At 47.1% G+C, this 70,743-nt stretch overlaps 5 protein-coding genes and 2 pseudogenes across 5 annotated transcripts; 4 read left to right on the forward strand and 3 right to left on the reverse strand.

Annotated features, from left to right (window-relative positions):
- Window positions 1-12,280: 12,280 nt before the first annotated feature.
- On the reverse strand, window positions 12,281-13,210 carry LOC133282446 (olfactory receptor 5AR1-like). The gene has a single exon (XM_061478447.1). It carries the CDS (start codon window positions 13,208-13,210, stop codon window positions 12,281-12,283), a length of 930 nt encoding a protein of 309 aa, XP_061334431.1.
- Window positions 13,211-20,604: 7,394 nt separating this feature from the next.
- Window positions 20,605-21,531, forward strand: LOC133282484 (olfactory receptor 5G9-like). The gene has a single exon (XM_061478475.1). It carries the CDS (start codon window positions 20,605-20,607, stop codon window positions 21,529-21,531), a length of 927 nt encoding a protein of 308 aa, XP_061334459.1.
- Window positions 21,532-33,439: 11,908 nt separating this feature from the next.
- LOC133282389 (olfactory receptor 8U3-like) lies at window positions 33,440-34,394 on the forward strand (annotated as a pseudogene).
- Window positions 34,395-37,745: 3,351 nt separating this feature from the next.
- LOC133282390 (olfactory receptor 8I2-like) lies at window positions 37,746-38,648 on the forward strand (the record flags this gene model as incomplete). The annotated part of the gene is made up of 1 exon (XM_061478407.1): window positions 37,746-38,648. A coding segment is annotated over one exon (903 nt), but the record flags the coding sequence as incomplete, so codon positions are not given.
- A 5,605-nt stretch (window positions 38,649-44,253) lies between these two features.
- Window positions 44,254-45,312, forward strand: LOC133282448 (olfactory receptor 5G9-like). Its single transcript, XM_061478448.1, has 2 exons — window positions 44,254-45,141; window positions 45,286-45,312. Exons 1-2 carry the CDS (start codon window positions 44,254-44,256, stop codon window positions 45,310-45,312), a joined length of 915 nt encoding a protein of 304 aa, XP_061334432.1.
- A 10,690-nt stretch (window positions 45,313-56,002) lies between these two features.
- On the reverse strand, window positions 56,003-56,962 carry LOC133282449 (olfactory receptor 5AP2-like). Its single transcript, XM_061478449.1, has one exon. The coding sequence runs from the start codon at window positions 56,960-56,962 to the stop codon at window positions 56,003-56,005; it is 960 nt and encodes a 319-aa protein (XP_061334433.1).
- A 12,307-nt stretch (window positions 56,963-69,269) lies between these two features.
- Window positions 69,270-69,763, reverse strand: LOC133282450 (olfactory receptor 5A2-like; annotated as a pseudogene).
- Window positions 69,764-70,743: the final 980 nt, after the last annotated feature.

Raw genomic sequence — 70,743 nt, forward strand, 5'->3', positions numbered from 1 at the left:
GAGGAGTCATAGAGTAGTCATAAAGGATTCATAGAGGAGTCATAGTGTCATAGAGTCATAGAGGAATCATAGAGAACTCGTAGAAGAGTCATAGAGGAGTCATAGGGGAGTCATAGATTCATAGATGTGTCACAGAGCATTCATAGCGATGTCATAGAGGAGTCATAGAGTAGTCATTGTTCCATGAAGTCATAAAGGATTCATACAGGAGTCATAGAGGAGTCATAGAGGAGTCGCAGAGGAGTCAATAAGGTGTCAGAGCAGTCAATAAGGAGTCCTACAGGAGTCATAGGGGAGTCATGGAGGAGTCATGGAGGAGTCATAGAGGAGTCATAGAGGAGTAATGGAGGTGTCATAGGGGAGTCAGAGAGTAGTCATAGTATCATAGAGTCATAGGGGTATCATAGAGGAGACAGAGGACTCAAAGAGGATTCATAGAGGAGTCATAGTGTCGTATAGGAGTCACAGAGGAGTCATTGAGTAGTCACAGAGGAGTCATAGGGGAGTCATAGCAAAGTCATAGCCGAATCATAGATGAGTCATAGTGGAGTCATAGAGATGTCGTAGAGGAGTCCTAGCGGAGTCATAGAGGAGTCCTAGTGGAGTCATAGAAGAGTCTAAGGGCAGTCATATAGGTGCCACAGAGGAGTCATAGAGTTTTCATAGTGGAGTCAGACTGGAGTCATAGTGGAGTCATAGAAGTGTCATAGAGGAGTCATAGCGAAGTCCTAGAGGAGTCACAGAAGAGTCATAGTGGAGTTTTAGTGGAGTCATAGAGGTGTCATAGGGGAGTCCTAGAGGAATCCTAGAATAGTCCTAACGGAATCATAGATGACTCATAGAGGAGTGTTAGAGGAGTTCTAGGGGAGTCATAGACGAGTCACAGAGGAGTCCTAGAGTCAAAGATGAGTCATAGTGGAATCATAGAGGAGTCATTAAGGAGTCAGAGAAGTGTCACAGAGGAGTCACAGAGGAGTCACGGAGGAGTCCTTGAGGAGTCATAGTGTCATAGCGAAGTCATAGAGGAGTGAAAGAGGAGTCAATGAGGGATCAGAGAGGAGTCAGAGAAGAGTCATAGAGGATTCATAGAGTTGTCATACAGGGGTCACAGTGGAGTCACAGTGCAATCACATTATAGTTATAGAGGTGTCATAGAGGCGTCCAAGAGTAGTCACAGAGATGTCATGGAGGAGTCACAGTGTCATGGATATGTCATACACATGTCCTAGAGGAGTCCAAGAGGAGTCCTAGAGGAGTCCTAGTGGAGTCATACTGGAGTCAAAGTGTAGTCATAGTGGAGTCAAACAAGAATCACAGTTCAGTCATAGAGGAGTCATAGAGGTGTCACAGAGGAATCATAGAGTTACAGAACAGTCTTAGAAGGAGTCATAGAGGAGTCTTAGAGGAGTCAAAGAGGAGTCATAGTGGAGTCAAACAGGAGTCACAGAGGAGTCACAGAGGAGTCACAGGGGAGTCATAGAGTTATAGAGAAGTCCTACAGGAGTCCTAGAGGAGTCAAAGAAGTGTCATAGTGGAGTCAAAGAGGAGACATAGTGTAATCATAGAGGAATCAAAGAGGAGTCACAGAGGAGTCATAGAGGAGTCATAGGAGAGACATGAATGAATCATAGTGAAGTCATAGAGTCATCAAAGAGGCATAATATAGGCGTCAGAGAGGAGTCAGAGAGGAGTAGATGAGTCATTGAGGAGTCATATTGTTATAGAGGAGTCATAGAGGAGTCATAAAGGAATCATAGTGGAGTCATAGGGGCGTCACAGAGGCGTCATAGAGATGCCTTAGAGGAATAATAGATCAGACATAGAGGCGTCAATGAGCGGTCATAGAGGAGTCATAGAGGTGTCATAGAGGACTCAAGAGTCGAGTTAGAGAGGAGTCAGAGAGTCATAGAGTAGTCATAGTGTCATAGAGGAGTCATAGATTCATAGAAAAGTCATAGAGGAGTCACAGAAAAGTCATAGTGAAGTCATAGAGGACTCAGAGAACTCATAGAAGACTTGTAGAGGAGTCATGGAGGAGTCATGGCGGAGTCTTAGATGAGTCATAGTGGAGTCATAAAGGATTCGGAGAGGAGTAATAATGACATAGTGTCATTTAGCTGTCATAGAGGAGTCATGGAGTCAAGGAGGAATCAGAGAGTCATAGAGGGCTCATAAATCAATAGAGTGTTCATAGAGTCATAGAGGAGTCATAGAGAAGTCATATTGTCATAGAGGATTCATAGTGTCATAGAGGAGTCATAGAGGAGTCAGAGAGAAGTCATAGAGGAATCATAGAGGAGTCAGAGGAGTCATACAGGGCTCACAGTGGAGTCCCGGTGGAGTCAAGGTGGAGTCATAGAAGAGTCATGGACGAATCATAGAGGTGTCTTAGAGTCATAGAGGAGTCATAGAGGTGTCTTAGAGTCATAGAGGAGTCGTAGCATCATAGAGGAATCATACTGTCATAGAGGAGTAATCCAGGCGTCATAGAGGCATCATAGAGGCATTCAAGAGGAGTCATAGACGCGTCATAAAGGAGTCATAGAGGAGTCATAGAGGAGTCATAGAGCAGTCCTAGAGGAATCCTAGAGGAGTCCTAGAGAAGTCATAGTGGACTCAAAGAGGAGTCATAGTGGAATCATAGAGAAGTCACAGAGGAGTCACAGAGGAGTCATAGTGTCATAGAATAGTCAGAGAGGTCAATGAGGGGTCAGAGAGGAGTCATAGAGGCTTCATAGATGCATCAGAGGCATCCAAAAGGAATCATAGACGAGTCATTCACGAGTCATAGAGGAGTCATAGAATCATGGATGTATTATAGAGAAGTCCTAGAGGAGTCCTAGAGGAGTCCTAGATGAGTCTTAGAAGAGTCATAATGGAGTCATAGGGGAGTCTTAGATGGGTCATAGAGGAGTCAAAGAGGAGCTAGAGAGGAGTCACAGAGGAGTCATAGAGTTACAGAGGAGTCATAAAGGAGTACTGGGGAGTCATACAAGAATCATAGTGGAGTCATAGAGGCGTCATAGTGATGTCATAGAGGCGTCTTTGAGGCGACATTGAGGCGTCATAGATTAGTCATAGATGTGTCATAGAGGGGTCACAGAGAGCTCAACGAGGGGTCAGAGAGGAGTCAGAGAGGAGTCCTAGAGGAGTCTTAGAAGAGTCATAGAGGAGTCATAGAGGAGTCATGGTGGAATCATAGAGGTGTTGTTCAAGTGTCAGAGAGGATTCATGGAGAAATCACAGCGGCGTCACAGAGGAGTCATAGAAGAGTCATAGAGGAGTCATAGAGGAGTCATAGAGGAGTCATAGAGGAGTCATAGAGAAGTCATAGTGTCATAGAGAAGTCATAGAGGAGTCAAAGAGGGGTCAATGAGGAATTGTCAGAGATGAGTCATAGAATAGTCTTAGAAGAGTCATAGAGGAGTCATAGAGGAGTCATGCAGGGGTCACAGTGGAGAAACAGAGGAGTCACAGTGGAGTCATAGAGGCTTCATAGAGGCATTATAGCAGCGTCATAGAGACATCCAAGAGGAGTCATAGAAGAGTCGTAGAGGTGTCATAAAGGAGTCATAGTGTCATACAGAGTCATAGAGGAGCCATAGAGGAGTCATACAAGGGTCATAGAGGAGTCATAGTGGAGTCATAGAGAGGTCATAGAGGAGACATAGAGGAGTCAGAGAGGAGTCATAGATTTATAGAGGATTCATAGAAGAGTCATAGGGGAGTCATATAAGAGTCATTGAGGAGTCATAGAGGAGTCCCAGTGGAGTCTCAGTGGAGTCACAATACAGACACAGTGGAGTCATAGAGGCGTCATAAAGGTGTCATAGAGGCATCATAGAGGCGTTCAAGAGGAGTCATAGAGGAGTCATAGAGCAGTCATAGAGGAGTCAAAGAAGAGTCATAGAGTAGTCATAGAGGAGTCATAGAGGATTCATAGATTTGTAATGGAGGAGTCATGTAGGAGTCATAGAGAAGTCATAGAGGAGTCACAGAGGAGTCATAGAGGAGTCATACAATGGTCACAATCTAGTCACAGTGGAGTCACAGAGGAGTCATACGACGGTCACAATCTAGTCACAGTGGAGTCACAGAGGAGTCATAAAAGCTTCATAGAGGCATCATACAGGTGTCATAGAAGCGTCATAGAGTTGCCATAGAGGTGTCCAAGAGGAGTTATAGACGAGTCATAGACAAGTCATAGAGGAGTCATAGAGCATTCAAATATCTGTCATAGAGGAATCATAGAGTAGTCATAGTTATAGAGGAGTTATAGAAGAGTCATAGACAAGTCATAGAGGAGTCATAGAGCATTCAAATATCTGTCATAGAGGAATCAGTCATAGAGTTATAGAGGAGTTATAGACGAGTCATAGAGGAGTCAGAACATTCAAATATCTGTCATAGACAAATCATAGTCATAGAGTTATAGAGGAGTTATAGACGAGTCATAGACGAGTCACAGACAAGTCATAGAGGAGTCATAGAGCATTCAAATATCTGTCATAGACAAATCATAGTCATAGAGATATAGAGGAGTGGTAGAGGAGTCATAGAGTAGTCATAGAGTTATAGCAAAGTCATAGAGGAGTCATAGTGTTATAGAGGATTCATAGAGGAGTCACAGGGTAGTCATAGTAGAGTCATAGTGGAGTCATAGAGGAGTCATAGAGGAGTAATAAAGGAGTCATAGAGGAGTCATAGAGGAGTCAGTGGAGTCACAGTGGAGTCATAGAGGCATCGTAGGGGTGTCGTAGGTTGGTTCAAGAGGAGTCATAGAAGAGTCATAGAGGAGTCATAGAGGAGTCAAAGAAGAGTATTAGAGCAGTAATAGAGGAGTCATAGAGGAGTTGTAGAGTGTTCATAGATGAGTAATAGCAGAGTCATAGAGGAGTCAGAGGAGTCATGAAGGAGTCATAGAGGAGTCATAGAGGAGGAATATAGGACTCATACAGGAGTCATAGAGATGTAATAGTATTATAGAGTCATAGAGAAGTCTTAGAGGAGTCATAGTGTCATAGAGTCATAGAGGAGTCTTAGAGAAGGCATAGAGCAGTTGTAGAGAAGTCAATAAGATGTCAGAGCAGTCAATAAAGAAGCATAGAGGAGTCATAGAGGTTTTATAGAGGAGTCATAGAGGAGTCATAGAATCATAGAATCATAGAATAGTTCGAGTTGGAAAGGACCTTAAGATCATCAAGTTCCAACCCCCCCTGCAATGGTGTCGTGGTTTAAACCCAGTCAGGTAACTTGTTCACTCACTCCCAGTGAGTGGTGCCGAGCTGACAACAATCGAGGTCCGTGTCCCCCCCCACCGGGGTTCTCCCCCACTCCCGGAGGAACGGGGAGGAGGATCGAAAAAATGCAACTCCCACGGGTTGAGACAAGAACAGTCCAGCAACCAATGTACACAAATCACCACCGCTACTTTCAACTACAACAATGATAAGGGAAAATAACAAGGAAAGAGAATACAATACCACCAGCCAAGAAAACGAGTTCCACCCGGAAGCCCTTGTCCTTCTGGGTAACTCCCAGTCACCCCCCACCCCGGCCATGACGTGCTGTGGTATGGAATACCTCCCTGGCTAGCCCGGGTCAGGCGCCCCATCTCTGCTTCCTCACAGCTTCCCCTCCTCCCTGTCAGAGCATGAGCCTCACAAAGTCCTTGGTCAGGGTAAACATCACTTAGCAACAACTGAAAACATCGACTTCACCAACACTGTTCCCAGGCTGGAAGTCAAAACACAGCACTGCACCAGCTAACACAAAGGAGAAAAAAAAAAACATGACTGCTACTGCTGAACCCAGGACATTATCCACCCCTTATTCCATACCATTCACGTCGTGCTCAGATCCCACATTTTCAATACACCATCGCTCTCCCATATATATACATCCATATACATACAGACCAAGAGGAAAAGATCATTTTCTTAGTGCATGGACCAATCCCTATAATGCTGCCGAGTCCATTCGGTCCATGATGTTCCAAGTTCATTCTCTGTTGGGATGATGGCTGGAGGGAAGTCAGGGCCAGTCGCTGGTGACCTGGAGACATCTAGTTGATGGGCTATAAAAGCATTACACAGCAGGCAACAGCATACAATTGAGTTCCCCTAAAATCAAATCCCCTTGAGGTATACATCGGACTTCCCCATCTTCCCGCATTACCCAACAAGTATATCCAGGTCCCTGAGCAAAAGCAATCCCACGAGTGGGTTTGCCTTTACCTGAAGCAGGAATAACCCAGACTGTCTTCCCCAGCAAATTCTTCATATGCACCACGGGAACTTTGTCCCCCTCTACAATATGTGAAAGTTCTGACTGGGCTGGGCCAGCCCTGTTGGCAGATCCTCTGGTGTTGACCAACCAGGTGGCCTTTGGTAAATGTGTATCCCAATGCTTGAAAGTTCCCCCACCCATTGCTCTCAGTGTAGTTTTTAACAGCCCATTGTACCGTTCGATTTTCCCAGAGGCTGGTGCATGGTAGGGGATGTGATATACCCACTCAATGCCATGCTCTTTGGCCCAAATATCTATAAGGTTATTCCGGAAATGAGTCCCATTGTCTGACTCAATTCTCTCTGGGGTGCCGTGTCGCCACAAAATCTGTTTCTCAAGGCCCAGGATGGTGTTCCGGGCAGTGGCATGGGGCACAGCGTATGTTTCCAGCCACCCGGTGGTTGCTTCCACCATGGTAAGCACATGGCGCTTGCCTTGGCGGGTTGGTGGCAGTGTGATATAGTCAATCTGCCAGGCCTCACCATACTTATACTTCAACCATCGTCCTCCATACCAAAGAGGCTTTAACCGCTTGGCTTGTTTAATTGCAGCACATGTTTCACACTCATGAATAACCTGGGCAATAGTGTCCATTGTTAAGTCCACCCCTCGATCACGGGCCCATCTATATGTTGCATCTCTGCCCTGATGGCCTGAAGTGTCATGGGCCCACCGGGCCAAAAATAATTCACCTTTATGTTGCCAATCTAAGTCCATCTGAGCCACTTCAATCTTAGCCGCTTTATCCATTTGTTGGTTGTTCTGGTGTTCCTCAGTGGCCCGACTCTTGGGTACATGGGCATCTACATGACGTACCTTCACCACCAGGTTCTGCACCCTGGCAGCAATATCTTTCCACAGTGCAGCAGCCCAGATGGGTTTACCTCTGCGTTGCCAGTTGCTCTGCTTCCATTGCTTCAACCACCCCCACAGGGCATTTGCCACCATCCATGAGTCAGTATAGAGATAAAGTACTGGCCACTTTTCTCGTTCAGCAATGTCCAGGGCCAGCTGGATGGCTTTCACCTCGGCAAACTGACTCGATTCACCCTCTCCTTCAGCAGTTTCTGCAACTTGTCGTCCAGGACTCCATACAGCTGCCTTCCATCTCCGATGCTTTCCCACAATACGGCAAGAGCCACCAGTAAACAAGGCATACTGCTTTTCACTTTCTGACAGTTTATTATATGGTGGGGCCTCTTCAGCACGCACCACCTCCTCCTCTGGTGACATTCCGAAATCTTTGCCCTCTGGCCAGTCCATGATGACGTCTAGAATGCCTGGACTACTGAGATTTCCTATTCGAGTTCGTTGTGTAATTAGTGCAGCCCATTTACTCCATGTAGCATCAGTTGCATGATGTGTAGAGGAGACCCTGCCTTTGAACATCCAGCCCAGCACGGGCAACCGGGGTGCCAGGAGGAGCTGTGCTTCAGTGCCAATCACTTCCGAAGCAGCTCGAACCCCTTCATAGGCTGCCAGTATCTCTTTCTCAGTTGGGGTATAGCTGGCCTCAGATCCTTTGTATCCCCGACTCCAAAAGCCGAGGGGTCGACCTCGAGTCTCCCCTGGAGCTTTCTGCCAGAGGCTCCAGGTAGGACCGTTCTCCCCAGCTGCAGTGTACAGTACATTTTTACATCTGGCCCGGTCCGGACTGGTCCAAGGGCTACTGCATGAACTATCTCGCGTTTAATTTGCTCAAAGGCTTGTTGCTGCTCAGGGCCCCATTTAAAATCATTCTTCTTCCGGGTCACATGATAGAGAGGGCTTACAATCGAACTGTAATTTGGGATGTGCATTCTCCAGAACCCCACTGCACCCAAGAAAGCTTACGTTTCTTTCTTATTAGTTGGTGGAGACATTGCTGTTATCCTGTTGATCACATCTGTGGGGATCTGTCTACGTCCATCTTGCCATTTTATTCCCAAAAACTGAATCTCCTGTGCAGGTCCCTTGACCTTACTCCGTTTTATGGCAAAACCGGCTTTCAGCAGGATTTGGATTATTTTCCTCCCTTTCTCAAAGACTTCTTCCGCTGTATCGCCCCACACAATAATGTCATCAATGTATTGCAGGTGTTCTGGAGCTTGCCCCTGTTCCAGTGCAGTCTGGATCAGTCCATGGCAAATGGTAGGGCTGTGTTTCCACCCCTGGGGCAGTCGGTTCCAAGTGAACTGGACACCCCTCCAAGTAAAAGCAAACTGTGGCCTGCACTCTGCTGCCAAAGGAATGGAGAAAAATGCATTGGCAATATCAATCGTGGCATACCACTTGGCTGCCTTTGACTCTAGTTCATACTGAAGTTCTAGCATGTCCGGTACGGCAGCACTCAATGGTGGTGTGACTTCATTCAGGCCACAATAGTCTACTGTTAGTCTCCATTCTCCATTAGACTTTCGCACTGGCCATATGGGGCTATTAAAGGGTGAGCGGGTCCTGCTGATCACCCCCTGACTCTCCAGTCTACGGATCAGCTGATGGATGGGAATCAGGGAGTCTCGGTTGGTGCGATATTGCCGCCGGTGCACTGTTGTGGTCGCAATTGGCACTTGTTGTTCTTCAACTTTCAGCAACCCCACAGCAGAGGGATCTTCTGAGAGAGCAGGCAAGGTGGACAGCTGCTCAATTTCCTCAGTCTCCAAAGCAGCAATACCAAAAGCCCACCGGTACCCTTTTGGGTCTTTGAAGTACCCTCTCTTGAGGTAGTCTATGCCGAGGATGCATGGAGCCTCTGGACCAGTCACAATAGGGTGCTTTTGCCACTCCCTCCCAGTCAGGCTGATTTCAGCCTCCAGCACAGTCAACTCTTGGGATCCTCCTGTTACTCCAGAAATATAGATGGGTTCCACCACTTGACAGCTTGATGGCATCAGGGTACACTGTGCACCAGTATCTACTAGAGCCTTATACTTGTGTGGGACTGATGTGCCAGGCCATCTGATCCACACAGTCCAATAAATGCGATTGTCCCCTACCTCCACCTGGCTGGAGGCAGGGCCCCTCTAATGGTCGTCACAGTGTTGGACACTTAAGTCGTGTTGAAAGGGATTATTCTTCATTATCACAGGAGCTGGAGTAAAATCAGCTCTTCCACTCCATCTGGGAAACTGCTCACCAGAGACTGAAGCCGTAGCTCTCATGGGACGATCAGTCTTGGCCCTTACTCCCCTCTTCAGTTCACTCACCCGTTCCTCCAAAGCTGAAGTAGGTTTTCCATCCCACTTTGTCATGTCTTCTCCGTCATCCAGCAGGTAAAACCATAGGGTACCCCGTGGCGTATACCTTCTGTATTTCCTCTCTTGAACAATAGGACGCCTTTTGTTAATAGCTGAGACGTGTGTTGGTACACGTGAGGAGCTGGATAAATCACATAGATCGTCCCTCAATTTTTCGAGGTCCTGGGACAGTTTTTTCACAGCTGAGATGATGGAAGTGGTGAGATTGTCTTCGAACTCTTGGAGTTTATGAACCATTTCATCCACTGTTAGTGGTACTATGTCATTCCAGGTCACTGTTGCCAATGAATGGGCATATGATGACGGTGCATTCCGTGTAAGTTTTCGCCACATGGGTCGTGTACATTCAACTTCATCTGGATCTATAGGTGTATCCCCGTTATTCGGCTTGATGTGATAGATCATCTCTACGATGGCTGATTCCCTCAGAGACTGGATGTCTTTGTCTATGGTAGTCCACTTGGCTGAATGACTCATAACATCGTCCTTGTATGGAAACCATTCTTTCAGAGCTGCCAAGAGCAGCCTCCAAAGACTGAGGGACTTTTTCCCTCTTGCAATTGCTTTGTCAATTCCCCCTTCTCTAGCAAGTGATACCAGCTGCTTGGCTTCTGTACCTTCTAGTTCGTGACCATCGGCCCCATTGTCCCAGCATCGGAGTAACCAGGTGATGATGTGCTCCCCTGGTTGACGGGTAAAATCTTTTCGCATATTCCGCAGCTCGGTTGAGGTCCGAGGTCGAGAAGTTACCTCTTCTTCTTCTTCTTCGTCATGTGATGATGACTCCTGATCAGATTCTGGACCGGGTGGTGAATTCATTGGTTCTTCATCTCGCTTCACCCTTTTTGCCTCCTTTTTGCTTGTTCTCTTGCGTACAGGGGCAACCGATATTGGTACGAATTGGTCCTCTGGTTTGGCTGCAGTGATTATCACTGTGGTTTGAGTAGCGACTGTACTTGTTGCTGGGGGTGGTGTAGCTACCGTGCTTGGAGCTGGGGTAACCGTGCTGTCTGTTGCAGTTGAAGTTTGAGCAGCTGCTGTACTTGCCACTGGGGTAGCTGCGCAGTTCATTGCAGCCAAAGTTTGAGTAGCGACTGTCGCTTTGCCCTCAGATCCGCCGACATTCTTTTCCTTTTGAAGGTGCTGGATAGTGTTGAACAAGGCCCTGTAAGCATAGGCCAAGCCCCAGCACGTTGCCGTGATTTGTCCATCTCTGGTATGGCCAGAATGACCACACACCTCATTTAAGTGTTTTACTAATTCTTCTGGATTTTGCAATTGTTCGGTAGTGAAATTCCAAAATACTGGAGGGGCCCACTGACCTAGATACTTGCCCATACTATCCCACACACCCTGCCACTCATGGCTGTCCAGCCTCTGGGAAAATCTCTCGGTCCTCCTACATCGTCGTTTGACCCCAGACAAGACCCAAACCTGAATCTGCTTAACTCTTGAAATCAGTAGTGGGCAAAACACACTCTGTATGCGTGTTAGCATGGTGATTCCCATCACCATCAGCAAACAAGTCTCAACAGCATTAAAATGCCATTCAAAAAATTCAAAACTCTCAAATGTAAATGGTCTAGGGGGACGACTAGGAGGGTAAAAGGATGTCTCCTTCACAGGTTGAGCACCTGAGAAGGAGAAAAAAGATGTGTAATTGCTAAGCACCTCCATCATATACCTCCCAAAATATAAAGGTGGTGACCACACTGGGAACATAAGCCAGATCAGTTTCATGATCAATGATTCTATTGTATTACAAGTCATTACCATAAAGTACAATGGGACAAAAACCATAGCCCAAGCCCCACACTTGAAAAACACTAATACAGCAAATACTGGATGGACGTAAGATACGATATACTGAAACTGTGAAATCAAGAGGAACAACCTTGAGAGCCAATAAATCAGCATTGTGACGAGTGACTATCAATCCAGACAGATCTGTTCTTATCTCAAGCCCTCGTGCCCCACGTTGGGTGCCAAAAAAGAACTGTCGTGGTTTAAACCCAGTCAGGTAACTTGTTCACTCACTCCCAGTGAGTGGTGCCGAGCTGACAACAATCGAGGTTCGTGTCCCCCCCCCCACCGGGGTTCTCCCCCACTCCCGGAGGAACGGGGAGGAGGATCGAAAGAGTGCAACTCCCACGGGTTGAGACAGGAACAGTCCAGCAACCAAAGTACACAAATCACCACCGCTACTATCAACTACAACAATGATAAGGGAAAATAACAAGGGAAGAGAATACGATACCACCGGCCAAGAAGACGAGTTCCACCCGGAAGCCCGTGTCCTTCCGGGTAACTCCCAGTCACCCCCCACCCCAGCCATGACGTGCTGTGGTATGGAATACCTCCTTGGCTAGCCTGGGTCAGGCACCCCATCTCTGCTTCCTCCCGGCTTCCCCTCCTCCCTGGCAGAGCATGAGCCTCACAAAGTCCTTGGTCAGGGTAAACATCACTTAGCAACAACTGAAAACATCGGCTTCACCAACACTGTTCTCAGGCTGGACCTCAAAACACAGCACTGCACCAGGTAGCACAAAGGAAAAAAAAAAAAAAAAAAAAAAACATGACTGCTACTGCTGAACCCAGGACAACAAGCCAGTCATAGGAAGAAAGACAGACTTGGAAATGGTTCCAAACCAGATCTTTAAGGTGAAGGAATAGGGTGGGGAAACAAAAGTCCTTGGTGTCAACTGAAGCTCTGGAGGCCTTTGTCACAAAACCAGCAGCTAAACATCCTGCCAAAGCTACTTCCAGCTGACAAAGTCCCTCAGGGCGTTCTTCACCTCCCTGTTCCTGAGGCTGTAGATCAGGGGGTTCAGCATGGGCACCACCAGCGAGTAGAACACAGCAAAGACCTTATCCGTGCTCAGGCTGCTGCCAGACCCTGGTCGGAAGTTCAGGGCGAGGATGGACCCGTGGAAGATGGTGACTCCAGCCAGGTGAGAGGTGCACGTGGAGAAGGCTTTGTACCGGCCCCGAGCAGAGCTGATCCTCGAGACAGCAGCGAGGATGAAGGCATAGGAGACCAGGACGGCCAAGATGGTCACCATCTCCACCAGCCCACCAAGGACAAATATCAGACACCTATTGACACGTGTGTCAGAGCAGGAGAGGGCCAGAACAGGCGTGATTTCACAGTAGAAGTGGTTGACCTTGGCTGGCTGGCATAAAGGTAGGCTGAAGGCAAACTCTGTGTGCACCCAGGAGTTCAGCAGGCCAAGCACATAGGAACTGGCCACCAGCAGCATGCAGAGCCGGTGGGACATGATGGCCGAGTACAGCAAAGGCTTGCAGATGGCCATGTAGCGGTCATACGCCATCGCAGCCAGGAGGAAGCACTCGGTGGTGCCAAAGGCTATGAAGAAGTAAAGCTGTGTTGCGCAGCCGATGACAGAGATTGTTTGCTTCTCCATCAGAAGGTTCATTAACATCCTCGGTGCCACCACCGATGAGTAGCAAGCATCGAGGAGAGATAAGTTGCTAAGGAAAAAGTACATGGGGGTCTGCAGCTGAGCGCTGCTCCTGATGAGCACAACCATGCCCAGGTTCCCCACCAGTGTGATGAAGTAAATGAGGAGGAACAGGATGAACAAAGGCGCTTGCAGTTGCGGGTTGTCCGTCAGTCCGACAAGAGTCAGCTCTGTCACTTGCTTGCTTTGGTTTTCCTCAGCCATCTTCTCCTAAAGCACTGTAAGCTGTATTCATAGAGCCATAATAAACAGTTAATGGAGACACTCAGCACCTAAAAAGCCCATCAATCCCCAGGGTTTGGATGGCAAACCCTCTCCTTATCAGAGATCTGCTTCATTTGCATCAACATTCATCAAAAAACAGTTTAGCAAAGCAATGAATGTTTTATTCTGGTAGCAGTCACTCTGCCAAGTGTTTCCTATTCCATTCATTCTAAAACACATCTCCATGGTATATATCACACTCCAGGGTAACCCTCCCAAGTTCTAACAAAGAAAGTGTAAAAGAAGGGGTTCAGTGCTTCCTGTAAAGAATTAGTGACATCAATAATGAAAATCTCACACTAGACCATGTCTTTTTAGAGGTGACACGGTCTAGTGTGAGATGTCCCTGCCCAAGCCTGAGAGGTTGGAACTAGCTGAACTTCAGGTGCTTTCCAACCCAAACCAGTCTGTGATTCTGTAATTCTAGGACTTAGAATCATAGAATCAACTGAGTTGGAAAAGACCTTTCAGATCATCAAATCCAACCTTTGAAGAAGAATAGAACGTTTGGCATTTTAGGAAGCCTTCCCCATAGAGGTTTTCCTTAAAGGTGATTTTGCTTGCACACTGTAGATGAAACAGGAAAAACCCATTTATTCCTCAGTAACTTTTCATCTGTTTTGCTATTTCAGGGTTATTCTTCTATTTGGTATATAGAAATGGTGAAGTGCCATCATGAGGGAGAAAAGAAACCATTAAAACCAAAAAATGGCACAACAAATCTTTTCCTTTTTATCAACTTTTCCTACACCTCCTCTTTCTAAAATCCATATTTAAGAGTTCTATGAAAATACACCATGGCATCCTGCCTTTTAATCACAGAATCAGGGAGGGATATGGAGCAGCCTCCACAGGGGTCCACAAGGAACCACTGTAACATAAACACTTGGAAGAGACCAAGAAAAAAGACAGGAAAACTGTTGGGAATAGCAGATCAATATTAGCCTAAGATCATGGAAAGCACTGTGCTGCTCATGGGGTGTGCGTCACTGTCAGCAAATCTCTGCAGTGCAATGAGCACAGCTTTCCCATCAGCAGTCACTGTAAAACTGGTATCAAAGAGCCTGGCTTATATTCAGAAAGGAAAATCAGATAAACCATTTATCCCTATGGAAGAAGCACATGGGGTTTAGCTCTATGTACAACCTGCAGCATGACAGAATTAATCAGGGTGGGATCACCGGCATTGCAGTGATAAAGGATTTATTATAACTGGTATTTTAGCTGCTATCTACTGCTATTAAAAAATAACCAAACCATTATAACTGGTTCAACACCCTTCACAAAATCCACGTGCTCTGTGATCTTCCTTCTTCTGGTGTTCTCTTGCTCTGCCATGAAATAAACAGTTCCTCATGGTCTGTCTAATAAAGATACAAATCAGAGCAATCAAATTCCTCTCCCTCATCTCTAAAGGATGAAACCATTCTCCTGCTATCCTGCTTCCTGCAAGGAATTATGCATTGTATTGCACAAGGAGACACTGGCACAGGGTGCCCAGAGAAGCTGTGGCTGCCCCATCCCTGGCAGTGTTCAGGGCCAGGTTGGACACAGGGGCTTGGAGCAAGCTGCTCCAGTGGAAGGGGTCCCTGCTCTTGGCAGGGGTTAGAACTGGATGAGCTTTAAGCACCCTTCCAACACAAACAATTCTGGGATTCTATGATACTATATAGCCCCTTAAAATTATAAACTACCTCCTAGCTCCAGCAATAAAACAAATCTGGATGTCCCCTTGTCCTTACCAGTGACAGCTTGGTTCTTCTTCCTTGCTTCACATTAAGTTACGACAGATGACGAGGACACTTATATGCTCTCTCTGTCCCCCCTGATGGTGTAATTGCTTTATAACCCTTCTCTCTAATCCACTGAGACCTCCGAGGTGCTTTGGCTGAGAAGTGTTTTGCAGAACTTCCTTTGGGAGAAGTGCAATTATTATTATATTACTCTGTCATACATATATGTGTGTGCATGGGGGGGTGCATAGATGGATGACAGAGGAATATGAAAATAAAATATAAAATAAATTAAAAAATGGAATAAAAAAATAAAATGATTAAGAATTAAAAATAATACAAATAAAATATAACTTTAAAATTAAACATAAAAAGCAAACAAAAATGTATATTAAAATAAATTAACTTAGCTAAAATAAAGAATAGACTAGAATAATAAATTGAAATAAAATAATATGAAATATTAAAATAAATAAAAACTAAACTGAAAACTAAACTAAACCAAACCAAATTGAAATAAAGCTGGTCTTCCTGCATGGATCCTTCTCCTTGGAGAGGGGCTTTGGACCAAGGCCTGTAGGGACAGGCCAAGGGGACAGGCTATAACCTGCCCGAGGGGAGACTGAGATGAGCTCTTAGGCAGAAGCTCTTCCCTGTGAGGGTGCTGAGGCGCTGGCACAGGGTGCCCAGAGAAGCTGTGGCTGCCCCATCCCTGGCAGTGTTCAAGGCCAGGTTGGACACAGGGGCTTGGAGCAAGCTGCTCCAGTGGAAGGGGTCCCTGCCCGTGGCAGGGGTTGGACCTCGATGAGCTTTAAGGTCCCTTCCAGCCCAAACCACTCTGGGATTCCAGGATTCATCTCGTGATCCTAGATATCCATATAAATACACACATGCACACAGATTTCCATTGCTGGGACACAAACAGGCATTTCTGGGCTGTGATTCATGTGATTTGCTTTAGAGACTGGAGTTACAGCAGAGTGAATTACACATAAAGGTGCCTGTTTCTTATGGGTGGGGAGAAATACCCACTCGTTGAAAGATTTACTTGAGCAAGAACATAGTTTATCCCAACTTTAAAGATGTTTACTTGTATTTTTTATCTGGGTTTGCTTCTTTAAGAGGGAGCCCTTCAGGATATCCACATCAATCTCCATTCTTTAACTTACTGGTGAATTACGTAAAAGGCCTACTTCTGAATCAGCTTCAAGAGCTGGGAAATCCAACACTGATGATTCAATCACTGCTGAAACAATGGATATTGACCAAACTTGTGATTAAGCTCTTTACATTTCCACACCGTCTGCAAAAGAGTAGCAAAGACAAGGCTCAAATTGCCCAAAGGCTTCCAGGTAAAGTAGCACCAACACTGACTGTGACATTTTCAAGCACAAAACACCTCCAGCTTAACCTGCAATTTCACTTGTAGGAACCAAGGTTTGGGTGGGAAAGCTTTATTTAAGAGTGCCACAAGCCTTATCATGAGAAAGTACAGTGGAACATTGTGTGATTGAGTTATTAACTGATTATATGATGTCCTGTGGTCCTTTGGGTCCATTCCATTCTCACCCAGGCTGGTAGGCACTGGGTTTCAGAGACACTCCAGAAGAAGAGGGTTTCTGGCTTTTCTTTTGAGTTCACCTCTGAACCTTGGCAACCTGGAAACCCATGCCCAGGAGAGTCCATGCTGTCTCTGTAGTGACTGAACAGAGCAATGTGATGAACAGGATGAATCAAGGTGTTTGGAGGAGCTGTTTGTGCTCATTGACCATTGGTGATGAATGAGGTTGGGCTTCATCTCACAGCTCAGCAATAACTAAAACACCCTGGACTTACTAACACCATTTCAGCACCAATCCAAACCATAGCCCCATAGTAACTACTATGAAGACAATATGCTCTATCCCAGGCCAAACCAGCACAGACATTGACTGCATTTTGGGTTTTCCTTAGGAAATGACAGGTACATTTGGAAAATAATTGCTGTTTTCTAAAATGAACCAACATGGAACAATTCCACTTGAAGAAACCCTTTTTCTGTTGACTTTCACTTCCTTTTGCAAAGCAAAGCAGAGCAGAAGTGTGGGCATTTTAAAGCTGAGAAGAACACAAAGTTTTCAGCAGACACAGTTCATAAGAAAGGAAATTTAAGGTGGCACAGTGATGATGGAGAAACCTGGAGGGTCCATGCAGCTCCTTCAGCAACTGGGATGAGTTTGGCTGCTCCTCCAGATGATGACTGAGGCCACGTTCATCTCCAAGCAGATCTTGAGAGTGGGTTTTAGCAGCCTTTCCTTAGAAGTTGCACTGAGGGTGATTTGCTGTTGCATCTTGCAAAGGCAGACAAGTGCCCTCTGTAGTTTCTATTGTTCAAGATGTATTTATACTCATTTCTGAGACCTTGGAAGTGTTCCAGTCCATGAAGGTTGACAACAAGCGAAATCCACCCAGAGCATCAATCTCTTCATCTCCAGGTGCACTAATAAAGCTCAGGAACAATATGCTGTAAATATGTGGATTTAAGGAGATGTCTTCCTCCTACTCCCACATTGAGGAGAGGGAGTGAGTGAATCATGTCTATTATTCTCATGATTATCATTCTATGATTATTATTCTATGATTAATAATCTATTCTAGGTTATTATTCTATGATTATTCTCATGACTTTATCAACTGGCTTTCCTAATGCTACTTAAACAGAATTTCAGCAACGCAAAGAGAGTTCCTGCAACCATTCCTACTCTCACAGTTGCCCCTTGTTATCATCTTCCTGTGAAACCCATTCCAAATGTTGATTTTTGCCTTTGCTGACTTGACTAAGACAGTAATTGTCCCCACACCAAGTTTTTATCATTTCCTTGGGGTTTTTGTTTCATTTTCCTATGAGCAGTGGTGAGAAGAGAAAGGAAACAGCAAGCACCTGAATTCAAATCAACAGGAGAACTGCAGTAGTACCTAAACAAAATTCTTTTGACTGATATCTGTCCAGTAGGTCCAAGTGTTGTGACACATATTACCCACCATACTGTGGTCTTGGTGTATGGATTCATGGAACACTTCCCTGTCTAATTTCTTCAAGAGATTTTAGTTTATGTAGCTGGAGATGTCGCTGTGTTAGTTTGTTTCATAGAATCCCAGACTGGTTTGGGTCAGAAAGAACCTTAAAGCTCATCCAGCTCCAACCCCTGCCACAGGCAGGTACACCTTCCACTAGAGCAGCTTGCTCCAAGCCCCTGTGTCCAACCTGCCCTTGAACACTGCCAGGGATGGGGCAGCCACAGCTTCTCTGGGCACCCTGTGCCAGTGCCTCAGCACCCTCACAGGGAAGAGCTTCTGCCTCAGAGCTCATCTCAGTCTCCCCTCGGGCAGGTTAAAGCCTTTCCCCTTGTTCTGTCCCTACAGGCCCTTGTCCAAAACTCCCCTTCAGCTTTCTCACACTCCCCCGTTAAGGTATTCAAAGCCCACAGTAAAGTCTCCCTGAAGCCTTTCCCCCTCTTGCTGCCCATTACAGTCCTTCTATCACACTCTCCATCTGATCCTTCCCATCTCCTTTCTTCCACTATCAGGCACCTCTCCCTCAAGCTCTCCTTTCTGTCTTAACTTCCCAGCACAATGGGTGGAAAAAGGTTAACACCACCATCAAGGAGAGCACAAGGACTGGGGCTGCCTCAGTCCCCAGGGATTTTAAGAAACGAAATCCCCAGGAAAGCCTTTCCAGGCAGATTAAGGATAGGAGGGTGACCAGGAGTAAGCGGAATGGATGTACCAAGGGTAAGTTAAGCCTGACCAACCTGAGTGCCTTGGGTGATGTGAACATTGATGTTTGCGTGGACAAGAAGTAGTGGACAGCATTTACCTCACTGTTAGCAAGGTCACCACGATATTCTGCTGGTTCTTTGAAGCCAAACTTGTAATCTAAGGTTTGAGTATAAGGAATTGAAGACGGGTGGAAAGCTGGTTCAGTGCCTGTGGTGCCTGACATTGCTGATGGATCCTGGCACCGGCTCTCATTGATAAGTTCCCCATTACCTCCCTGCCATGATAATGTCAACCACAGCCCTTGTGGACCTGTAACTGCCTCAGAAATGCTCCAAAAGTGGATGTGAAAGATGGAGTTGTTCTTTGGTTTCCTCTAAGGGAGCCCAAAGCCCTGTTGCTCGCCCAAGCTGAGGTCATCTCCTCTGGGTACACTTCTTCTCCAAACATAGCAGAACAGAGAAGAGATAATGACTTGCTTTGGGCTTTGTCATCTCCTGGGGCCCAAAGAGATTCACAGTCCCACATCCCCACATCACTTGAAATAGGAAGGAGGTTTGCTGATGCTGGTTCATTTCCAGGCTCCCTGCACAGCTCCAGGAACATTCATCTACACATCCATCTCTGAGAGCAACAGGAGGGCAGAAGAGACAGAGCTGAGATGTAAGTGAAGGATGGCATCTTTCAGCCCATTCTGAGTTCTCTGTGCAAGAACAGTGTGTGCTGAGACACCACCTCCTGTGGTTTTCTCTTGCCAACAAGCAGCAGCTCCTGTCTTCATCTCCTGCCCTACTGCAGGGTCCTGGGCTTCTTGATGATGCTCTGGGCTTCCCAGGGAGCTGCTTGTGCTGTGTGCTCCCCATGCTGCTGCTGAGAAGGCAGGTTTGGAGACCACCCTGCTGGAGAACACTCCCAGGAGGCTTCTTCTTACTGACCGCAAAGGGCTCCTGGATGAGCACTTCAGGCTTTCCTGTACAGGACATTCAGGGTGCTCCTCATTGCTGAGATGAGACAGATCTGAAAGAGGACTTTTTCCCTACAAAACAAAATATCAAGGACGGATTGCTGGGCTCTGGGGGTTGCCAGTTTGTATTGTAGTGTCGAGATTCAGGCTAAAGACCCAGGAAAAGGTTTTAGAGCAAACAAAGTGTGTCAGGAGGAGGGGGAAAACCAACCTAAACCTCTGTGTAAGAATGCATAGGTTAATAGTATGGTTTTGATTGATGGGAACTTAGAGCTGATCCAACTCCAGCCGCTAGCCATGGGCAGGGTCACCTTTCACTAGAGCAGACTGCTCCAATTCCCTGCAAACTGCACTTTACATAGTTCAGGAACTGATTACAATTTCTAATTAGGAAGAAGTCCCAGCAGAAAAGGAAGAAGTGGGTGGCTGGGAAACGCTGACGAAAGCATGAAGGATCAACTCTGCACTGTGAAAGCACCACATTTCTCTGTGTTCCAGGTGGAGCCGGATGGTCTCCAATCCCCAGGCGCAGCACTAATGCAGGCAATGACGTGCACCACTAAGGTAAAGTTACTCAGGTGAGTGGAACCTCACCTTTCCACAGAGGTCATTGCTCAACATCCAGGAGTGAGACAGAGGAGCAGGCACCGCGTTGTGCCATGGTGTTCAACTGCTTGAGCACCCCTTTGTTCTACCTGTGCTGGCACACGACTTTCACCAACCTGTTCCTCATTGAGCTGTGCCTGAACTCTCCCTTTCCATCCTGCAGGACTGTCTCTGAGCAGCTCCCACCACACAGAGGCTTTTCCACCTGGGACATCCCTGCCTCTTGGAGAAAAATCCTCCAGCCAGGAGCTCACACACAAAGCACCATCCAGCCCATGGCACAAAGCAATTGCACCCAAGTGACCGAGTTCAGCCTGGCGGGCTTCACAGAGGACCCGGTGACTCAGGTCTACTTGTTCCTGCTCTTCCTGCTCACCTACCTTGTCACCATTGTGGTCAACCTGGGCATCATCATCTTAATCAGGGCCAGCCCCCACCTCCACTCCCCCATGTATTATTTCCTGAGCAACCTGGCCTTTGTAGACCTCTGTTCTTCTACCATCATCACCCCCAGGATGTTGGTTGACTTGATGTCAGAGAAGAAGAGCATTGCGTACGTTGGGTGCGTGGTTCAGGTCTTCCTCCTTGATTTCTTTGGGGTAACTGAATGCTTCCTGCTGGCTTCAATGGCCTATGACCGTTACATGGCCATTTGCCATCCCCTGCTGTACCCCCTTGTCATGTCCCCAAAGTGCTGTTTCCAGCTGCTGACTGGCTCGTACCTCATGGGGCTGACCAATGGTGTGGGACAGACCATCAGCATGTCCACCCTGTCCTTCTGCAGCTCCAGCACCATCGACCTCTTCTTCTGTGACATTTCCCCTCTCATCTCGCTCTCCACCTCTGACACCACCCTCAGCCACATCATCCTGACCACTGCAGCATCTCTCTTTGGTGTGTCCAGCAGCCTGGTTATCCTGCTCTCCTACGTGGCCATCATCGCCACCATCCTGAGCATCAATTCAGCTGAGGGCAAGCGCAAAGCCTTCTCCACCTGCACCTCCCACCTCACCACTGTCAGCATCTTCTATGGGGCATGCTTTTTTATGTATTTATTCCACAGCTCAGACAGCTCAAGAGCAGCAGATAAATGGGCTGTGGTGATCTACACTGTGGTGACTCCCATGCTGAACCCCTTGATCTACAGCCTGAGGAATAAGGAGGTGAAGGAGGCTTTGAGGAAGCTCACAAAAATAAAATGATCTTAATTGTTGTAAGTTTAGGACCAGATGGAATGGATGTACTGGGGGAGATGCTCTGGTTTTGGTTAAGTATGAACAACATTTTGGTGTTTTCTGCAAACAGAGTTACATGATGCACAGGTTGATGTGATTGAGAATACAATTAATTTCATTCTCCAAATTTTGATAATTATATTTAGCAGTTAATTTCACCTAATTGGTTTATTAGTCATTTATTTCACCTAATCAAGACACAGGTAGACAACTACAAGCGTGAGGTTCTCTTCATCTTAGGATAAGGGGGACCTTATTGCTCTCTATGCCTGCCTGACAGGAGGATGGAGCCAGGAGAGGACTGTTCTCTGCTTCAGGGAACAAGGGATGGGACAAGAGGAAACGGCCTCAAGCTGCACCAGGGCAGGTTTAGATGGAGCTGAGGAACAATTCCTGCCCCAGAGGGTGCTCAGGCATTGGAACAGGCTGCCAAGGGCAGGGCTGCAGGCACCGGTTCTGCAGGTGTTCACACACCCCATAGAGAAGGCCCTCAGTGCCATGGGTTAGGGGTGGCCTTGGCAGTGCTGGGGAACGATTGAACTTGATGAGCTTAAAGCTCTTTTCCTTTTTGCTCTCCCTTTTGCTTGGCAAATGAGAATAAACAGAGAGTGAATTCTACCGTTCCACTGGACCAAACTCCATTTCTAGACAGTGTTGTTAAATTCATTGAGGGCCTTAAGAAAAGGACAAAAGCACCTTTTGCAAGAGAAATGGAGATGAGAGCAGGTAAGTGTGATGCCATGCAGGCAGTATTATTAGGTTTTGATGCACAAACCTCATTCAATGATTTCCAGCACCATTCACCTCATTTCATTTCAGACAGCGAAGAATTTAAGTGAAATATGGTACTTGTGTGACCTCTGTTATGAATGAAGTTGCTTTGAAAGTGTTTTAAGATGTAATAGTGATGAATCCCCACCAAAGGGCAGAAACTATCAAGGAATCCCCATCCACTGTTCCCCACCTTTGCTTTTGAGCTCCCTGTTGGCAGCAATAGAAGCCATCATCTCCATGGCAGCCTGATCACAACAGAGCACAGGAGCTGTGGTGTTGCTCATCAGCCTTCAGACCTCCTACGTGGCAGCCCATGGCAGCCTGGAGCAATGGCATTGCCTGTCCTGATGTCTCTCCTGTTGCTTTCCTGCACAGAGAGCTGATTGGTGATGGGCAAACATTGCATACCTAATCCACTTCAAAATACTTCAATGTGTGCATTACCTCAGCCCATAGAGCTGCAGCCTCTGCCAGGACCATGGTGAAACCCGGAGCCATGGCTGAGCCTTAGGGCTATCCTAGACACACATAACAACCTAGGCTGGAGGGAGAAGCTCCATGGCTGGATTCAGTTCAGTCAGGATCAAAGTGGTTTGCTCATTTCTTAACAACACACAACTCCCAGGCACTCAGGGTCAATCAGCTGAATCCTGCTTTGTTCCCAAATCTTCCTGATAATTCCCTGGTTATTATTTAACCCAGCCAACGGTTGTTTTCCTGCTGAGCCTTGGGGACAACCAGGGGCAGAGGTTTCACACCCTCCCTGGCCCCTATGCCAGTGTTTGACTGCTCTTACAGTGGGGTTTTCTAACTCCCTCTGTTTCTAACTGGAATTTCCCATGCTGCAAATTCACAATAGGAAATCTGAGATTTACCCTCATCTGCACGATAAAGCACATGGAGAACTTGCTGGTGGCATCAAGTCAAAAAGAATAAGACACCATTAATTCTTGCATGAATCCTTTCTCTGTCCCTGAAATCGTCGAATTATGGAATGGGTTGGGATGAAGGGACCTTAAAGCTCCTCCAGCTCCAACCCCTGCCACGGGCAGGGACCCCTTCCACTAGAGCAGCTTGCTCCAAGCCCCTGTGTCCAACCTGGCCTTGAACACTGCCAGGGATGGGGCAGCCACAGCTTCTCTGGGCACCCTGTGACAGCACCTCAGCACCCTCACAGGGAAGAGCTTCTGCCCAAGAGCTCGTATTAGCTGAGGCGAGCACTGACTCACGGGGGGGGGGGAGCCAGGAGGGGCGGCACCAGCCCTGAGGGGTTAAAAACCTGTCCCAGGGAGCGCGGCGAACAGAGCGGGTCGGGGCAGTTCATGTGGGCAGGCAAGCGGGACGGTGAGCACTCGTCGTGTGAGCAGGGCCCGGTCCGGGAGCTCTGCTCTGGCTGCCCCGGCGATGGCTCCGTAGGCACCCAGACAGAGCCGATGAGAGGGGAGGCTGCAATGCAGAGCTCGGGGTGCAGAGAGTGCCTGCACCGGTCTGGTGAGGGGAGGGTGCGCAATGGGCAGGGCTGCACCCGGTGCTCCCTGGTAGAGGTCCTCCTGCAGCAGGGGCTGAGCTGCGGGATGCTGTTAATAGGCTGCAAGATGTCAGGGAAGCTGAGAGGAAGCAGGAATGCTTGCTCCACCCCCAAACTGTGCAGGGGCCTCAAGCTTCACCTCTACCTCATGAAGGCAAGAAGGAGGCCGTTAACCTGGGAAGTTGGGAATTAGTGACAAAAAGAAACAACAAAAAAAAGGAGGAAAAGAACAACCAAAAGCAAGGGGCTTCCCCCTAAATCTGTTGTCCCCATGCAGAACTGCTTTGCTGTCCTGCAGGGGGCTAATGACAAAGAAACAGCTGGCTGATGCACTGGTAAAGAAGATCTCTACTGGTGCTGCCAGGAAAAAGTAGCGGGTCATAGTAGTAGGGGACTCTAAACTGAAAGGGACAGAAGCACTCGTCTGTCGGCCTGACCCCATCTCAAGGGAGGTGTGTTGCCTACCAGGGGCATGGATCAGGGATGTGGCAGAGAGGCTGCCTGCTCTAGTAAGTCCCATGGACTATTACCCACTCCTGGTGATACATGTGAGTGCTAGGGATATAGATAGTAGTAGCCTGGGGAGCATAAAGAAGGACTACAGAGCCCTGGGGGAGGTGATGAGGGGCTCTGGAGCTCAGATAGTCTTTTTGTCAATTCCCCACGATGCAGGGGAGGACGTTAAAAAAGCTAGGAGGATTAGCCAGGTTAATAACTGGTTAAAAGGGTGTTGTCATAGTCAGGGGTTTGGGTGCCTTGAACACGGGACCCAGGTTTGTAGGCCAGGTCTAGTGGGGGCTGGTGGAGCTGGTCTAAAAGGAAAGAGCAGTTTTGGTAGGCTTGCCAGACTGGTCAAGGAGGCTTTAAACTAGATGTGTTGGGGGAGGGGGGCATCAATACATCCCATCACACCCAGTCAGTGTCCAGCACCTATAATAAATGCTTGGAGCAATGTAGAGATATCCCAGCTGCTCCAGCCAATGAGCCGGCTTCATTTGGAGCTCGGCTCAGATGCCTCTATAGAAATGCCTGTAGCATGGGGAACAAACAAGAGGAATTAGAGACGTGTGCACGTCTACGAGGGTATGATATAATAGGCATCACAGAAACATGGTGCGATGGCTCCTGTGACTGGAGTGTTGGAATGGAAGGTTACAGGCTCTTTAGGAAGGACAGGCCTGGCAGGCGGGGAGGGGGAGTTGCCCTTTATGTTAGGGATAGGCTGGAGGGTATGGAACTCTGTCTGGGGACAGGTGAGCAGTCCACAGAGAGTTTGTGGGTCAGGGTTAAAGGGAATATAGCTATGGGAGACATTACTGTGGGGATCTGTTACAGACCACCTGATCAAGGAGAACCTGTGGATGAAGCACTCTATAGACAGATAGGAAAATCTTCACACTCACAGGCCCTTGTTCTCATGGGTGACTTCAACCACCCTGACATCTGTTGGGAGGACAGTACGGCCCGGCACAAGCACTCCAAGAGGTTCCTCGATTGTGTAGAAGACAACTTCCTTCTGCAAGTAATAGAGGAGCTGACAAGGAGAGGTGCCGTGCTTGACCTCGTGCTCACCAACAGGGAAGGGCTCATTGGAAATGTGACGCTCCAGGGCAGCCTTGGATGCAGCAATCATGAGATGCTCCAATTTGAGATCCACAGGACAGTGAGCAGTGAGAAGAGCGTGCAGCAAGTTCACTGCTCTGGACTTCAAAAGAGCAGACTTTGGCCTCTTCAGGAACCTGTTTCGGAAGGTTCCATGGGATCCAGCCCTAGAGGGCAGAGGGGCCCAAGACTCTTGGTTGATATTCAAGGATCACCTGCTGCAAGCTCAGGAGTGTTGCATCCCAACCAGAGGGAAGTGCAGCAGGAGGGCCAGGAGACCTCCTTGGATGGATAAGGAGCTGCTGAGGAAAATTCAATTGAAAAAAGAGGCTTCTAATAAGTGGAAGCAAGGACAGGTGACATGGGAAGAGTACAGGGATATTGTTCGAGAAGCTAGGGACCAGGTTAGGAAAGCTAAGGCCCAGTTAGAATTAAACTTGGCTTGGCTAGGGGTATTAAGGAAAACAGGAAGGGATTCTACAAGTACATAGCAAATAAAAAACAGACAAGGGAGAATGTAGGCTCCCTCAGGAATCTCTCGGGAAAACTAGCAACATAGGACTTGGAGAAGGCTGAGGTTCTGAATGACTTCTTTGCCTCACTCTTCACTGGCAAAGGCTCTGACCACACCACCCAAGTCTTGGAAGGCAGATGCAGGGACTGTGCGAATGAAGACTTTGCGCCCACTGTAGGAGAGGATCTGCTTCGAGACCATCTTAAAAATCTGAATGTGCACATGTACATGGGTACCAATGTAATCCATCTGTGGGTCCTGAAGGAGCTGGCAAATGAAGTTGTGAAGCCACTGGCCATCATATTTGAGAAATCATGGCAGTCAGGGGAAGTTCCCGATGACTGGAAAAAGGGAAATATAACCCCCATTTTCAAGAAGGGGAAAATGGATGACCCGGGGAATTAGAGAGCAGTCAGTCTCACCTCTGTGAGCCTGGCAAAATCTTGGAGCAGATTCTCCTGGCAGGCATGCTAAGGGACATGAAAATCAACAAGGTGCTTGGTGACAGCCAGCATGGCTTCACTGAGGGGAAATCCTGCCTGATTTGGTGGCCATCTGTGATGGGGCTACAGAACTGATGGACAGGGGTAGAGCAGTTGATGTCGTCTTGTGTAAAGTGTTCGACACTGTCCCACATGACATCCTTGTCTCTAAACTGGAGAGACATCGATTTGATGGATGGACCACTCAGTGGATAAAGAACTGGCTGGATGGCCACACACAAGGGGTTGTGGTCAATGGCTCAAAGTCCGGCTGGAGACCAGTAACGAGTGGTGTCCCTCAGGGATCGGTGTTGGGACCGGTCTTGTTCAACATCTTCGTCGCTGACATGGACACTGGGATTGAGTGCGCCCTCAGCAAGTTTGCTGATGACACCAAGCTGTGTGGTTCGGGTGATACGCTGGAGGGAAGGAATGCCATCCAGAGAGACCTTTACAAGCTTGTGAGGTGGGCTGATGCCAACCTCGTGAAGTTTAATCGTGCCAAGTGTGAGGTCCTACACCTGGGTCGGAGCAATCCCAGGCACAGCTACAGGTTGGGCAGAGAAGAGATTCAGAGCAGCCCTGTGGAGAAGGACTTGGGGGTGTTGGTTGATGAGAAAATGAACATGAGGCGGATTCAGTGTGCGCTTGCAGCCCAGAAAGTCAACCGTATCCTGGGCTGCATGAAAAGGAACGTGACCAGCAGGTCGAAGGGGGTGATCCTGCCCCTCTATGCTTGTGCCCCTCTGCTCTTGTGAGACTTCACCTAGAGTACTGTGTTCAGTTCTGCTGTCCTCGACATAAAAAGGACATGGAACTGTTGGAACAAGTCCAGAGGAGGCCACGAGGATGATCAGGGGACTGGAGCATCTCCCGTATGAAGTTACGCTGAGAAAGTTGGGTCTGTAAAGCCTGGAGAAGAGAAGGCTGCGTGGAGACCTCAGAGCAGCCTTCCAGTATCTGAACGGGGGCCTATAGGGATGCTGGGGAGGGACTCTTCATTAGGGACTGTAGTGATGGGACAAGGGGTAATGGGTTAAAACTGAAACAGGGGAAGTTTAGGTTGGATCTAAGGAAGAAATTCTTTCCTGTGAGGGTGGTGAGGCACTGGGATGGGTTGCCCAGGGAGATTGTGAATGTTCCATCCCTGGCAGTGTTCAAGACCAGGTTGGACAGAGACTTGGGTGATATGGTTTAGTGTGAGGTGTCCCTGCCCATGGCAGGGGGTTGGAACTGGATGATGTTAAGGTCCTTTCCAACCCTAGTGATTCTATGATTCTGTGTTTCTATGAGGATTTGTCCCAGAGGCTGTGAAGCCTCCACCCATGGACATGTTCAGAAGCTGCCTGAATGAGGCCAGGAGCAACCTGATGTGACCATGACTAGTCACTGATGTGACTATGAACAGCAGGCCATAGTTATTGGTCACAAAGGACATCTAGGAGGTCGCTGTTCCTATGACTGGCAAATTATACACATAAACATATATGTATATGTCTGTATATATATAAAAACACAATATTAAATGCATCCTAAACTATATATTTATATATAACACAATATATTCTTGTCTTAAATGTGAAACTAACACACACGAGACTGATTTTCCTAGCCTCAGTTTAGTTGAGGTCTCAGTGATTCATAGGGTGGGGAGGGCGCAGCTGCTATGGGCTTTTCCCAGGACGGATGGAAACCCAAGATCTAAATGGATGAACTGATCTTTTAATGCAGTTATGGAGCAATGGGATATTGTGCATGAGCCAAGTGAGTGAAATGCAAATTCTTCAACAGGTCTGTGTTTGGAACCAGGCTGCTGAGTTAAATCACATTCAAATTGGGCTTTGCCACCTCTTTTCAGGCAGCTGTAGAACTTCACCCTTTCATTTTCCTCCTCAAGTTCTGCCTTTCTCAAAGCCTTTAAGAGAAGCTCTAAGGAGTTTTCTAATTTATACCCACAGTGGTGTGTTAAAAACAAAGGCAAGAATGTTATCAGTAGAGTTTGCCGCAGGAGAGTTGCACTTTGGTTTGAGGCAATGGGGGTTAAAGAAACCCAAAGCAAACATGCAAACAAACCAGGACCCTGAAACAGCAGGAAAATCGAAGGTAATGAAAAAACCCAACCAAAAGTCTTTATTTCCTATGCAAGAAGTCATTCCTGGCACAAATTGCAGCTCCCCCATATCTTGGTTGCTATAAAGTCGCAATGCCACCAGGGAAAACAGTCACCACAGGGTTTCCCCACACACCCAAAACTTCCCTATTTCTTTAGCAGCTCATCACTCAAAGGTGAGAGATGTCCCTGATCCAACTGTGTTAACAAGCTCCTCTGGGAATGGATTTGGAGCTGATGGGCTGATAGGAAGGAGAAGGCTTGGCTGAGTCCTGGATGGGGATTTTCCACCTGTGGTCACTTGAGCTGTGGCATCACCAGTGGGAAAAACACTCTTTAATCCAGGAGAAAATAACCCAAACAGGGATGTGACCCTGGCCAGCACTGAGAAATAAATATTCTTTTTTTATAATTTATTCTTTATTTATACTTTATTCTTTATCTGTTCTCTTTTATTCTTTATTTATTCTTATTCTTTCGTAAAGTTACCAGCCTGAAGCTGACTCTTACTGTTTCCAGTAAGACAGTATCCACATATGCTTGCTCTTTAGATGTCCATTTCCCCTTCAAAACTACATTTCATCTACTTCTGAACAAAATCCATTCCTTTTCCTGTGTGATTTTTGTTTCTTCTTGGTACCATTGCTCTCTGTGGTCACCTCCAAGAGGTGCAAAATGGTCACAGGAGTCCCTTTAGGTATCAAAAGGCAGAAGATCTGAATTACTGTCTAGAAACTCATGAATCAGGATTTCTTATACCACACCACCATCTATTGGACGTTGCTGGAATAGTCACTCCTTTCATTTAAGATAAAACCACCTTTTTCTTACGTGCTGGGAAGCTTTGGGTAGCCAAGTGGCTTGTTCTCAGAAAACTGAGAAATAATAGATAAATAAACTAAGGCCATCATGTTGCCTCTACAGTTGGCTGATCCTATGTAGACAGTTTATTTCCTGACCCTGTTAAGGCAATGTCAGATGGTTTAACAGCTTCAAAGTCCTCTCACATTTAGAAATGATGCTTTAAACCCCACTTTTCCTAATGCAGTTTTTGGCTGAGGCTTCAGGTTGTATGAAATGTAGATTATTGTAGAATCATAGAGTGGTTTGGGTTGGAAAGGACCTTGGTTCCAACCCCCTGCCATGGTCAGGGACACCACACACTAGACCATGTCACCCAAGACTCTGTGTCCAACTTGACCTAGAACATAACCAGGGATGGGGCAGCCACAGCTTCTCTGGGCACCCTGTGCCAGCGCCTCAGCACCCTCATAGGGAAGAGCTTCTTTGTTATCTGTAACCTGAACTCCCCCTGTTTCAGTTTGAACCCATCACCCCTTGTCCTGTCACTCCAGTCCCTGATGAAGAGTCCCTCTCCAGCATCCTTGTAACCCCCTTCAGACACTGGAAGCTGCTCGGAGGTCTCCACACAGCTTCTTTTCTCCAGGCTGAACAGCCCCAATGTTCTCAGCCTGGCTCCATATGGGAGGTGCTCCATCCCCTGATCATCCTCGTGGCCTCCTCTGCACTTTATCCATGTCCTTCTGATGTTGAGGATATCAAATTCACTCTGCCTTTTAAATTTTTTTTTTTCATTAAACAGCCTGTGCTATCCATACACAATTTGAAGTGCTAATTCCTGGTGTTTTAAATGATTCCTTTCTCCATCTAGATCCTTCCTCTAGATCCACAGATCCCTCTCAGAAAGTATCCCCATTGCACATCTTTACTCCTGACAAAGCCATCCCAGATTTCATAATGAAAGCAAACGAAAACACATCAGATCTCAAACCAGGTAAGGTCTCAACCTTTATCCCATGGAGATGAAGGATTTAATTCCTTGTTGTTGATATATGTAAATCACACCCATCACCACCTAAATAATCCCTGGGGAGCAGCTGGGCTCTCTGATGCTGAATTAAATGGGTGAGGATGCCTATACAGTAACCAAGTTCCTGGGCTACTGGTAGATCCATCCTGGTAACCTGCATGGGGTAGGAAACCCACCTTTTGTTACAGAACATTAAGTGCTAGGCAGGAATAACCAGGGTCATTCCCTACTAGGGCTTTCTGGGAGTAAAGAGGTGACTTCTGTCCTTTCCTGGAAGGCCCTGCAGCCCCCTCTCATCTTTGGGAGCACAGTAATGGAAGCATTTCTGATTGAAAAGTAAAGGCAGCTGCATCAAAATGAAAAGGAAGTTGTGCTTTTATATTTTCATTCTAAGTAGCAGCATGAACTGAGATAAAGGAGAGCTGGATTTCCCCTACACTGAGGGTTGAACGCTTCTAAGAGTGCTTCCCAAGAGGTAGTCTTGTTTTTGAATACAGATATGACACACTACATACTGCTATGTACTAAAAAACTACCTTTGGGGACTTTTGAAGGATGGATAAAACTCTTAAAGGCAACAATTTTGGGCTGATATTGTTCAAATAAGACCTTCTGGTGCCATTAATTTTAAAACCTGTTGGGTGTATCCTGACCTGGCTCTTGGGAGCCCTTTGGGCTGACCCTTGCCTGGTCTGACAGCTCCCTGGTGCTTAATGTGTAATCCCCTGACTTGTTTTACCCCTGGCTCTGTGAATACCACAAAGGACAAGGCTCTGGAAGGACGGGTAGATGCTGCATGGGAGAAGACAGAGCAGCATTACCCTTCTAGCTGGAGCCTGGAGAAGCTGGGAGTATTAAAACTCATTTCAAGTGGATCTGAGAGCAACGAGAAAGAAATCCCTGATATGAAAACCCTGCTTTGTCCTGTGGCATCCACAGGATCCACAGGCCTTGTAGCAAACCTTACCTCCTCTGCTTTATTTCAGGGCAGCAGAAACTATCACCTTGAGGAATCAGAGGGATGCTGGTGCTATGAGCATGGGGCTCTTTTGTTTCATATTTTGAACGATCCTTTTCTTCACTCATTAGACAGTTTGTGCTGTAAGACTCTCGAAAGAGCAGCTAACCAAACAGTGTGTTATAACTTCATATATCTGCCACCTTCCCCTTGTTCCTGTACTGAGATCTTGAGGATAACATCCACTATGATGGCTTTGGACTGCCAGAGGGAAATTGAGATGAGCTCTTAGGCAGAAGCTCTTCCCTGTGAGGGTGCTGAGGTGCTGGCACAGGGTGCCCAGAGAAGCTGTGGCTGCCCAATTCCTGGCAGTGTTCAAGGCCAGGTTGGACACAGGGGCTTGGAGCAAGCTGCTGTAGTGGAAGGGGTCCCTGCTTGTGGCAGGGGTTGGAGCTGGAGGAGCTTTAAGGTCTCTTCCAACACAAATAACTCTGGGATTCTATGGTTCCATGAGAGCAAGCTAACTGCTACCTAACCAGGAGGTTATGCTACAAGGTTTTGCTTGCCTGTAGGATCATAACAGCATCTGGACGTTCTCCTATCCATAATGTCAAGAGTTACATCTTGGATAACACTAGCAGCAGTCTGCTTGTTGAGTCCTAGGGCAGCTTGTTGAAAGCTTGTCCAAAAAGCAAGATCTTACCAAATCGGAGTAGGAAAGCCACAAATGGAGGTCCTTTCCCCAGGAATACAGGGATAAATATTCAGTTAACTCTTCAGCAGAGTGTGGACCCACAACCTGCATGGATAATATCTAAACAAAGGCGGCAAGGTATGGGTTTTCAGTTTAATTTGTCTCCATTCCAGTGAGTGTGCTCAAGCTGCAGGGAGGTGTGATTGGTGGGGGAAGCTGTCGTGTATAGCACAAGCTGCAGCCTTAGACACATCCCAGGTTTCATATCTGCGCCTTGGATCACTTCAGACCAAGCACTTGGTTTGTCAAGCAAGAAAAAGCGAGGGTGAGCCTTTGTTAATTGTGAGCTTCAGGTCAATTGTCCCCTGGCAGGAGATGTGTGTGTCTGGGCAGGTGGATGCTGCCTCAGGGGGAGGATTGAGCCCCAGACCCAAACAGTTGGATTTTCATTACTTGGGTCACATTTTCCAGCTCCGTGGTGATGTTTCAGGAGCTGCTTTGCCTCCAGCATCTCTATGTGAGCAGTGAAAAGCAGCTCTACATCCCCATTAATAACACCAGGAGACCACACGTGTTGCTCACAGGACATCTGAACTGAGGAGTCTGGCTCTGGAGGGGGAGCTCACCCCTTCAGCAAAAGGTCATCAAATAATGATGACTCTTAAGCATGGCTCTGCTTGTCAGATACCAGCCACGCACACTCCTGCTTTGCTCTCTGGTGTAACTCTCTCAAGTGATGATTAATGTTAGGCAGGAAAAATCAATGAGGATTTATTCTACCTGTCGTAAGCTGTGATATTAGGAGCTGCTGATTTCTCCCAGGCAGAATTTATGTTTGATCAAGCCTGAATGTATCTTTTGTCTCCAAGTTAGGCATTGTGTCTAAAGCAAAGTGGGGTGAGAAATCTGCACCATCCTACCCTAAGGAAAGCCACATTTGCTCTCAAAGAGCTCCTCCTGGGTCACAGAGAACAGCTATTTATTCCTCATGTGCTTACACTGGACTGGCAGCACCCAAAAGATGAGAAATAATTCCCTTTTCCCAGCAGTTACTCAGAAATTCAAGGACTTCCATGTGTCAATGGCTTGATTGGAACTATGAGGAACCCTGCAGTTTATTCATTCTGGTGTTGCCCTCCCTCCTTTGCCTTAAAGTATCTACTTGCTTCTAAGTGTGCTCGTGATGGTTGTGGTGTTTAGCCTTGGGTACTTGGTGTTTTCCTCTCTCAAAGAGAATTTACCTTATATTGACTTGTATGTATGTAAGTGGTGTAACTGATTGATAGACAAAACCTGATATTCTTAACATTATTGAGGGATTTGGGCCTATTTAGCATTTCAATTTGAAGACATAAATCAGGCAAACTGCTTATAGGTTCACTATGGTTGATGATAATTATACGTTCCCCTCTGAGCTTATTCTCCTGGGCTTCACAAACAGGGAAGTCCTGTGGGTGATGTGCTTTGTCTTATTCCTTGCCATCTATGTGGTTACCTTCATAGGAAACCTGGGAGTAATTGCATTAATCAGAATGCATTCCTGCCTACACACCCCCATGTACTTTTTCCTAAGCCACTTGTCTCTCCTGGAAGTCTGCTACTCCTCTACCATCATCCCTCAAGCCTTGCTTGATGTTCTAGTGGAGAAGAAGGTGATTTCCTTCATTAGATGTGCCACTCAGCTCTTCTGCTTTGCAACCTGTGCCACCACCTCGTGCTATGTGCTGGCTGCTATGGCTTACGATCACTACGTGGCCATTTGTAACCCCCTTCTCCTACTCCATGGTCATGTCGCAAAGGCTTTGCATTGGGATGTTGGCTGGTGCCTACTTAGCTGGCGTGATCAGCTCTACCATACACACGGTTTCCATATCTCGTCTCCCGTTCTGTCGGTCCAAGACGATCAATCACTTCTTCTGTGATGGACCACCACTGCTAGCCCTCTCCTGCTCTGACACCCCTGCCATCAAGGTGATGGTTGCTGCCATGGTGGGGTTCAAGGTACTGAGCACCGCGGTCTTCATCCTCATCTCCTACTTTTTGGTCCTTTCCATTGTCATGCGGATTCAGTCTGTGGCTGGTCGATGTAAAGCTTTCTCCACCTGTGCCTCTCACTTCATCTCCATTGCTTTGTACTACGGCAGCTCCCTCTTCATGTACCTGCGCCCTAGGTCCCGGCAGTCCTCAAAGCATGATGAGGTGGTCTCCATGCTGTACTCTGTGGCTGTCCCCATGCTGAACCTGCTCATTTACAGCCTAAGAAATGCGGATATGAAGAATGCCATGAGGACAGCAAAAAGTAGAGTCCTCTGGTCTTTGTCCATTCATGGTTCCTAGTCAGCTGAAAGGAGAGGGCTACCCTGCCCTGGTGAGAAGCAGCAGGATGGATATTGCACCTTCAAGGATGGTTCGATATTGCACCTTAATGAGGATGGTTGGATATAGCACCTTCAAGTATGGGTGGATATAGCACCTTCACAAAGAAGGGACTAAGCATACTTAGAAGCATGACAGCTGGAAAACACACTTCTCCTTAAACCAAGGCTACATTCTGTGCTGGCATGGACAGGACTTTCTCTGGCTGCAGCCTGAGACCTGACAGTGACTGTGTACTGGAAAGAAAGTTGTTGTCCAAAGTGATTGCTACTTAAATATTACTTGAAATTAATATATTTTTTTTTATTTAAATGTTATTAAACATAACAATAAACTTTATTTCAGGGTTCAGAGTGCAAAAGGGAGAAGGTAGGTGGTGGCTTTGCCCTGCTGGCATCAGACCAGCGGATATCTAAGCTCATGTTTTATATTAGGAAATGATTTCTGGTGTTATTTCTGGTTTTAAGGAAACATTAACTGATATTTCCAGGTATTTCAACTCCAGACCACAAGGTTTGGTCACGTGAAATGACAGAGGGGATATTGAGGTGAGCTCTTAGGCAGAAGCTCTTCCCTGGGAGGGTGATGAGGCACTGGCAAAGGGTGCCCAGAGAAGCTGTGGCTGCCCCATCGCTGGCAGTGTTCAAGGCCAGGTTGGACACAGGGGCTTGGAGCAAGCTTCCCTAGTACAAGGTGTCCCTGTCCGTGGCAGGGGTTGGAACTGGAGGGCCTTTAAGGTCCCGTCCAACACAAACCAGGCTGCAATTCTAAGAAATAAAGCTGTCAGTCTCTTGAAGTCAAAGCCCTTCTGGGAAATGGGGACAAGTCATATCTGAGTCTCTGCTCTGCTGTGATTTCAAGTAGGGTTGTAAAAAACCTGAGTGCTGTTAGGAGGGAGGATTTGGGGTCCTCCTCCCCCCTGAAAAGCCAAGGTTCTGCTGGGCTAGGTCCTCTGACAAAGCTGATGGAGCAAGTGCAGTACCCAGCTGTCTGCTTCTGGGACTTCAAGCTGCATTATTCACGCTGCACAAGTGCACCCAGGCATTCTTAGTGGCTTTTTTTGCCTTCATGTAGTTCCCTTAAATAATCTTTGAATTACATACTTTTCTTCTTTCCAGAATTTGATTGAGAGTTATTTCTCTCTCTGTTATATTGATTTTCCCACTTCACAAGCCTTGGTTTTAGCCCAGTACCCAATGGGGAAGAAAGACATTCAAAACCACTCAGAAATCCTTTTCTACCCTCCTCCAGTCCATCTCCTGGACTGTCAGTCTGGTGCTTCCTAGCAGAAAACAATGTTTGCATTGAAAACATTTAAAGCCACCTGTGTACTTCTTCCTCCTTTACCACACTTTCATAGCTCGGTTTTCTCCTCTCATTGCCCCATCCTTTGACTTTTCTAAATGTCTGGGACAAGGTTATCTGTTAATTTTTCTACCAAGGGTTTTATAATATCTCTTCATGTAGGAGAAGCATTCAGGACACACCGGCACTCAGGATTCTTCAGATGAAGACTGGGAAATCTGACTTCATCCTGATATATCCTCAAAGCAGCCACATTTTGAGCCAATGCTTTTGACCAAAGTGCTGTACAATCACTAGTGAAGTGTATGGAAGTAAATGCATGTGATGGAAAGGACTCCCCATGACCAGCACAAACCATCCACACAGAGGATGCTTTGTTGTGCTTGTTTTCAGCTCCCTTCAATGCAATATCAGATGATCTCTGTGGATGTAAAGGGCTTTCTCAGGAAACACAGAAAAGAAGAGGTATGTCATAGATGGGGAAAGACAGAGCAAACTGTCCTGGGCCTGTCTTCCTGGGTAGGTGTCTGCAGGAGAACTGGTCTTGGAGGTGTTGATGCAGCCAGGAAGACTTTGGGGGAGAGAGGAATTGAGAGGTTGTTTTGCTGATCAAGTCAAACTAATTATCTGATGGAGGAGGGTCCTCTGGGAGAACAGTTTGCACAACACAAGCCTCTGAGGTAATGCCTCCTGTGAGATAAAACCCTTCCACCAGCCAGCCTGGAGCATCCTGCTCCCAAGCATCTCTCCTTCAACCCATCGCATGAGCTCCAGGAGGAGCTGCAGGCACTGCATCCACCACCACCACCTTCCTCTTTAACCAAGCAGGTACAAAAGGGTTTGATGGGTGGTGGGTCCAGTTTGACTCTGGTCATGCTGCCTCTCACATGCTTGATGGCATGTTATATTTCACTCTTCTTCAGGGACTGTATTGATAGGGCAAGGGGTGATGGCTTTAAACTGAAACAGGGAAATTCAGGTTGGAGATAAGGAAGAAATTCTTCCCTGTGAGGGTGCTGAGGTGCTGGCACAGGGTGCCCAGAGAAGCTGTGGCTGCCCCATCCCTGGCAGTGTTCAAGGGCAGGTTGGACACAGGGGCTTGGAACAAGCTGCTCCAGTGGAAGCTGTCCCTTCCCATGGCAGGGTTTGGAGCTGTGTGAGCTTTAATTTCCCTTCAACCAAAACCATTCTATGATAACCCATGGTGTGAATAAAAGTGTCCTAGTATGGGGTTTGCTTCAAAAACACCAATATTCCTGACCCCATCTACAACTGATTTAGCGATATTTTAGAATGAGAATATCCAGGCTAAAGCCTTAAAATTTTGGTTTATATAGGGCATATTTTGTGTTTTACACCCTTAGGTGGATATTTGGGTTGGTCATAGGAAGCTCACTGCAACCACAGCAAAGCTCTGCTGGAGCCAAGTCCACTGCTTTCCCTTAACATTATGCATATTGGGGGTTCTGCAAAAGCAGATAAACTTAGAACTTAGAACAAATTTCAAGTACATGGCTTTGTGTGGTGTTGAAAAGGATGCAGCACAAGTAATGAATCTACAGAAGAGCACTGATCCACTCTGAAAAATACAAAAAAGGGAGAAAAATAATCTTTAAAATTCCCAGAAATCAGTGAAGAAAATACAACATCTTTTCTGTTTTCCAAATTTTGTGATGTACTTATTTGGTTTTATTGTATTACGTTTGGATAGACATGATGTTTCTCACTGTTTCATTAGTGCAGTGTATATCAATCATTGTAGAATTATTCTCTTTTAATTTCCAGTTGTGTAATGAGCTCCTTCACCTCTTTGACTTCAGATCTTGAGTTACAGACAGAAATACACCATTACAAATACACCATTTTCTATTGCATTTACTTTGTGGATTAAACTCCAACTAAACTTCCACATTATTTCTCTTGTAGGGATGTATTTCAGTGATTCCTTTCATTTCAATCCAAATCCATCAACTTGTTGAAATGACAGATACAGGAAACCTCACGGATTTCTCCAGCTTCATCCTCTTGGGTTTCTCTGATGCCCCAGAGCTACGAACCACCATCTTCACAGTCTTCTTATCCCTGTATGTTTTCATGGTGCTGGGGAACCTGACGATGATCCTCCTGATCAACACTGACCCCCACCTCAACATCCCCATGTACTTCTTCCTGACCCACTTATCTTGCATGGATGTTTGCCTTTCCTCTGCTATCATACCAAAAGCTCTAGAAACCTTCCTGCTGGGGAGAAGCCACATCTCCTTTTGGGGTTGCTTTGCCCAGATGTATATTTTCCTGGCTCTGGCTGTCTGTGAGTGCTTCCTGCTTGGGGTAATGGCTTATGACCGATACACGGCTGTGTGCAAGCCCCTGCTCTACACCACTACCATGACCAGGGCGTGTTGCTATGGCATGATGGTGCTGGTGTACACCATCGGGTTCCTCACCTCCCTGGTGCACATCACACTGGCGGGGAGGTTGTCCTTCTGTCAGGCCAGGAGCATCAACCACTTCTTCTGTGAGCTGCCCACCCTCCTGCAGCTCTCCTGCTCAGACACAAGCACAAATGAGGTCTTCCAGGTTTACCACGCTGTGTTAAACACCATGGGCCCTCTCCTGATGATCCTGGTGTCCTACACCTACATCCTCCACACCGTCCTGCAGATCCCTTTGGCCACGAGGAGGCTGAAGGTCTTCTCTACCTGCGCCTCCCACTTGGCTGCCATCACCATCTTCTACGCACCTGCGATTCTCACCTACGTCCAGCCTCATGAGGCATCCTCATGGGATCAGGCAAAGCTGGTGTCGGTGTGTTACTGCATCCTCACCCCAACCCTCAACCCCCTCATCTACAGCCTGAGGAACAAGGAGGTGAAGGGGGCTCTGAGGAGGCTGTGGGAGCGAAAGCTGCTGCCACATCTATGCAGGGTTTGAAAGCACGTTTGGAGCTCTTCAGTACTGTGGAGGTAAGGAAAGAACATGTGGAATATGTGATTATGGAATTGAGCATTACTGGCCATTATTGGTCATTATTGCTTACTACTGGTCATTATTACAGCAAGTGCAGGGTATGGAAGCCAACACAACGAATGGTTCTCTTCAAACAGCTTCAGGTTGTTTTAAGCGAGGCCTGAGCCTTCAGTAATTCATCCAAATAATTATCAGGTATTTAACAGCAGGCCTGAGAGAGCACCATGTGTTTTGTGTCTAAATTGTGCTAAATGAAAGTAGAGCCCACAAAAAGGAGGCTCAGGCTTGAGGTAAGGCACTGACGACTGTCTACATTGCCTGATTTATAAGCATTTCCTCAATGATGAACTGGTGGAAGGTCAAGAGGATTTGATACAGCTCTGGTGTCCCCAACACAAGGAGGACATGGAGCTGCTAGAGCAAGTCCAGAGATGCAACAAGGATTCTCAGGGGCTGGAGCAGCTCCCATATGGGGCCAGGCTGAGAACACTGGGGCTGTGCAGCCTGGAGAAGAGAAGCTGCTTAGAGTCCACAGAGCAGCTTCCAGTGTCTGAATGGGACTATAAGAAACCTGCAGGAGGGCTTTGGCCAAGGGCCTGCAGGGACAGGCCAAGGGGAATGTCTTGAAGCTGCCAGAAGGGAGACTGAGATGAGCTCTTAGGCAGAAGCTCTTCCCTGTGAGGGTGCTGAGGCGCTGGCACAGGGTGCCCAGAGGAGCTGTGGCTACCCCATCCCTGGCAGTGTTCAAGGCCAGGTTGGACACAGGGGCTTGGAGCAAGCTGCTCCAGTGGAAGGGGTCCCTGCCTGTGGCAGGGGTTGGAGCTGGATGAGCTTTAAGGTCCCTTCCAACACAAACCTCTCTGGGATTCTGTGAAATAAAGCTGTGACAGTCTGTTTGTCAACAAAGCCTTTGTGCTAAATGGGGACGAGTCATATCTGAGCCTCTGCTGTGCTGCGAATTTAAGTAGGGGTGTAAAGAGCCTGAGTGCTGCTGGGAGGGAGGATCAGGGGTATTCCTCTCCCCTGAACACCCAAAGCGCTGCTTGCCTGGCTATCTTGACGAAGCTGATGGAGCAAGTGCTGTACTCAGCTGTCTGCATCTGGGACTTCAAGCTGCATTATTCACCCTGCACAAGCACACCCAGTTATTCTTAGTGCCTCTTTCTGGATTCATGTAGCTCTCTTCAATAATCTTTGAATTATATTATTCTTCTTTTCTAAATTAGGTTGAGGGTTATTTCTCCCTCTGTTACACTGATTTTCCCACTTCACAAGCCTTCGGTTTAGCCCAGTACTCAGTGGGGAAGAAAGACATTCAAAACCACACAGAAATCCTTTACTTCCCTCCTTCAGTGCATCTCCTGGACTGTCAGTCTGATGCCTTCCAGCAGAAAAACAGGTTGACATTGAAAACATCTAAAGCCATCTGCATTCTTCTCTTTCTTCCTTCCCCGCATTTTCATAGCTTGGTGTTCTCTTCTATCTGCCCCATCCTTTGTCATTTTTAAATGTCTGGACAAGGTTATCATTCAATATTTCTACTAAGGGTTTTATAATGTCTCTTCATCTAGGAGAAGCATTCAGGACACACCGGCACTCAGGATTCTTCAGATGAAGACTGGGAAATATGACTTCACCCTGATATATCCTCAAAGCAGCCACATTTTGAGCCAATGCTTTTGACCAAAGTGTTGTACAATCACTAGTAAAGTGTATGGAAATAAATGCATCTGATGAAAAGGACTCCCCATGACCAGCGCGAACCATCCACACAGAGGATGCTTTGTTGTGTTTATTTTCGGCTCCCTTCAATGCAATATTAGATGATCTCTGTGGATGTAAAGGGCTTCCTCAGGGAAACACTGAAAGGAAGAGGTGTGTGATAGATGGGGAAATACAAAGCAAACTGTCCTGGGCCTTTCTTCCTGGGTAGGTCTCTGCAGGAGAACTGGTCTTGGAGGTGCTGATGCAGCCAGAAGGAGTTTGGGGAATGAATGGTTCCTTCAAACAGCTTCAGGTGATTTTAAGTGTGGACTGAGTCTTGGATAATTCATCCAAATAAGTATTAGTTATTTAATAGCAGGACTGAGACAGCACCGTGGTGTTTTGTGTTTAAATTGTGCTAAATGAAAGTAGTTCCCACAAAAAGGAGGCTCAGCCTTAAGGTAAGGCAGTGACCACTGTCTCCAGTGCCTGGTTGATAACTGTTCATCCCAAGCGAGCTTGAAGATCTGAGGGAAGGACCAAAGGTTCAATACAGCTCTGGTATCCCCTGCAGTTCTGATACAGTTTTGGTGTCTATAGAATACTAGAATCATAGAATAGTTAGGGTTGGAAAGTACCTTAACATCACCTAGTTCCAACCCCCCTGCCATGGGCAGGGACACCTCACACTAAACCATGCCACCCAAGTCTCTGTCCAACCTGGTCTTGAACACTGCCAGGGATGGAGCATTCACAGTCTCCCTTGGCAACCCATTCCAGTGCCTCACCACCCTCACAGGAAAGAATTTCCTCCTTATATCAGATCTGAACTTCCCCTGTTTAAGTTTTAACCCATTACCCCTTGTCCTGTCACTACAGTCCCTAATGAAGAGTCCCTCCCCAGCATCCCTATAGGCCCCCTTCAGATACTGGAAGGCTGCTCTGAGGTCTCCACGCAGCCTTCTCTTCTCCAGGCTGAAGAGCTCCAGCTTCCTCTGCCTGTCTTCATACGGGAGGTGCTCCAGTCCATGAGCATCCTCGTGGCCTCCTCTGGACTTGTTCCAACAGTTCCATGTCCTTTTTATGTCGAGGACACCAGAACTGCACACAATGCTCCAGGTGAAGTCTCACAAGAGCAGAGCAGAGGGGCAGGATCAACTCCTTTTACCGGCTGGCCACTCTCCTTTGGATGCTGCCCAAGATACGGTTCATTTCTTGGCTGCAAGCACACACTGCTGGCTCATGGTCCTTTTCTCATTGACCAACACCCCCAAGTGCTTCTCTGCAGGGAACATAAGAAGGCCATGGAGCTGCTGGAGTAAGTCCAGAGGAGGCCATGAGGGTGCTCAGGGGCTGGAGCAGCTCCCGTATTGCGCCAGGCTGAGAACACTCGGGCTGATCAGACTGGAGAAGAGAAGCTGCTTGGAGACCTCAGAGCAGCTTCCAGCGTCTGAAGGGGGCTACAGGGCTGCAGGAGAAGGACTCTTCATCAGGGAGTGTAGGGATAGGACAAGGGGTGGTGGGTTCAAACTGAAGCAGGGGGATCCAGATTGGATTTGAGGAAGGAATTCTTCACTATGAGGGTGCCGAGGTGCTGGCACAGGGTGCCCAGAGAAGCTGTGGCTGCCCCATCCCTGGCAGTGTTCAAGGCCAGGTTGGACACAGGGGCTTGGAGCAAACTGCTCTAGTGGAAATTGTCCCTGCCCATGGCAGGGGTTGGAAGTTGAGAGCTTTTAGGTCCCTTCCAACATAAACCAGTCTGGGATTCTGTGATACCTGATATGAGCATCCAATACATTTATCCCATGTAAGTGAGCTGGAGCAGTGCTAAGGACCTGTGATAGGCACACATAGGTTAGCATGTGGCCAGAAGTATGTCCCAACTAAAATCTTCCTGGGATGTCTGGTCCTCACATCTTTTCCTTTCTGGATGTTCAGTACCAGGTCTGTGCTTTGTGGATTTGACCATGTCACATCCCCTTCTGTATGTCATCACATTATTGAGGGGAAAGATGCTCTAAATGAAATAGTAGATGGAGGGGTTTTAACATTTAATCCAAACACACCATTTCTGTTTAATGAACTGTACAACTGCTGGAAGAACATGTACTTGTATAATGACAAACTGAATAAATTTGTGGTTTAAAATAAGCACCTTTGGAAACCGTGGTCTTCTGCAAAGAACTGTGATGAATAATGAATGAATGCAATGGCAACCAGTCAAAATCTAATTTAAATTGGTGTGAAGTGAAATGCTCACTTTATAAGCTTTTAATCAAAGTTTCTGATGGAGTTTTCATGAAAAGTAGAGACATTTGGACAATTCCCTCAAGAAAAGAGAACACAACATGTGAAGCAACGTATTCAGATAGAATAAGAGAGGGACTCTTCATCAGGGCCTGTAGGGACAAGCCAAGGGGAATGGCTTTAACCTGCCCGAGGGGTGATTGAGATGAGCTCTTAGGCAGAAGCTCTTCCCTGTGAGGGTGCTGAGGCGCTGGCACAGGGTGCCCAGAGAAGCTGTGGCTGCCCCATCCCTGGCAGTGTCACTTAGCCCAAAGTAAAGTGATGTTTTTCGGATGTACTCCTTGGGTACAAACTGGAACACAAGAGGTTCCACTTAAACTTGAGAAGAAACTTCCTACAGCAGCGTCCTGAGCTCCAGCTCCTCATGATGCTCTGGGCTTCCCAGGGAGCTGCTTGTGCTGTGTCCTCCCCATGCAGCTGCTGAGAAGGCAGGTTTGGAGATCACCCTGGTTGAGAACGCTCTCAGGAGGGAGGGGAAACCACTCTAAACATCTATGTAAGCTTGCATAGGAACAGAGTTTGGACTGGAAGGGACCTTAAAGCTCATGCAGTTCCAACCCCCTGCCATGGGCAGGGACATTTTCCACTAGAGCAGGTTACCCTAAGCCCTGTCCATCCTGCACTTTCCATAGGTCAGGAATTCCTTCCAGTGTCTAGTTAAGAAGCCCCAGCAAAGATGGAAGGAACTGGTGTTTGGCAAATGCCCGCAAGAGCATGAAGGATCAACTCTGCACTGTGAGAGCACTACTTTTCTCTGTGTTCCAGGTTGAGACGAATGATCTCCAAGCCCCAGGCTCAGCACTAATGAAGTTAATGAAGTGCAGCACTAAGGTAAAGCATGGAACCTCCCCACTGCTTTCCACAAGGGTCATTGCTCAACATCCAGGAGTGAGCCAGAGGAGCACAAACTGTGTTGTGCCATGGTGTTGGAAGAGACCTTAAATCTCACCCATTTCCAAGCCCCTGTGATGGCCGGGGACACCTTCCACTAGAGCAGGTTGCCCTGTCCAACCTGCACTTTCCATAGGTCAGGAATTCGTTCGTTACAAAGAATCCAAAGCAGAGAAGGAAGAAGCAGGTGGTTGGCAAATGCCCACAGAAGGATGAAGGATCAGCTCTGCACTGTGAAAGCACCACGTTTCTCTGTGTTCCAGGTTAAGCCGAATGATCTCCAAGCCCCAGGCTCAGCACTAACACAGGCGATGAGGTGTGGTACTAAGGTAAAGCTATTCAGGTATGCAATGTCCCTACTGCTATCCACAGAGATTGTTGTTCAACATCTAGGAGTGAGCCAGAGGAGCACACACCACGTTGTGCCATGGTATTTAACTGCTTGAGCATCCCTTTGTTCTACCTGTGCTGGCACATGACTCTCACCAACCTGTTCCCCACTGAGCTGTGCCTGAACTCTCCATCCTGCAGGACTGTCTCTGAGCAGCTCCCACCACACAGAGGCTTCTCCACCTGGGACATCCCTGCCTCTTGGAGAGGAAACCCCCAGCCAGGAGCTCACACACAAAGCACCATCCAGCCCATGGCACAAAGCAATTGCACCCAAGTGAACGAGTTCAGCCTGGCGGGCTTCACAGAGGACCCGGTGACTCAGGTCTACTTGTTCCTGCTCTTCCTGCTCACCTACCTTGTCACCATTGTGGGCAACCTGGGCATCATCATCTTAATCAGGGCCAGCCACCTCCTCCACTCCCCCATGTATCATTTCCTGGGCAGCCTGGCCTTTGTGGACCTCTGTTTCTCCACCATCATCACCCCCAGGATGTTGGTTGACTTGATGTCAGAGAAGAAGAGCATTGCTTATGCTGGGTGTGTGGCTCAGGTGTTTCTCTTTGATATCTTTGTGGTATCTGAATGCCTCCTGCTGGCTTCAATGGCCTATGACCGTTACGTGGCCATTTGCCATCCCCTGCTGTACCCCCTTGTCATGTCCCCAAAGTGCTGTTTCCAGCTGGTGACTGTCTCGTACCTTGTGGGGCTGACCAATGGCGTGGGACAGACCATCAGCATGTCCACCCTGTCCTTCTGCAGCTCCAGCGTCATCGACCTCTTCTTTTGTGACATTTCCCCTCTCATCTCACTCTCCACCTCTGACACCACCCTCAGCCACACCATCCTGACCACTGCAGCATCTCTCTTTGGTGTGTCCAGCAGCCTGGTTATCCTGCTCTCCTACGTGGCCATCATCCCCACCATCCTGAGCATCAATTCAGCTGAGGGTAAGCGCAAAGCCTTCTCCACCTGCACCTCCCACCTCACCACTGTCAGCATCTTCTATGGGGCATCCTTTTTTATGTATTCATTCCCCAGCTCAGACAGCTCAAGAGCAGCAGATAAATGGGCTGTGGTGATCTACACCGTGGTGACTCCCATGCTGAACCCCTTGATCTACAGCCTGAGGAATAAGGAGGTGAAGGAGGCTTTGAGGAGACTCTTGAAAATAAAATGATCTTGAATTCTCCCAGTATAGGACCAGATAGAATGGAGATGTAGAGGGTAGATGCTCAGCTTTTGGTTAAGTATGAGTAACATGTTGGGGGTCTTCTGCACCCAGCCTTATGTGATGCACTGGTTGATGTGACTGAGAATACAAATAATTCCATACTCTAAACTTTGATAAATATATTTAGTAGTTAATTTCACCTTATTGTTTAATTAGTCATTTATTTCACCTAGTCAAGACACAAGTAGACAACTACAAGTGTGCAATTCTCTTCACCTTAGGATAAGGGGGACCTTACTGCCCTCTACGCCTGCCTAACAGGAGGATGGAGCCAGGAGGGGACCGTTCCCTGCTCCCAGGGAACAAGGGATGGGACAAGAGGAAATGGCCTCAAGCTGCACCAGGGCAGGTTTAGATGGAGCTGAGGAACAATTCCTGCCCCAGAGGGTGCTCAGGCATTGGAACAGGCTGCCCAGGGCAGGGCTGCAAGCACCGGCCCTGCAAGTGCTCACAAACCCTATAGACAAGGCCCCCAGTGCCATGGGTTAGGGGTGGCCTTGACAGTGCTGGGGAATGGTTGAACTTGATGAGCTTAAAGCTCTTTTCCTTTTTGCTCTCCCTTTTGCTTGGCAAATAAGAATAAACAGAGAGTGAATTCTACCATTGCACTGGATCAAACTCCATTTCTAGACAGTGTTGTTAAATTTATTGAGGGCCTTAAGAAAAGGACAAAAGCACCTTTGGCAAGAGAAATAGAGATGACAGCAAGTAAGTGTGATGCCATGCAGGCAGTATTATTAGGTTTTGATGCACAAACCTCATTCAATGATTTCCAGCACTCATTTCAGACAGCGAAGAATTTAAGTGAAATATGGTACTTGTGTGACCTCTGTTATGAATGAAGGTGCTTTGAAAGTGTTTTAAGATGTGATAGTGATGAATCCACACCAAAGAGCAGAAACTATAAAGGAATCCCCATCCACTGCTCCTCACCTTTGTTTTTGAGCTCCCTGTTGGCAGCAATAGAAGACATGATCTCCATGGCAGCCTGATCACAACAGAGCACAAGAGCTGTGGTGTTGCTCATCAGCCTTCAGACCTCCTATGTGTCAGCCCATGGCAGCCTGCATGAATGGCATTGCCTGCCCTGATGTCTCTCCTGTTGCTTTCCTGCACAGAGAGCTGATTGGTGATGGGCAAACATTGCCTACATAAACCACTTCAAAATACTCCAATGTGTGCATTACCTCAGCCCATGGAGCTGCAGCCTCTGCCAGGACCATGGTGAAACCTGGAGCCATGGCTGAGCCTTAGGGCTGTCCTAGACACACATAACAACCTAGGCTGGAGGGAGAAGCTCCATGGCTGGATTCAGTTAAGTCAGGATCAAAGTGGTTTGGTGATTCCTTAACAACACACAACTCACAGGCACTCAGGGTCAATCAGCTGAATCCTGCTTTGTTCCCAAAGCTTCCTGATAATTCCCTGGTTATTATTTAACCCAGATGACGGTTGTTTTCCTGCTGAGCCTTGGGGACAAGCAGGGGCAGAGGTTTCACACCCTCCCTGGCCCCTATGTCAGTGTTTGGTTGCTCTTACAGTGGGGTTTTCCCCCTCCCTCTGTTTCTAACTGGAATTTCCCATGCTGCAAATTCACAATAGGAAATCTCACATTTACCCTCATCTGCAAGATAAAGCACATGGAGAACTTCCAGATGGCATCAATTCAAAAGGAATGGGACACCATTAATCCTTGCATTAATCCTTTCTCTGTCCCTGACATCATCGAATCATGGAATGGGTTGGGATGAAGGGGCCTTAAAGCTCCTCCAGCTCCAACCCCTGCCACGGGCAGGGACCCCTTCCACTAGAGCAGCTTGCTCCAAGCCCCTGTGTCCAACCTGCCCTTGAGCACTGCCAGGGATGGGGCAGCCACAGCTTCTCTGGGCACCCTGTGCCAGTGCCTCAGCACCCTCACAGGGAAGAGCTTCTGCCTAAGAGCTCATCCCAGTCTCCCCTCGGGCAGGTTAAATCCATTCCCCTTGGCCTGTCCCTACAGGCCCTTGGCCAAAGCCCCTCTCCAGGTTTCTTGTAGCCCTTCTTAAGGTAGTGAAAGGCCACAATAAGGTCTCTCTGGTGCCTTCTACAACAATATTCAATGACTTTATGTCCTGCTGCTCTCTCCTTCACCACCACCAAGTGTTTAAACAGGAACCTGAGATCTTAGTGTCTTGGAAACAGAAGTCTACATGTACAACCCTATCACTCTGCTTCTTGTGGCTTCACATTGGAGCTGCTGCTCTCAAAACCAGATTTTGCTCCTTGCTGTGTGTGTTTAAGGAAACCAGTGGTTTGCTGTGTCTAAGGGCTGCCACTGCCTTCAATGGGGTTATCATCTGACCAGGAGAGCAGAGGAAACACCACATGAGGTTCCAGGAAGCAGAAGCAGCAGCCAGCATTGCAATGCATCTTCCTGCTGGGTCATGATGAGCAGGCAATAAGGTGCCTGGCTTCTGGCATTCCTGCTGATGAGCTCCTAATGGCTTTAGCTCCCCACTCTCAGGTGGAGCTGCTTTCATTGTAGTTAGATCTCATTTAAAGGCAGCTGAGCAAATGCTGGGTAGGAGCTACCTCCCCTTCTTTGGGTACTTAGTGATTGGATTTAGGAATCATTTCCTATGTCCTTAGGGAAGCATTTATCTCCTTACATTTGAATGCACCATGTCACCTCTATGTGTTTACTGGGTCCATCAGTTCTCTTTATTGCTGAGGGAGATTTGGTGGGGTTCATGCCTCTCACTGCAAGGCAGACACCTCCCTTGCTCCAGCTGAAGAGATCTGAATGAGCTCTGCTGATTGCATTGGCCTGAGTCTCCTTAGCTGTAATGGGACCTTGGCTCATAAATAGGTAAGCAGAAGCACTCATATTTGGGTCTTAATGTAAGTCATGTCTTTTAGAGGGTGAGTGAGTTAGTTTTTGGTGGTTTCTGCTATGTCTCTCTTAGCTGATGAGTTAAGAATTGTCCGGAAGGAAGGGAAGTATGTTTTTCCCCTTTGATTGGAAAGGATTTGAAGACTTGGGTTTTGGTTGTGTAGATCCTACACTGGGCATGTGGATTCTAGGTGTATAGGAAAATCCAGGAGCATGGTGTACCAAGCTGTTGTCTGTAGGGTGGCTGGAAGCTGTATTACCCTAGTTTCCCTTGGTGTAGGAATAAACAGGATAAATTCAGTTTGATTTTAGTACTCCCTTTAAAACTGTTTTCTATGTTATCTTTACTTAGTTTTTGAAAATGAACTGGGTGATACTAGAGTGGCTTCTTTTAGATACCATTGCTATTAGGGAGTGAATAAACCTTCTGAGGTCCTGGTGGAAGAAGCAAGGAGATCTTCAAACACTAGTGAGTTCATCTCTGTGTCTACCTTTACCACTATTGATGGCTTGGAAAGACATGGGGGTGGCTTGAGATGAGCTCTTTGGCAGAAGCTCTTCCCTGGGAGGGTGCTGAGGTGCTGGCACAGGGTGCCCAGAGAAGCTGTGGCTGCCCCATCCCTGGCAGTGTTCAAGGGCAGGTTGGACACAGGCACTTGGAGCAAGCTGCTCTAGTGGAAGGTGTCCCTGCCTGTGGCAGGGTTTGGAACTGGAGGAGCTTTACAGTTCCAACCAGTCTGGGATTGTGTTTTTTGAACCCAAGAAAGAGCAATTTGCATTTCCTCTATCTGGAGACAGGGTCAAAGTGAGATGGGGAAGGTTGGTTTGAGCAAGGACAGACAGAGCCATTGGCAGTACTGGTTTTAGCTGACCTTAGCCACCTGCAGTGTCAGCATGTGTGTGCAAACCAGATACCCCAGAGGAAAGGATGCTTCTGTGTGTGATAGGGTGTGGGTATTTGATGTGGGATGGGTGATGTTTATGCTGTTTAGATAAGCAGTGATATTGAGAATGGCTGGTTTGGGTGTTATTAGATGCAAGGTGTGTGTTTGAGATGTCTACTTTTTATATATCTGCAACTTAGTTTGTAAGTACTACCCAAGGTGAAGGAGAAGAATGAGGATGAGGAGATGGTCATTGAGTGTGTGAGCCATTAGCAATGGGAAACAGCAGTTGCCTTCGTCCCCCTGCCTGAGGTGGGAGTAGACAACTCCAGCTGGATCTTCTGAACCCCTCTGAAGGTGTTAAAGCTTTAGCAAAGCCCTGTCTGCTGTCAGCTGCTTTTCTCTACAAGGAACCAGTCCCACTCTTGGTTTCATTTCCTTCTTTTGCAAGTAGGAGAAGCCACCCTGAGGTTATTTAAATCTTGAGGCATATGATGCAAAATGGCTTTTCAAAGGCCAGTTTTGGGTCCGAAATGGGCAGATGGAATGACAGACTTAAATAGGGGAAGTGCTGTGTCCTGTCCACAGGGAAGAGTTGCTCTAAGCACTAAGACAGGCTGGGGGGCACCTTATCAGAGAGGGACAAGGTGGTTGTGGTGTCCACTGTGTTGAAATGAGCCATCAATGTGTCCTTGTAGCAAAGGCACCCACCAGTAACATGAGAAGAGCATTGGTGGTAGGTCAAGGGACTTTGTGCAATGAACATCTGAGCACAGGCTGGGGAATGGGGAAGTAAAAGCTGCTTTGGGAAAGGTGGAGGGAGAAGATGAATTGTGCTGAAGAAATGGTCATCTTGCTTGAAAAGGGGCTGATGGAAAGAGGGGAGTGGTAGGGGAAGGAGGAGGAATGCTCATTTCTCAACAGGCAATTTGCATATTTTAAGGTCGTCTCAGGTACACTCATATATATACACACGTTTTTTAAATATAAGTAAGAACAGAGGAAGAAATATATGCAAGAATAATTCAGATAAGAAGGGGTTGTTTTTTCCCTTGAAGCTACAAGTACATGGAATTGCATTCAGGGATTCTGGTCTCACCTTAATCGACTCAAACATCACTACAGAGTCAGAAAATCACTTCAGTTTGATTTCTTACCTATTTAATGCAACACTAATTCTTGTGGCAGATTAAGGCATAATATTATTGTATTTACTTGTCCTTAAATAAGAACAACTCCCACAGACAGCAAAGAAATCATCCCAAACAAGACTCCTCCTTAAAAAGAATTTGGATGCTCATGAGAAGATGCTTATCTTTTGCAGGACCAATTCTTTCAATAACAGGCCAGACAGAGCTTTAGGATTTAAGCTTTAAGAATATTTTTTCCATATAGGAACTATTGCCTATTATTTTATCAAGGTATTATTTTTAATATATTATTTAGGACCTTCAACCATCATGGTTTTCTCTCCCAGGAATTGGGTGCAGTCCTAAAGGAAACCCCAAATCCTGCATTAACCTCATGCCCTGTGTGTTCCTGTGAGCTGGGAGAAGTGATTCAACCTCTTCCCATGTTTCTTTGTCTCCTGCTGCCAAGAGAGTGGCTGGAGGAAACCACTTGAGTGTGATCACGTTTGTCCTCTTGGGCTTCCCAACGTGTAGAAGCTGCTCTTTGGAACTCTTTTACTCATCTCCATCACCATGGTGGTGGGGAACCTTATGACGACCAGCTCTCAGCTTCATGTGCCCATCTACTTATTTCCTCATAGGAAATGTACTTATTTCCTCCGTAGGAGGTAGCTGGGCATTTTGCTCTTCTGGATTGTCCTGCACCATGGAAAGCTGCCAGCATGCTGACCTAGGAGCACAGCGGAACTTCATCCCCTGTGATAAGCAGTCACCCGACTAGTTTAAGTCTAATGGGAAACATCAGCTCACTGTGCTGATGTGTTGGGGTCCTTCAGGAACCCCACTCAAAAGTGAGGAGGTGCAAGCAGCTTTTCATACAACCATGGAATGGTTTGGGTTGGAAGGGCGCTTAAAGCTCACCCAGTTCCAGCCCCCTGCCACAGGCAGAAACAACTTCCAGTAGAGCAGGTTGCTGCAAGCCCCATCCAACCTGTCCTCAATCATTTCTGTTGGTCAATAATGTCTAATGCAGTAGAGCCTCAAAGCTCACATGCATAAATCACTTCCTGGACAGAATAGGAAAGCAAAATGGAGGTAGGCAGTGTCCTGGCTGTGTGTTTGCTTTTATAAAGGTTGCTAATAGCAGATATTAACTTACTGACGAGGGGTTTAAATTCTGCATGGATGGATAGGAAATTTTTGCCTAGAAGATACTAGTGTTGGTTGGCTCTTTTTAGAGCCATAAAAAAGGAACTTTTCCCCATAAACCTGTGCCTAAAGTGGTTTCAGGAAACATGGAGAGGGGCTTAGGACAGGTGCCTGTAGGAACAGCCCAAGGGGAATGGCTTTAACCTGCCCGAAGGGAGACTGAGATGAGCTCTAAGGCAGAAGCTCTTCCCTGGGAGGGTGCTGAGGCGCTGGCACAGGGTGCCCAGAGAAGCTGTGGCTGCCCCATCCCTGGCAGTGTTCAAGGCCAGGTTGGACACAGGGGCTTGGAGCAAGCTGCTCCAGTGGAAGGTGTTGGGGCTGGAGCTGGAGGAGCTTTAAGGTCCCTTTGAACACAAACCAGGCTGGGATTCTATGATCCAGGCCCATGAAATTGTCCTTAATACACAAACATGCCAACACACTGACCCTCCAACACACTGGCTTTGGCCATGAGCCATCTCTGTCAAGCAAGGCAGCTGTAGAATTGAACTTTGCTGTTAACAAAGAAGAAAGTTTCTTTCTTATCCCCAGCTAATTAATCTCTGATGGCTTGTTATGAAGAATGAGGGAAGTCACATCCAAGTTTTCTGAGAAGCTTTTGTGGTGATGAGGAAACTTCCTTGGTAAACCCCAGAAGGTCTTGTTAAAGCTGATGACTGCTGGAAGGACGCTTGGTCCCCAGGGACCACTTCTTGCTTTGGCAAAGTGAGCAGCATCACTTGTGATGGAAATAGCTGTGAGTGCTTGTATTGTGAAAGCCTGGATCTCGGGCCTGCTGGAGGGCTTTCTGTGCCCATGCAAGCTTGGTCCTACTCTCTCTGTAAAGACACATCCCTGTCTTCATGACATGTGCAGATCATGTGGTTCTTGCTAATGGGGTGCTTTGTCCCTTCCTGCTTTTGACCCCTAATAAAGGGAGCTGGGGAAGCTCATTGCATTTCTCTTCACTTTTGGGCCTCCTCAAGGCCACTTCATACATTGAATTTCTTGTGATTAGTTGCCTAGGGATGGATTTATTTGTGTCTCTCTTTAGTTCTTTACCTGTTAAAAATGTCCTTAAACTGTTAAACTGAGGCAACTTGAAGTCCACTACATCCATCCTCCATTTCTGCCTGGCTTTCATAAATGTGATTTTCCTACCATTATGAATTTGGGATTGGAGAATAAGCATGGGTCACCTGACTCAACATCTAAAATTCCTGGCCTAGTTATGAGATAGTCAGGTCCCTTCTTGGGTGGTTTGGAATAAAAGGATGTTTTATCACATCCTAGGACAGCTGGTGAGAATGCATGTGGTCCAGAGCAGGTCTGAACATCAGAAAGACTTGTATATGCATGTCAGAATAGCTTTCTCTGGATTAAACTAATTCCAGTCAGGATCTGAAGGCCTCCTGGAGGTCAAACTGCATCAGCTGCTCCCCTCAAACCTATTTTCAGTTTGTTTTAATCCAAAAGACAGAACAAGAGGAAACTGCCTCAAGCTGCACCAGGGCAGGTTTAGATGGAGCTGAGGAACAATTCCTGCCCCAGAGGGTGCTCAGGCATTGGAACAGGCTGCCCAGGGCAGGGCTGCAGTCGTCATCCCTGCAAGTGTTTACACACTGTGTAGATGTGTCCCTCAGTGCCATGGCTTAGTGGTGGCCTTGGCAGGGCTGGGAATGGTTGGACTGGATGAGCTTGAAGGGCTTTCCCAACCTGGTTGATTCAATGAGTCTAAAAGGAGCCCAGTTCATGCAGCCTGACCACAGCCTCTGATGGGGATGGAAACAGTGAGGGGAGAGAGGTCTGTGTGTGTCTGTGTGTGTGTTAAAACTTGAACTCTTGAAACTGCTCTTTTTATCTGAACAAATACTAGAGATACAGAAACACACCTTCACTGAGCACGGATGGAGACACAAAACTGTGATTTAGTGACTCAACTTTTATTCATCTAAATTTGAAGAATGTGAAACTACTTCAGAACTCCTAATCCCTCCTCCCAACAGTCTCGAAAGAGTTAATTTAGTTGTCTTTTCAGTTGTACTAAAACTTTATAAAGGGGGAAAAAATATAAGATAATTGAAGGACTAAGAAACCACTTTTTTGCATGTTTTCCTATAACTGGTGGTGGAAACTGTCACTTAAGTTGCAGGGAAGGAGTCAGATGCAATGAAATGCCACAGGTCAGGTTTGGTCTCCCTTATATAGAAATGTGGTGCCATTTGCTCTGTCCTGAAGTGCCCAGGACCTTGGCAAGCACTTGACATGTACATCCTGCAACCTTCAGAAGGGTTGGGTCATTCTGGAGCCACATCTGAAAGCTCAGAGGGAGACCCAGGGGCATTTCCATGGTGTTAATAGTCAATGTTCAGGCAACTGAACTCTGTCCCAGATGCCTTTATGCTTCCTGACATGGTTCATCCAGTCTGATCCACCTACCCATGCTCATGTGATTGTTTCACTGGGATAATGGTCTAGGACTATGGAATTATGTCTGTGTGGTGCAGACATCATAGTGAAGAAATAACTGGGACAGCTCAGGAACAGACACACGTTACTTCATGACTTCTGGTTACCCAAAGCAGTGGTAAGTGCTCCATCCCTGGCAGTGTTCAAGGGCAGGTTGGACACAGGGGCTTGGAGCAAGCTGCTCTAGCGAAAGGTGACCCTGCCTGTGGCAGGGGGTTGGGACTGGATGATCTGAAGGGACTATATGGTATCTAAAGATGAGAATTGCTAACTAATTGTTAGGTTAACAAGGCTGTCATATGAATATCATCTTTAATGTTCATGTCAATAGAGGCCAGGTTTTGAATCATCTCCTCAAAAAACAAAATCCTTCTCCAAAACATTTAGGCTGATCTAACAGCACCTGAAGCACAGGGCAAAGAGACCCATGTCCAGCTCTTCCTACCAAAAAGGTGCTTGCTATTTGAGGTATCAGAACCATTTATGCAGAGGACCCCCATCATGTATTTGACGTGGGAAGTTTGTGTCTACAGCCAGGGGTGGCTGGGCTGCATTTTATAGATCCCTTTTCTGCAAAGATTGAAACAGAATTCATACAATGATGCTCTCAGTATGAAATGTATTTCCAAAACCTCAAGCCTGTTTCTTGTGTTGCTGGAATTCACCATGCTGCCTCCCCGGCATCTTAAACTGAGGTTTCTATTGCCAGATCACTGAGCAGGTTCCGCCACACAGGACTATGGCAATCCAGTCCTCTATTAGTGAAGTAGCATCCAGTCTGGGTAAATGTTTGTCTCTGCTTTGCAAACTTTCTTAAACCCAAGAGGAAATAAGGACACCAGAGTGGGCTAATTCATCAAGCAGCAATGAGCCCTACACAGGACACTGCACATCTAGACTCCTGTTTCTACAGAAGCTCAGACCAGATGATCTTTTGAGGCCCAGCCTGGGCTTTCTGTGGCTCTATGATTCTATATGTATAGTCTAAGCCAAAATAGCCAACAAAATGGAAGAAAACAAGATATGGTGAAGATTTTGAAGGAAGCCCTCTGATATCCAAGGTGCCAAGCCCTTTAGCATTTAATGATACAGATTCTGGCTCCTTCATTGACTGCAGGTCAAAGCCACGTTGCCCCACCACCGATGACCGTGTATGCTTTCATACTGTTGTTTTTCTGAGCACATAAAAATTCTGTTCACCATCCATATACTTTCCCAATAGAAGTTAATTCTCACTCACAGCAGGTAAGGGAAAGATACTTTCCCCCATCAGTGTGTTTTGGCTTTATTGAGACCCAGACAGCTCTCACTTACCATCAGTTCTTTGTTCTTTCATTTATGGAAGCTTCCGACAAAGTTAATTCTAATGTGAAATAGACAATTTGGTTTTCGCGGTGTGCTTGAGCATGAGTAGGGCATGGACATGGGATATGGGTGCTTATCTCCAAGTGGAATTCCATTTCTCTCACCATTTAGGTAAAAGGTTATGTCAGATGAATGTAAAACACCACTTAAAATGAAAGGGAGGAGATCCTGATGTGCCCGAAATGTCCCTAACACTGGGTGGTCTCAGCACAGTTCATCATCCTCCATTATGAATTATATTGTCTATAACTTTTTCCTTTAAATGAAATCTCCTATGAAGCTGCAGCCTGGGGAGGGATTCCCTTTAACATTCAAAGGCGCAGCTTGAGATCTTTATTCCCACCAGCTTCTGTTCCTTGAAAGGCACAAACAAATGCCATGAATCTTTTGAAACCTTTTCTGTGACTCTTTTTCAACAAGCAAATGTAAAACTACACTTCATCTTCCCTGACACCCCAGCAACTTTAATAAAGAGATCACAGGTAAGAGTGAGGAATTTTATTGGAGCTGAGGGACAAGGTCAAGAATCTTGCAAGAAAAATAGATATTTATCAGTGACAAAAGTTATAACTGAGCAAAGCTGATTGGTGTTTCCTGTGAGGGAAAGAGGCCTGGGATAATTCAGGGTAATTTCTTCCTACAGGCTGTTGACTATGAAATGGATTGAAGTTTGAGGTTCCTCTCCTTTTAGTTTCCTTCCAAGGAAGGAAGATGTGATTCTGGGGATCTATATCTCATTAAAAACTGTAATTGAGTTTTGTGCAGGAAGCATGGAAGAATCTACATCAAATCATGGGGATTATTGGGAAAAATCCCTTTGTTTTAGTGCCCTATAGGCTTTCTCACTTGAGATGAGCTGTTCATGTCCTGGATGACAGAAATCTTCTGTGTTGCCAGCAGCTGAAAAACCTCCTCCCGCATTTCATCAGAGACCGCTTCACCTCCCTGTTCCTCAGGCTGTAGATGAAGGGGTTGAGCCTGGGGATGAGCACAGCATAGAAGATGGAGGCCACCTTATCCAGGCTCCTGTGGCTAGAAGGAGGTTGTAGGTACATGAAGAATCCTGTCCCAAAGTACATGGAAACAGCCATCAAATGGGAGGCACAGGTGTGGAAGGCTCTGGCCCTGCTCTGTGCTGAGCACATCCTCAACACGGTGCGCAGGATAGAGATGTAGGAGAGAAGAATGACCACACTTGCAAGCACCGCATTGATGGTGATGAAGCCAAAGATGACCATCTCACTGCTGTGCATGTCGGAGCACACGAGCTTTAGCACAGGGACGACGTCACAGAAGAAGTGGTCAATGCGGTTGAGACCACAGAAGGAACCTCCAAACACGCACCATGTGCAGATGATGACACTGAGGAAGGAGAATACGTAGGATGATGCTACCAGCTGCCAGCAGACAGGGCTGGAGATGATGGTCACATAAAGCAGGGGGTGGCAGATAGCAACGTGCCAGTCGTAGGCCATCACGGCCAGGAGCTGACACTCAATAGCAGCAAAGAAAACAAAGGTGAGGAACTGCATCATGCAGCCAGTGAAAGAAATGGTTTTGTCCTCTGATAACAGGTCTGCCAGCATCCTGGGGGAGATGACTGTGGAACAGCAGATGTCAGTGAAGGCAAAATGGGTGAGGAAGAAGTACATGGGGGTGTGGAGGCTGGGAGAAACCCGAACCAAGATGGTGATCCCAAAGTTCCCCACCAAAGTGACAATATAAATCAATAGAAACAAGACAAAAAGTGGGGTCTGTGCATATGGGTTGTCTGTAATTCCCAACAGGATGAATTCAGTCTGTGTGTGATTTCCTCCCATGGCCAGGTGTTACCTGCTGAGACAAAAGGAATTAAAACATCACACTGATTAAAAAGAGATATTCAGGAGTGGATCTAACTACAGTCAGTCACTAGTTTAACTTTGACGTTCTGGTGCAATTAATATAGTTTACTGTATTTTCTATCCCACATTATATGTATGTTTTTCACTTGTGGTACTTTCAATAGGACAGGGAGCGTGTAGAAGCAACAAATGGCACTTGTTGCTGGGATACCTAAAACTATGGATTTATTCAAACACGTGTGTTTTCAGGTATGCTGAAAGAATCAGATCTTTATTCACTTTCGGTTTGGCAGCAATTTGTGCTGGAAGACACCTCACAGGGACCTCATAGCAGTGAATGTAAACCTGGAGAGTCCCAGTCCCAGTGAAATCCCATTTTACACATTAATGTCCTCTAGGTATATTGCCTTGACTTCTAATTATCATTCATGTCACCAAATCGCATTTATCAAACTATTTGAGATCATTAACAACAGATAACATTAACATTGGTTAAATGGACAATAAATCATGCTAAACCCATGGGCATTAATTTGCTTCCTTAAAAACAGAGTTGATATTTAAAACGCGCTGATTCCAAATTCTGATTTGTTAGTGATTATATTCTGTTGGCAATCTGAAAATTTTATTTCTTTATAACAAAGTAAGATTCCTCCTCATTTAACACTTGAACAAATTAGTGCATCTGCTCTAGCTGCCTATGCAAAGGAAACACAACCTGCATCAGACATTACTCCCTCTTCTTATAAAGAAAACCCACATTGGTAAGGCTGTTTTCTGACACAGCTTTACCAAAGAGGATGCAAGAACATGCAGACACAAGCCCACTGCCTCAGTGCAGGCGAGGCTCTGCTTTCTGTTGGTGTTACCTCCTGTGCCTTCCCTGTGTCACCAAGTGATGGGAGCCAAGGATTTATCCCCAACGCAGCAGAGAACATCTGTGTGCCAGCATCAGCTCTGTTAAGCACCTGATGTGAAGAGAGGTGAGCTCCTGCCAGACTCCAAGAGCCCAGCTTGTGGTGCTGAGGCTGTAAATACAGTTGCATGTGCTCTCCTGGGAGGAAGCCTCCAGGGCTGCTCATGTTTTGCAGAGAAAAAAAAAAAGAAGGAAAAGCAAAGGGTGTGAAATCACCTCTGAAATGCATTGCGGTGCTTGGGAATCTGAGAGATGTGGAGTGTATGAGCCGTGCCTGAGCACAGCTGCACAGCAGCAGTTACAGGCAGCTCAGAGGATGCTTCCTACACACTTGTGGACCATGCAAATGTTTTGGTCTGAACATACTGACACAATGAAAATGGGTTTAGAGACATTCCAGATCTTGCATACAGTTCTCAAAAGGGACATGAAGAACAAGCGACTCCATCTCTGGAGCTGCTGATGCTCTTCTGTGGAGGGTGAACCCAGTTTTCCAGCCCAAATGGGGTTACCCACATGTAGTGCCTGGATGTCCAACAGCTGAGCGGGTGCCTCTGGACTTCCACAGTATTCAAAGATGAAAAACAGGCATTTTGAGGCAGGGAAGAATTGTCCCAGGCTGAACTAATAGGCCTTTATCCCCCTCACCAGCCTCAGCTGGGCTCCATCCCCACCCTCTTCCTGTTGTTCCCCATCTCTATTTAAGCTCAGAACAGGCAGACTGAGCTTTACTAGAGGAGTTCTGGTTTCCAGTTCAGTAGGAGTTCAGCACACCTATGCAATCTTTTGGTGGTCACCTAGGATTTCTCATCTATCTTTCTAGCAATTTTTTCACCTGATCCTGAACAAGGGATTGACTCGACCTGACTTGGCTTGGTCTTGAATCTGCCTCCTCATCACCAGCTTTCCTGATGCTTTGGAGCTGTGGTTGAACTTGGTCCATGTCTCTGTTCCTGCCCTGCTTCTCTTGCTCAGGTACTGTGAGATGGTCCCTGCACCAGGGTGTTCTCCTTTGGTTCTGTTTAGACAGATAAAGGAGACAAACCCCTGTGGCAGACCCCAGGCTCCTGCACAGTAGAACCCATCACCCTCTGCACCTGACAGCCCAGCCAGAGCTCACTGCTCTGACAGTCATTTTCCATCCAGAACATGTCCCTACATGAGCAAATTAGGAGGTAGCTTTTCAGTGATGAAAAGTAGAGTAACAAATTGATCCTTACATTCAAGTGTTGTTATCTTTTCCTTAGTGCCTTTTCCTTTACCAAGTATAACATTAGACTTTCAGTCTTCAGTAGGCTGGCAACACTTTGGTTTGGAAGTATCTTTGGTATGATGTTTATCTGCTGGTTTTGTGACAGAGGACACCAGAGCTTCACTTTTACCAAGCACTTTGGTTTCCCCAGCCTCTTCCTTAGGCTTGCAGGCTTGGTTTGGAATCATTTCCAAGTCTTGCTTTCTTCCTGCGACTTGTTTGTGCAACAAGACCACAGACAATCTGATTTATCTACACTCTTTTATTGCCCGTAGTGGCTATTTTTTTCCCCTATGTCTTGGTCTTTTCTGATCTACACTTAACATTATTACCTGGCTCCTTGCTAGCCTGTCAAAAATATCTTCCAAAACTGTCAGCATCTCCAGGTGATAGTTTAAAACCTGCATTAAGACTTAAAACCTGCATTCTTTCAAACTGCAAACTCCAGCACCTCACTGCTCACCATGGGGCAGGATGAAGGATGCTGGCACTCTGCAGGAAATGGGAGACATTCTCATAGGGATGCTGCTGGCTTCTGCCCCTGGAGGTGCCCTGGTGATGGAGGCACAGGGCAAGGGCTGAAATCCGTCCCTGCTCTGCATGCAGCTGGATCCAAACTGGGACTCAGCTTTCAATTCTTTGGGATCAGTGCTTAAATCCTTCTTATGTCCATCATAGCGGAGAGGAGAGCCTCTGCCTCCCATGTCCTGCAGGGTGGCCACGAGGGCAGTGTGAGCAGTGAGAGCATTTGGGACCAGGACTGATGCAAAGCAAGGAGGGACCATATCCATGCACACCCCCCTATGTCCACCACATCCATACACATCCATACACATCCATACACATATCCCATGCCCTGTGGAGCAGGCTCGGCCCCATCCATCTCCTGCTGTGGCTGCAGGGCTGGTATCGAGCAGGGAGATGAGGAGGTGAGTGTGGCAGAGCTGACAGCAGGAGGAGGATGGAGGATGCTCATCTGCAACATCGCACCATGTCCTGCTGCTCCTGTGAATGGTTTTACTGCTGGAGAGAGAGGGAAAGGGGAGCATGTGGCTCTGGAAAGAATTGGAAGCCAAAATGATGCCCAGACTGGGGGGGTTTGCTCCCAGTGTGCACTGCCAGGGGATCTGGATGATCTCTGGTGGGAATCCGTGTGACATGCACTTTCCTTTCATGTTTGGCTGTAGAAGGAGGTTCCCCATAATCCCCATGAAGGCTTTAATCTGTCAGAGGGGAGACTGAGATGAGCTCTTAAGCAGAAGCTCTTCCCTGGGAGGGTGCTGAGGTGCTGGCATAGGGTGCCCAGAGAAGCTGTGGCTGCCCCATCCTTGACAGTGTTCAAGGGCAGGTTGGACACAGGGGCTTGGAGCAAGCTGCTCCAGTGGAAGGTGCTGGAGCTGGAGGAGCTTTAAGCTCTCTTCCAAGCCAAACCAGTCTGGGATTCTAAGAAATCCCCTCAAATAAAGCCAGAAGCATTCTATTACCTACAGAACATGATGTCCAGTTCATTTCTTAGTCTCAGAGTTGTGAGGAGCAGCCTGCCAATGCCTTCCTGACCTTGAGTGGGGAAAACCATGGAAATAATAGAATCATAAAATCATAGAATCATAGAATCGTTAGGGTTGGAAAGGACCTTAAGATCATCTAGTTCCAACCCCCCTGCTGTGGACACGGACACCTAATGCTGAATCATATCACCCAAGGCCTCGTCCAACCTGGCCTTGACCACTGCCAGGGATGGAGCATTCACAACCTCCCTGGGCAACCCATTCCAGTGCCTCACCACCCTCACAGGAAAGAATTTCCTCCTTAGATCCAACCTAAACTTCTCCTGTTTCAGTTTTAACCCATTACCCCTTGTCCTGTCACTACAGTCCCTAATGAAGAGTCCCTCCCCAGCATACCTATAGGCCCCCTTCAGATACTGGAAGGCTGCTATGAGGTCTCCACACAGCCTTCTCTTCCCCAGGCTGAACAGCTCCAATTTCCTCAGCCTGTCTTCATATGGGAGGTGCTCCAGCCCCTGATCATCCTTGTGGCCCTTCTCTGGACTTGTTCCAGCAGTTCCATGTCCTTTTTATGGTGAGGAAAGCAGAACTGCACACAATGCTCCAGGTGAGGTCTCACAGGAGCAGAGTAGAGGGGCAGGATCACCTCCATGACCTGCTGGTCACGCTCCTTTTAATGCAGCCCAGCATACGGTTGGTTTCTGGGACACTGCCAGCTCATGTTCATTTTCTTATTGACCAGCACCCCCAAGTCCTTCTCCACAGGGCTGCTCTGAATCTCTTCTCTGCCCAACCTGTAGCTGTGCCTGGGGTTGCTCCCACCCAAGTGTAAGACCTTGCACTTGGTATGGTTAAACCTCATGGGGTTGTCATCAGCCCACCTCACAAGCGTGTCGAGGTCCCTCTGGAATGCATTCCTTCCCTCCAGGGAATCAACCGAACCACACAGCTTGGTGTCATCAGCAAACTTGCTGAGGGTGCACTCAATCCCACCGTCTGTGTCAGTGACGAAGATGTTAAACAAGACCAGTCCCAACACCGATCTCTGAGGGACCCCACTCGTTACTGGTCTCCAGCCGGACATTGAGCCATTGACCACAACTCTTTGCGTGCAGCCATCCAGCCAGTTCTTTATCCACCGAGTGCTCCATCCATCAAATTGATGTCTCTCCAATTTAGAGACAAGGATGGCGTGTGGGACAGTGTCGAATGCTTTGCACAAGTCCAGGTAGATGCCATCAACTGCTCTACTCCTGTCCATCAGTTCTGTAGCCCCATCATAGAAGGCCACCACATTGGTCAGGCAGGATTTCCCCTCAGCGAAGACATGCTGGATGTCACCAAGCACCTTGTTGATTTTCATGTGCCTTAGCATGCCTTCCAGGAGAACCTGCTCCAAGATGTTGCCAGGCACAGAGGTGAGACTGACTGGTCTGTAATTCCCCGGGTCATCCATTTACCCCTTCTTGAAAATGGGGGTTATATTTCCCTTTTTCCAGTCATGGGAACTTCACCTGACTGCCATGATTTCTCAAATATGGTGGCCAGTGGCTTCGCAACTTCATTCTCCAGCTCCTTCAGGACCCGCGGGTGGATCTCATCAGGACCCATAGACTTATGCACGTTCAGATTTTTAAGATGGTCTCGAACCAGTTCCTCTCCTACAGTGGGCGCAAGGTCTTCATTCTCACAGTCCCTGCATCTGCCTTCCAAGACTTGGGTGGTGTGGTCAGAGCCTTTGCCAGTGAAGACCGAGGCAAAGAAGTCATTCAGAACCTCAGCCTTCTCCAAATCCTGTGTAGCCAGTTCTCCCGAGAGCTTCCTGAGGTCTGTAACAGATCCCCACAGTAATGTCTCCCATAGCTATATTCCCTTTAACCCTGACCCACAAACTCTCTGTGGACTGCTCACCTGTCCCCAGACAGAGTTCCATACTCTCCAGCCTATCCCTAACATAAAGGGCAACCCCCCCTCCCCGCCTGCCAGGCCTGTCCTTCCTAAAGAGCCTGTAACCTTCCATTCCAACACTGCAGTCATAGGAGCCATCCCACCATGTTTCTGTGATGCCTATTATATCATACCCCTGTAGACGTGACCGCATCTCTAATTCCTCTTGTTTGTTCCCCATGCTACGGGCGTTTGTATAGAGGCATCTGAGCCGAGCTCCAAATGAAGCCGGCTCATAGGCTGGAGCGGCTGGGATATCTCTACATTGCTCCCAGCATTTATTATAGGTTCTGGCAACTGACTGGGTGTGTTGGAATGGAATGATGCTCCCCTCCCCCAACACATCTAGTTTAAAGCTTGAGCTGGAGCAGGTAACAGAAGTTAAGTGCACTGACTCTCTGTTAGACTCATCTGCCACATTGAGGGGAATAGTTCTCTCTGTGCTGGAACCTGACCAAAACTGCTAGTAGTGATAGGACAAAGGGGAATGGGTTAAAATTTAAATAGGGGAAGTTTAGGTTGGATCTAAGGAAGAAGTTCTTTACTGTTAGGGTGGTGAGGCACTGGAATGGGTTGCCCAGGGAGGTTGTGAATGCTCCATCCCTGGCAGTGTTCAAGGCCAGGTTGGACAGAGCCTTGGGTGACACGGTTTAGTGTGAGGTGTCTCTGCCCATGGCAGGGGGGTTGGAACTGGATGATCTTAAGGTCCTTTCCAACCTTAACTGTTCTACGATTCTACTGACAGCAATGTGCCAGCTCAGCCTATTTTTGCTGTCTAGGACAGGACTTTCTGCCCCACGCTGCCAGGAAAACCTCCTGAGACTCGAGTATCTCACTCAATGAGTTGTTGTGGGCAGCTGGGGATCCAGCAATGCTGTATCAGAGCTGGGGTGATGGATTCAGGGCTCCTGGGGCATCACACTCAGATGTTTTCAGTCTTTCTCATGGAGCAAATGGAATGCACAGTCCCTTTTTCTGCCTCCCTAATGAAATGTGATGACAAGTTTGCAAGTTCTTCACCTCTTCTCCAGTTTTCAAAGAACGGGTTTGGGTTTTTAAAAGAAAAGGTCTGATTTAGCCTCATGATTAAGAGATTTCTGAAGGGCTTTTGTATGTGTTTCTCTGCCTGTGAAGATTCACCAAGAACCACAGTTAGATGTTGCCTCAACTATCAAATCTTTATTGTTTTAAAGCCCAGCCTAACAAAGTACATGCAAGCCACATGGCATTCTCTTCCCTATTTCACTCCATCTTTCCTCCTTCCCACAGGGATGCTGCCATGCAATACAGTAACAGGGCTGAAGGCAACCACACCGCAGAGACCCACTTCATCCTCCTCGGCCTTACAAGCGAGCCCAAGATGCAGACTCCTCTCTTTGTAATCTTCATCATGATTTATCTCATCACTCTCATGGGCAACCTTGGGCTGATGGCACTGATCAAGACAAGCCCCTGGCTGCACACCCCCATGTACTTCTTCGTCTGCAATCTCTCTGTTCTCGATCTTTGCTACTCCTCTGTCTTTGCTCCAAAGCTGCTTCTTGGTGGAAAACAAAACCACCTCTTACCCTGCCTGATTCCTGCAGCATTTCTACCTCCTCATGTTTGTGACCACAGAGGTGCTCTTGCTGGCTGTGATGGCTTATGACCGCTATGTAGCCATCTACAACCCACTGCTCTACACGGTCTGTGTTCAGCTGGTGGCTGCGTCATACATGGGAGGGGGGGGAATTGGAACTCCCTAATCCAAACCTGTTGCTTGCTGCTGTTGCCTTTCTGCGGTCCAAACACCATCAACCATTACTTCTGTGACACTAACCCTTTCTGAAGCTCTCTTGCTCCAACAGCCACCTCAATGAGCTTTTGCTTGTAATTCTTCATGGGAGCATTTCCGTGTCTCTGCTGGTCTTCATCATCACCTCCTATGTACACATCCTCTTGTCCATCCTGAGGATTAGGTCTGCTGAAGGAAGGCACAAAGCCTTCTCTACTTGTGCCTCCCACCTCCTGACCGTTACCTTGTTCTATGTCCCTGCTGGGCTCAGCCACATGCAATCAGCTTCCAAGTACTCCCTGGAGACAGAGAAAGTCACCGCTGTGTTTTACACCCTCCTTGTCCCTATGCTCAACCCTCTGATCTACAGCTTGAGGAACAAGGATGTTAAAGATGCCCTTAAAAAAGCAACAGCAAATAACCTCATTGCGAGCTGCTCATTGACCAACCCGGTCCCAGCTGGTTGATAGAACTCCTCCTCTTTCCCTTTTTAACTCGTTTTGTGTCAGCTGTCTGGAGGAGGAAGGAACTGAATGTCTTTACAGGAGCAGGTACAGCACATTCTAACCATGCTTTAAACTCTGCAGAGACTCGGTGATGTTAAGCATCCCCTCAATATAGGTCTCTGATAAATATTCTCTTGTCATCTCTTGGGTTTTTCTTTTGGGGAAAATAGATGTGATATCATAGGAGGTGGCAAAAATAAGCCCATGAGGAATTTCCCTCTTCAGTTTAACTTTAGAAGTTGCACTGATTCAAGCAGTGATTCATCCAGAGGTAAGTTCAAAGGGGGATGAAGGGTTTTGAGGAGGTACATCCAAAATACATCACTTTACTTTGGGCTAATGCAAGGAAATGCATAAAATCCCATTTGCTTCCAGAAGGATGTGCAGTGCAAAGTAAGGAAACGGGAGGAGAAGCAGAGCCACTGAGCTGCCAGAGGATGAGCATGGTATGTGCTGTGATTGAGCATTGGGAAGATGCTAAATTGCTGTGTGACCAGAACATCCCAGCCTGGAGGCAGCAGAGCTGTGTCTGTCATCCTGCACCTTCCTTCCTACCACTGCAAACATTCAGCTCAGCCAAAGAGGTTTCACAGCACTGTGTGCGTTGGAAGGAGCTTAAAGGCCACCTATTTCTAACCTTCTTGCTGTGGGCTTCATCTCATATCTGGTTTAGGAGAAGTAGCAGCTGAGAGTAGGATTTTCCCCTATTGCCAAGGATTTTAGTGTGATTGAATGTAATGTCTTTAGGGAGAAGTATGATTTTTCCCCTGTTTTCTTGTTGTGGGGCTGCTGTAAGTGATATTTCCTCCCACCCAACTCTTCCCCAACACAACCTGTTAACTGAGAAGGTACCACTGAGGAATGCTGCAGAACTTCATGCTCTGCAAAGCAGAAATAACCAACTGCAACCTGTTAGAGACCTTTAGCAATAAGCTCTTTATGTAGCAAATACAGACCTGGAGACAGACACAGACAAGGAGGGGGAGATGTTTATAACACTTAGTTTCTATTAGAGCTTGCCTTGTCCCTAGCTTGGACACCAGAGGGTCTTGCCTCTCATGAAGAGCTGTTTGTGCTGTTTGCATGATGCATGATGCAGAAGACCACGGTTTCCAAAGGTACTTATTTATACCACAAATTTATTCATTTTGTCATTATACAAGTACATGTTCTTCCAGCAATTGTACAGTTCATTAAACAGAAATGGTGTGTTTGGATTAAATGTTAAAAATCCTCCATCTACTGTTTCATTTAGAGCATCTTCCTCCTCAATAATGTGATGACATACAGAAGGGGATGTGACATGGTCAAATCCACAAAGCACAGACCTGGTACTGAGCATCCAGAAAGGAAAACATCTAAGGACCACACATCCCAGGAAGATTTTAGTTGGGACACACTTCTGGCCACATGCTAACCTATGTGTGCTTCTTACAAGTCCTTAGCACTGCTCCAGCTCACTTACACGGGATAAATGTATTGGATGCTCATATCAGGTATCATATAATCCCAGACTGGTTTATGTTGGAAGGGACCTAAAAGCTCTCAACTTCCAACCCCTGCCATGGGCAGGGACCCCTTCCACTAGAGCAGTTTGCTCCAAGCCCCTGTGTCCATCCTGGCCTTGAAAACCGCCAGGGATGGGCTCTTGTGAGACTTGACCTGGAGCATTGTGTGCAGTTCTGGTGTCCTCAACATAAAAAGGACATGGAACTGTTGGAACAAGTCCAGAGGAGGCCACGAGGATGTTCAGAGGCTGGAGGACCTCCTGTATGAAGACAGGCTGAGAAAGTTGTGGCTGTTAAACCTGGAGAAGAGAAGGTGCGTGGAGACCTCAGAGCAGACTTTCAGTATCTGAAGGGGGCCTATAGGGATGCTGGGGAGGGACTCATCATTAGGGACTGTAATGATAGGACAAGGGGTAACAGGTTAAAACTGAAACAGGGGAAGTTTAGATCGGATATAAGAAGGAAATTCTTTCCTGTGAGGGTGGTGAGGCACTGGAATGGGTTGCCCAGGGAGGTTGTGAATGTTGTATCCCTGGCAGTGTTCAAGACCAGGTTGGACAGAGCCTTGGGTGAGATGGTTTCGTGTGAGGTGTCCCTGCCTATGGCAGGGTGGTTGGAACTAGATGATCTTAAGGTCCTTTCCAACCCTAGCTATTTTATGATTCTAGGATTCTATAGACACCAAAACTGTATCAGAACTGCAGGGGATACCAGAGCTGTATTGAACCTTTGGTCCTTCCCTCAGGTCTTCAAGCTCCCTTGGGATGAACAGTTATGAACCAGGCAATGGAGACAGCGGTCACTGCCTTACCTCAAGGCTGAGCCTCCTTTTTGTGAGAACTACTTTCATTTAGCACAATTTAAACACAAAACACCATGGTGCTGTCTCAGTCCTGTTATTAAATACCTGATACTTATTTGGACGAATTATTGAAGACTCAGTCCACGCTTAAAATCACCTGAAGCTGTTTGAAGAAAACCATTTGTTCCCCAAACTCCTTCTGGCTGCATCAACACCTCCAAGACCAGTTCTCCTGCAGAGACCTACCCAGGAAGACAGGCCCAGGACAGTTTGCTTTGTATTTCCCCATCTATCACATACCCCTTTCTTTCAGTGTTTCCCTGAGTAAGCCCTTTACATCACCAGAGATCATCTAATATTGCATTGAAGGGAGCTGAAAACAAACACAACAAAGCATCCTCTGTGTGGAAATATTGAATGATAACCTTGTCCCAGACATTTAGGAAACACAAAGGATGGGGCAGATAGAAGAGAAAACCAAGCTATGAAAATGTGGGGAAGCAAGAAAGAGAAGAATGTAGATGGCTTTAGATGTCTTCAATGTCAACCTGTTTTTCTGCTGGAAGGCATCAGACTGACAGTCCAGGAGATGCACTGGAGGAGGGTAGAAAAGGATTTCTGTGTGGTCTTGAATGTCTTTCTTCCCCACTGAGTACTGGGCTAAACCGAAGGCTTGTGAAGTTGGAAAATCAGTATAGCAGAGGGAGAAATAACCCTCAACCTAATTTAGAAAAGAAGAATAATATAATTCAAAGATTATTGAAAAGAACTACATGAATCCGGAAAGAGGCACTGAGAATACCTGGGTGTGCTTGTGCAGGGTGAATAATGCAGCTTGAAATCCCAGAAGCAGACAGCTGAGTACTGCACTTGCTCTATCAGCTTTGTCAAGATAGCCAGGCAAGCAGCACCTTGGATGTTCAGGGGAGAGGAAGACCCCTGATCCTCCCTCTCACCTGCACTCAGGCTCTTTACACCCCTACTTAAATTCTCAGCAGAGCAGAGGCTCAGATATGACTTGTGCCCATTTAACACAAGGGCTTTGTTGACCAACAGACTGTCAGAGCTTTATTTCTTAGAATTGCAGCTTGGTTTGTGTTGGAAGGGGCCTTAAAGCTCCTCCAGCTCCAACCCCTGCCACGGGCAGGGACACCTTCCACTGGAGCAGCTTGCTCCAAGCCCCTGTGTCCAACCTGGCCTTGAACACTGCCGGGGATGGGGCAGCCACAGCTTCTCTGGGCATCCTGTGCCAGCGCCTCAGCACCCTCACAGGGAAGAGCTTGTGCCTAAGAGCTCATCTCAGTCTCCCCTCGGGCAGGTTCAAGCCATTCCCCTTTGCCTCCTACAGGTTTTTTGTAGCCCCCTTCGGACACTGGGAGCTGCTCTGAGGTCTCCACACAGCTTCTGTTCTCCAGGCTGCACAGACCCAATGTTCTCAGCTTGGCTCCCCACAGGAGCTGCTCCAGCCCCTGAGCATCCTTGTTGCATCTCTAGAGTTACTCCAGCAGCTCCACTTCCACCTTGTGTTGGGGACAGCAGAGCTGGATCAAATCCTCTTGACCTTCCCGCAGTTCATCATTGAGAAAATGCTTATCAAGCGGGCAATGGAGACAGTGGTCAGTGCCTTATGTGAGGTCTGAGCCTCCTTTTTGTGGGCTCTACTTTCATTTAGCACAATAAAGACACAAAAAAACAAGGTGGTGTCTCAGGGCTGCTATTGAGGAGCTGATACTTATTTGGATGAAATATTGAATTCTCAGGCCACACTTAAAACAGCCTGAAGCTGTTTGAAGAGAACCATTTGTTGTGCAGGTTCTCCATACCCTGCACTTGCTTTGTGATCTCCTTAACTGTAATAATGAGTAACAGGGACCAATAATGACAAATAATGGCCAGTAATTATCAATTCCATGACCACGTGTTTCTTCCTTACCTCCACAGTACTGAAGAGCTCCAAATGTGCTTTCAAACCCTGCATAGATGTGGCAGCAGCTTTCGCTCCCACAGCCTCCTCAGAGCCCCCTTCACCTCCTTGTTCCTCAGGCTGTAGATGAGGGGGTTGAGGGTTGGGGTGAGGATGGAGTAACACACCGACACCAGCTTTGCCTGATTCCATGAGGATGCCTCATGAGGCTGGATGTAGGTGAGGATCCCGGGTGCATAGAAGATGGTGATGGCAGCCAAGTGGGAGGCGCAGGTAGAGAAGACCTTCAGCCTCCTCGTGGCCAAAGGGATCTGCAGGACGGTGTGGAGGATGTAGGTGTAGGACACCAGCATCATCAGGAGAGAGACCATGACGTTAAACACAGTGCTGTAAACCTGGAAGACCTCATTTGTGCTTGTGTCTGAGCAGGAGAGCTGCAGGAGGGTGGGCAGCTCACAGAAGAAGTGGTTGATGCTCCTGGCCTGACAGAAGGACAACCTCCCTGCCAGCGTGATGTGCACCAGGAGGTGAGGAACCCAATGGTGTACACCAGCACCATCATGCCATAGCAACGCGCCCTGGTCATAGTAGTGGTGTAGAGCAGGGGCTTGCACACAGCCGTGTATCGGTCGTAAGCCATTACCCCATAGAGAAAGCTCTCACAGATACCCAGAACCAGGAAAATATACATCTGGGCAAAGCAACCCCAAAAGGAGATGTGGCTTCTCCCCAGCAGGAAGGTCTCCAGAGCTTTTGGGATGATAGCAGAGGAAAGGCAAACATCCATGCAAGATAAGTGGGTCAGGAAGAAGTACATGGGGATGTGGAGGTGGGGGTCAGTGTTGATCAGCAGGATCATTGTCAGGTTCCCCAGCACCATGAAAACATAGAGGGATAAGAAGACTGTGAAGATGGTGTTTTGTAGCTCTGGGGCATCAGAGAAACCCAAGAGGATGAAGCCGGAGAGAACCGTGAGGTTTCCTGTATCCGTCATTTCAACAAGTTGATGGATTTGGATTGAAAGGAATCAGTGAAATACACCCCTAGAAGAGAAATAATGTGGAAGTTTAGTTGGAGTTTAATCCATAAAGTAAATGCAATGGAAAATGGTGCATTTGTAATGCTGTATTTCTGTCTGTAGCTCAAGATCTGAAGTCAAAGAGGTGAAGGAGCTCATTACACAACCTGAAATTAAAAGAGAATAATTCTACCATGATTGATATACACTGCACTAATGAAACACTGAAAAACATCACGTCTATCAAAGTATAATACAATAAAATCAAATAAATACATCTCAAAATGTGGAAAACAGAAAACATTTTGTCTTTTCTTCACTGATTTCTGGGAATTTTAAGGATTTTTTTTCTCTCTATTTTGTATTTTTCGGAATGGATCAATTCTCTTCTGTAGCTTCATTACTTGTGCTGCATCCTTTTCATCACAACACAAAGCCATGTACTTGAAATTTGCTTTAGGTTCTAAGTTTATCTGCTTTTGAAGAACCACCACCCTGCATAAGGTTAAGGGAAAGCAGTGGACTTGGCTCCAGCAGAGCCTTGCTGTGATTGCAGTGAGCTGCCTATGACCAATCCAAATATGCACCTAAGGGTGTAAAAT

Source organism: Pezoporus flaviventris, unplaced genomic scaffold, assembly GCF_033815535.1.
Source record: "Pezoporus flaviventris isolate CSIRO_AGI_PZ_B2104156 unplaced genomic scaffold, CSIRO_AGI_Pfla_v1 ptg000123l, whole genome shotgun sequence".
Classification (NCBI taxonomy): Eukaryota; Metazoa; Chordata; class Aves; order Psittaciformes; family Psittacidae; genus Pezoporus; species Pezoporus flaviventris.

Bases quoted from the DNA above. Each gene is read 5' to 3' on its own strand.
- LOC133282446 (XM_061478447.1), bottom strand. From the start codon at position 13,210: ATGGCTGAGGAAAACCAAAGCAAGCAAGTGACAGAGCTGACTCTTGTC.
- LOC133282484 (XM_061478475.1), top strand. From the start codon at position 20,605: ATGGCACAAAGCAATTGCACCCAAGTGACCGAGTTCAGCCTGGCGGGC.
- LOC133282448 (XM_061478448.1), top strand. From the start codon at position 44,254: ATGGCACAAAGCAATTGCACCCAAGTGAACGAGTTCAGCCTGGCGGGC. The intron at 45,142-45,285 runs GTGAAGGAGGCT...TTCTGCACCCAG, and splicing joins ACAGCCTGAGGAATAAGGAG to CCTTATGTGATGCACTGGTT.
- LOC133282449 (XM_061478449.1), bottom strand. From the start codon at position 56,962: ATGGGAGGAAATCACACACAGACTGAATTCATCCTGTTGGGAATTACA.